The 72,089-nt window shown below is 42.8% G+C and overlaps 1 protein-coding gene and 1 long non-coding RNA gene across 2 annotated transcripts; both read left to right on the top strand.

Annotated features, from left to right (window-relative positions):
• The first annotated feature begins 19,042 nt into the window (after positions 1-19,042).
• LOC125312884 lies at positions 19,043-39,755 on the top strand. Its single transcript, XR_007196953.1, has 4 exons — positions 19,043-19,056; positions 22,277-22,280; positions 22,992-23,533; positions 39,746-39,755. It is a non-coding gene; the product is annotated as an uncharacterized LOC125312884 (long non-coding RNA).
• A 19,475-nt stretch (positions 39,756-59,230) lies between these two features.
• LOC125312929 lies at positions 59,231-60,438 on the top strand. The gene is made up of 3 exons (XM_048273015.1): positions 59,231-59,267; positions 59,528-59,837; positions 60,075-60,438. Exons 1-3 carry the CDS (start codon positions 59,231-59,233, stop codon positions 60,436-60,438), a joined length of 711 nt encoding a protein of 236 aa, XP_048128972.1.
• The last annotated feature ends 11,651 nt before the right edge of the window (positions 60,439-72,089 follow it).

Here is a 72,089-nt window from a genome sequence, read left to right as displayed (position 1 = left end):
TGGCTTTGGGAGGTCAATGGAGCAAGTTGGGTTTTTCTTGATCCATTTTTGGATGGGTTTATAGAATAGGCTGGTAATGGGTTTTTGAGGCGGTGTTGGTGGAGGATTTGGTGGATCTGGTTTACAAAAGGATGGAGAGGGAATTTGGAGTACTGGAGGAGTACCATACTGAACAAGGTATTGCCGGTTTCCGCCGTCTTCGCCAAGAGGTCCTACGGTGGGATCACCGTCAAGGTATCGCTGATACAAGGGATCTTTTTTCTTGTTCTTTTTCTTTGAAGAGGGCCTGTCCTCTTCTTCGACAGGTGAGATACAAGAAGGACAGGAACATTCTAGATCCCAAAAACAATGACCTGAAGAGTCTTTGAAAGCATGGATCGGTTGTCCATCTGCACCAAAAGATCGGATAAATTTCTTTGAGTCCGGGTCTTCCATGCCGACTGTCTCTGATGGACATGGGGTGAAGCAGAGAACAAGATGGAAAGAAGGAAAAAGGGATGAGGAATCCTCTTTTTCTTTTGCAAACTTGATGGTTACAGTACCATCTTTCTTTTTGGTATAAGAGCCATTCCATTACAGATAGATTAGTATTGATATTTTAGTATTTGAAGGTCCGTGATGAAGAGAAACTTTCACACACTATGGAAACTTCTGAAGAAAACACACTCACTCCAGTGCAACACCAATCTCCACTCTCTCTTGCATCACCTCCCGAGTTACGAAAATCAACTGCTTCCAAAATCGACTATCTCTATGAGGTAGCCTTTTCCGAAGATAGCAAAATTTCTGAAACCTACCTTCCTCTCATCAATCCATATTCGGCTTTTGCCAAACCCACTTCCTTTTCTCCAATCCGCTCCATCAAGCATCTCATTCGACATACCCCTCGCTCCGTTAAGGAGTATGTTCGGTCTTCTAAATTTGACCAACATCATATTCTAGCTACACAACAAGAACAGTTTGTCACGCTCCAAATTCCTCCCGAATTCCCACTCCAGTGGATCCAGCAAGGATTCACCCATCTTCATTTCGGAGCCATCGGACTTGCTCTCTCTTTTCATGGCCGTAAAGCTCCTCCCAGCTCGAGACCCAGTCCAAATCTATTGATTGGAACCACACCAATGTGGGGCCCGTCAAACTATATCCGAAATTCCGGATCGGTGTTTCATCATTCTCATGATGGCCAACCATTTGGCGAAGATAATACGAGATATGCGCCGGAGGACACCCGGCGCCATTATATTTTGTGCGGAAGATCACTCTCGAGTTCACGCCTTGGGGCGGAACATTTCTTGCTTGAGTGAATGGAGTAATCAGCTCTTTCAATTCATCCATCTTTCTTGACATGTCATCACCTTGCTCTTGCAGTAGAGCGATCTTTCGATTTTGCGTCTCCATGGTCCGCCGTATCTCCGTAACCCGCATGTTTTCTTCTGCTGCCGTGGCGTTATTCTTAGCCACCAACCGAGATAACTCGGCTACCATAGTCGTCAAATGACGTATGTGCGTTTCCAGATTAGAAAGTCGCACGTTGCACTCCCGATTCACCTGTTCATTCCGAGGAGCCTCTTGATTCTTAGCTTCGTCAATCGTTCCCACAAATTCTTCATTTTCGGGATCATCCATGCCACCCCAACCATCGGGGACTATATCTCCAGAATCAACGAAGAAGCTTGGGGGCGCCGAATACAAAACTTTAAAATTATAACCGCAACTATCTTCTCCGAGATTATCCACTATCTCGCCTCTCTCTAGGGCCCTTTGCAAAAATCTTCTATCGCCTCTGCGTGCTTTATCAAGGCGCAATTCATATTCGTCTATCTCTTCAATTTCCTGGCCATCTTTGATGTTCATCAAGTATCCCGAGGGTATTTTCCAAACAGCTCCCCTCGTAGGTTTCATCGCAAATTCCTCGGATAGCATGTCCACAGCCACGTAGGTCCCCTTAAAAGTGACGTCTTCCATTCTTCCTATAACGCCCAAGTTAATCAGCTTTTCCAAGCAAGCTTCCTTTTGCTCCCGGGAAATATTCTCTCCCTCCGGGTATTGTGAGGCCAATGTCGGGATATCCCGCATTTTGCTTGTATCGACTATAAATTCCAGAACTTCTTCCTCTTCGCCTCCAAAAATTGCGTTCACCTTGTGATGCTCGGGTAGAGGGTTCATTTGCACATTCGGTTCAGCCTTATCAAACTCCGGGACTTTTCCATCGATCAATGCTTGCACCTTAAAATTGAGAGCGAGACAGTTGTCCACATTATGCCCCCTTTCTCCCATATGGTATATGCACGTCCGGGCCGCATCAAACCCGGGAAATCTTGGAGGATGAGCTCTAGGTGGCTCTTTTGCAACTAGGCGGTTCTCCGGCAGCATGGGTAATAATTTGGATAAGGGTCGGGGTAGTGGGGTGAAAACAGTTTGGTTCTTTCTTCTAAATTCTGGTGGTTTTGAAGCGATCCAAGAGGACGTTCCTTGGGTAGGGGTAGAAGGTGAGAAATTTTTGGGTTTAGGCGGGTTTGGGACAAAGGCTACTTCCCCAGCTTTCTCCTTATTGTCCCTTCTCAAAGGGTATTGACGTCCGAAAAGCGCTTCAGGTATCTTCTTTTCTCTCGGTGCCCATTCGTGGCGTTACGCTACCTTGATTAGGTGCGCAAACGTCCGACACCCAGAGGTGTTCAGCTTGTCGAAATATTCAAAAAGAAGTGCCTTGAGGAAAAGGTCTATCGGTTCTTCTTCGGGGACGGGCGATTTTACCTGCACAGCTAATGCTCTCCATCTTTGGGCGTGGGCGCGAACGGCCTCATTTTTTCCCTTTACGGTTCTCAGAAGGTCCTCTTTAGTGAGGGCGGTCAAAGTGTTAAACTTGTATTGCCGAAGAAACTCGTCTGCGAGCTTATCCCAATCAGCGAGCCTCTCTAGCTCCAATTTAATTAACCAAGCCAGGGCTGCCCCGAATAGGCTTTCCTAGAAAGTGTTGACCGGTAGTGGAATGTTATCCGAGAATTGCGACATTCTGCGCAAATAATATTTCAGGTGCGCCTTGGGACACCCGGTCCCATTATATTTCCTCACAAAATCCGGTTCCTTGTAATCGCGAGGAACTTCTATCTTCTCAAATGGGGATACTTTATCGAACCTTGAGAGTTCATTTCCCTGGCTTGCCAGACATTCCTCGATCTTAGCGAGCCTTTTGATCTCCTCTTCCATTTTGAGGATTTGCTTCTCTTTCTTTTCCAAATCAATCACAATGGGAGGATCCCTAGGCGGTCGCTCCGGATTCGGAGTGGGATTAGCGGCAGGTGCCGGATTAGCATTTGCTCCATTAGATGAGCCCGCGGGGGCTTGAGAATTAGGATCAATAGGGTATCTCCCTTGGCTTGCAATCATCATCGCCTTCATCTCTGCCACCATCGTGGCTATCACATTCATTTGGTTCTCCGGATTGCCTACGCGAGGTGCGAGTTCTTCCTGTTCCATTCTTAATTTGCGCGTCTTGCTACGAGTCCTCGTGTTTATCACTCACCTGTTTTTCGGAGTATCAAATCGGTATGGAAAATATTAAAGGATTTAGAGACATTGATCCGTGGTAATTGAACTTTCTACATGTATGCATGAAATGCTCATAAAAGGAATAATATGTATATAGTACGGACCAAATTGTTCAAAAGTGTCCAAAAGATAACAAATATGCGAAATCTAAATGGGGGAATGAATTTATCCAAGTCGGGGAAGTTTCCACTATTCTTGCTCTTCTGACCCATCGGAATCCCACGGGTATGGGTCTTCTCCTTCTTCTGACATCCACTGCTCCGGATCTTCAGGAATGTACGACTCTACTCCCGGTACGTACGGTACTATGTACTGCGGCTCGTAGGACTCCACCTCTTCAATGCGAGGAGATACGCATTCAAGTACATATGGCTCAACCATTGATTGGCGATACTCCTTAAACTTCTGGATATACTCCTTGGAGGCTCTATGAATGTTCATCTCGTAATCCAAATAATCCGGTCATTCAACTTGTTGTAACGAGGAGTTCTTCAAAGCGTTAAGTATAAGTTTGATTCGGGCCCGATACAACTTCTTTGCTTCTCTTGTAAGCTTTCCTCGTGTCATGTCAAACGAGAAGATCCCGGGACAAACATCCGGTAGTATTTCTTGTAGAACTCCAAATTGCCTCACCACTCGGATGGGATAATAAGTCACGGTGCCGGTACATCCCAATAACGGAATATGGCTATCTTCAACACCAATGATGCGAGCCTCCACGATCTTAGGCCAAGTCAAACGCCATCGGATGTGTTCGGGCTTCAAATTTTCCAATAGCTCAACCCACTTTTTGAAAGAGTATTTGGGTACAAGGGATTGATATTTAAAAAAGGATTTAAGAGGGTGAACGTGCTCATTGATCTCGTAACACCCTATTCGGAGTCGGAAGGTTTTTATATGAGAAGTGAACCACATGTGGAGTAGTCCATTAAATGCTTGGAAAACGGCCTTTTTGGAAGTTTTGGAACGGTTTAGGGAAAGAAAGGTCTCAGCTAAAATCATGTACGAATAATCCCAGCGACAACATGCTTGTCCGGCTATATGGACAATAGAAGGATCAAAAGTGGTTCTAGAAGTTGGGAATAGGATGAATGCAAAGAAGGCCAAAATGAACACCTTTCCCGATTTATGACCGGTTTCGGTGGGTAGAGAGGAATAATTGTCAAAAAGGAATGAGAATGTAAATTTGCCAAAATTGGACTTATAAACTTTTTCTATTTCAGAAGTTTTAAGACGAAGAAAACTCGATAGAGAATGAGTGGAGTCCATGTCTAAAGGGGGTTGAGCTATATGGTCGTCAAACTTGGCCCCGATAATAGCGATGTATTCCTCAAGCGTAGGGGTCAATTTTAAACCTTGAAAGTTAAATGTCATCGTGCGCGTGTCCCATGCCTTGGCTAGCGCTTGAATGAGGGCCGGTTGATATTCCACTTTGATTAGGTCCACTAATCGTCCCAAACGTCCTTCGACGTAGGCCTTGTTGATGATGTCGAGGCGATCCCACCATATAGAAAGCTCCTTGCGCGGTACCGGGATGACTTTGATGTCTCCATTCCCCATGATCTAAAAATGCAAAATGATGATCCTAAAGTCAATTACCACGGATTTAATATGAATATGCATGAAATGTGATGCAAATGTGCTAACCAATTCCATGTCATCTTTTGGTAACATGAGGGTCAACTACTCCTACTTGACCCAAATAAGCCAAATAGGGTAGTTATGGACTAATCTCACCCAAAGATGGCATGTAATTGATTAGGATCGTTTAAGTGTAATCGGGGTAGAAAGTCGCTTTTATAACTCCAAATTTGTCCACTCGCAAAATTCACAAATCTAGTACAATAAAATCGAAAGAGATAGGACATGATAGTACCTAAAGATATTTGGACAACAAATGTAAATGAAAGTACATAATCGACTCAAAATGTATTGAACCCTAGAAAATGCCCCAAAGTCGTACTAAACTAGATAGTCGAAGTAGTGTCTTCATCGGACGAGATCTCCACTATCTCGGGAAGTTTGACATCTTCTTCATCATCAGAGGATATGGTGATGACCTCCTTCTTCTTAATCGGGGAGTACTTTGGGATCTTGATTGCACGAGGTTTCTTCATCAATTTCATGTACAACTCCCAAATTCTCTCTTTTTCGCGCTTGATTTCCAAATGGCGTCCACAACGAGTATAATCGCAAACCTCGTTACGAGTGCGGTTCCGTCCGTTGAGCTCCCGTCCATGGACAAATCCAAAGACTTGAAAAGTAGCGGGTACTCGGTCCTTGCGTCGAATGGTCCTCCGCTCCCATGCGAATGTATCGGAGACATCAATATGACTTCGGGGCGCCATCTATCCTAAAAAGGAAAATTTGACCTTTAACCCCGGTCACTTAAACGATCTTACAAATTGTGATGATATGTAGTGAAAATGCATGGTATGCAAAATTTAAATTTACAAGTTCAAAATAAAGAGGGTAAAAAGCCTTACCAACCGGTGTTACTTTTTTTTTGGGTTTTTGGTTTTAGGTATACCAACCGTCCATTTCACATGCGCATGAGACAAGTGAGGTTCAACTCTAAAGAAATTAAAAAGGCTCGGGTATGGACCTAACAAGTGGGTAGAACCATCAATTTTGCATAGCGAGCGGGATCAAATATGGTCAACCCAAGTGCAATCAAACACAAGAGCTTCGCATACCGATCCCTATCTATGGCGACCTAAAAGGTGATTTCGCGGCTCGGGTTTAGGCGCTTGTGTGTGCAGTGTCATGATCCTCAAAATATGCAAAACATGCATAGCAATTCATATTCAAAATACTGCTTCAATATTTGCATAAATAAACACACAACCCAAAACTCCACATCTGCATCAAAAAAGGTTAGCACAGACGCCACCCCTTATAACTCCCATCTGCATCAACATTTAACACTTTTTGTTAGTGGACGTACTTCATCTTCAAGAGCATCTGCGAAAAACGGGGTTAGAAAACACTCAATATTTTTATCGGCTTAAGTCCTCTTATCGGTTTAGCAACCATTTCCATCCCCAATGGAGTCGCCAGTCTATCGCGACCCTCCCGGAAATTTTCGTTCCTTAAATAGTTTCGGTGGTGAGAGGGTTAACGAGCCGATCCGTTTTTATAAGTAAGACCCGGGTTGTCCGTGGGATCTTTCGAGATCGCGGGTCTCTCCCAAGACCCATTACTCGAATCACGATGTCGGAGAAAATTTTATATCGAATATCGACCTTAGTGTGGTCGGGTGGCATGTGCAATGTGTACATACAATTGGGAGTCGCCACCGATCAATTTATTGGAGGGTATGATCGGAAAACTCTACCGAGCGGTTGGGAGAAACCGATCGGTTCCGCGAAAACCAGAGATTTTTGGGTCCGGGGACTTGGTTACGCCAAGATTTTCATTGACGCCCTTTCGGTTACCGATGTTGAGTGATTTTCTAACCTACGAATTCATGCAAATGTGATATCGGTAAGGTAGGCCCTAACGATCTAAGGTATTCATGCAGATGTGAATTTTCTATCTTATTAATCATAGTCATGAAGATCAAATGCGCAATCAATATAATGACAAGCAATCAAATCAATCAATCAAGGCTCGATATATCTAAAAATGGCTCTATCGGCCCACGTAAATGTCAAATTTAGGTTTTGGGGTGGTTCGGGAAAATTTGGGGCGGAAGGCCCGGAAGGGTAGAATGGTCATTTTTGGGGTTCGGGACCCGAAAATCACAAAATCGTGGTCGGGCCAGTTGAATGTGGCCATTTCCCATTTTTTGTGATTTTCCAGAATTTTTCTAATTTTTCTAATTTTTTTGAATTTTTTTATTTATTTTCTAAAAAAAATGGGAATTTTCCGGATCGACACGGATCGACCCTCGAAGTTTCAAAATTTTCGATCCAGACTTTATGAGTCCCGAATTGATCTAGAAATTTTTTAAAAAATTTTTGGGAAAATCCGGGTATTTTTATGAATTTTCTAAGTATTTTTGCAATTTTTTTGGATTTTTGGAAATTTCTTTTTATTTTTTATTATTTTTTTATTAATATTTTTGGACCGGGTCAACCCGGTCAACGATCGGTCAACCCGGTCCGACCGCTCGCAGATCCGCTCAAACCCTATACGGTGCCGTATATGTATTTATTATATATTTTTTTGAATATTCTACACTATTTTCTAATATCCGAAATATAAGAAAATGGGTGGACGGCCGAGATCAACCTTGGAATCGATCTCGGCCGTCGAACCTCGCTTGAATGAAACGGCGACGCTTCTGAAGCCTTGGACAAAACGACGCTGCATTACCCATTGGACGAACGGCCACGATCAAGCACAAGGGTCGATCCGAGCCGTTCACTCATTCCTTAACGAAACGACATCGCACCACTTATCTAAACGGACGGTCAAGATCTAACCTAGATCTAATCTAAGCCGTTCGTTCTATATATGCCAAAACGATACCGTATCAAATATGTATATGGACGGCTACGATCTAACCTGGATTGAATCCGAGCCGTTCGTTCCCTACATGCTCTAAACGACGCCGCACCACCTATTTAAAACGGCATCGTTTTTATTATTCATATTTTCTAACTAATAAACTAATTATCCAAAAATACAAAAAGAGGATCCAACGGCCGAGAATCAAACCCCTCGATTTATCTCGGCCGTTGGATCGATCTCAGTCGGCTCGCTTGCGCGAACGGCCGAGCCGACTCGCATCCGAGCCGGACCTATCGGCTCGCGTCACCTCAGCCTTTTGACCGCTTGACCATGCCACGCCGGCCGTCTTCAACCTCTCGACGACACCTAAATGAACGGCCAGAAAGTTCTGGCGAGATCTAACGGTGACATCTCGCCGGAATTGCACAAAACCACCACGAACCGACTCGCCTATTCCACTAGATCAATATATCTCAGAATCAGACATTTCTATCGGCTAAAACGCGAGTAATGAACTTCGCACAAAACGATATCGTGAAACTTAATCAAGCAATGCAGAGCAATATAGACGAATTAAATCATAGGAAACACTCAAATAGAGTTCGGAAGCCTTACCCGCAGGTCGGATTGACCTGGTTTGGTCTAGGTTTACCTAGACAAGCTTCGACAGGAAATGGCAATGGAGGTTGGATTTCGTGAACTCGATTGGAAGTATTTATACAAAATCGAAACAAAATGGACATGGAGAAGTGGTCGGCGACATTCAGAGATCAAAACGCACACCAATTGCATTAATCATGTTCGTGAACTCGCGATGCCATGGATGCATAGAACGAAGCTTAGGAGATCGACTCACCGATTTTGAGGGTCTTGAGCCGATCCGGTCGGTGCGATCGCTTCCTGATGGCTCCGGCGAACTTCCTGTGGTGGTCCGGCGTTCCGATTTGGCCTGGATTCGCCGGAATGAAGTTGCGGAACCTTCGTCTGTAACTCGAGCTCGAGCTTCGCGCGGGAGCTCCCCTCTCTCGCTTTCTCTCTCTATTCGGTTCTTGAGTGAGCCAAATGAACCCCCCGATCGAGAATGTTCCTCGGCTATTTATACTCGTTTTTTTTTAAAATTTGGCACGTCGGGTGTGAGTTGGCCGAGCTACCTCCACGTACGCCCAAGTGATTTCTGGCTCGCCGGGCGGTGACGGAATCACTAGGATTCCGTCCAAGTCCGTCGAGCCTCCGTTAATCACTAAACGAGTGCCAATTGCTCATATTCTAGAATTTGTTGACTTTCGGACGCCGGCGACTTTGACCGTCGATTCCGCCGCACTCCGGCGGCCATTGGTCGTGCTGGTGATGGCAATTGACGCGTCTTCACCTGCGAAACAAAAGCCCCATGTTAATTTGCTCAATTAGGTTCGAATTGGCCGTTAATTTGATCGCCAAAGTCCATTGTTGAATCTGCAAATGGCGCAGGTTTGAGGAAGAAGACGACATTGTTTGAGCCGGTTCGACCTATTCGACCGGCGGTCAAACCGGTCTGAACCGGTTCAGCAAGTGAATCTCGTGGAATTTTCAAAATTAATTGAAATTGAGTGGGAATTTTTGCAATTAAACCTCAAAATTGGACTTAGGGGCCTGGATATTATTTGGAAATGCAATTTTGCCCAAAATTTTCTATCAATTTGCACAAAAACCCCAAATTTTTCAAAATTCCCAAATTGGGGAAATGTTCAATTGAGTGCCCTAATGATCAAATTGGACCAAATCAACCCTGCCAATCAATTCAGAATGAGTAAAAATCCCAAGGGTAGTCCAATTTTGCGGAGAAAGTCCCTAGATTAAAAGTAATTTCAGAAATTAAAAATTCTAGGGACTAAATTGCAAAACTTTTGGGGATTTTTGTCTAATTCACGCAATTCGTGCAATTGAGGGTGCAATTAATCAAATTGAAGTTGAAAGAGACTGCAATTGAATGTCTAGACAACAAATGTGCAAAAATTGCAAATAAAAAGACTCAATTGGTATTTTTTATGCAAATTCAACTCTAGGCATTATAAAGAAACACCTAAAATTGGATTCAAGTTTCAACTTTTTATGAGGTCAATATGAAAAGGGAATTAAATGAAAAATATTGGACATTTTTTTTGTATTTTTGTGACCTCGAAAAGTATTTTTTATGAATTTTCTAATATTTTCCTTTTTTTGAAAATATTAAAAAAATGTGAAAAATATGAAAAATTATTTTTGGTTCCAAATTAGTTCCTTAGGCTTGGCCAAGGCTTTCAATGTTTATTTTTTTAATTTTTTTTAATTTTTTTGTGAATTTTTAGTGAATTTTGGAAAATAAAACTATAGAAAAATTGATTAAAAATCAGGTGTCAACAATGCGGAAGCGATGCAACACCCAAATGATAAAATGGATTAGAATGACTTTAGAAGACAAGGAGACTTTCATAACATAAAGGGAGGATCATTCTTACAACGCATAGAAGTGAAATACATCGGGATACGAGGGAGACGGTCGACTTTGGGTAAAAAGCTCCCACAAAATATAAGACAACTAAGGGTATACGTTCTACGAGACTACATCCCTCCATCGGGATATACCAAAAAGTAAGGGGACCCTACTCTGGTCTTCAGTCCGCGGCATCTGCTAGTGGTGGCACATCTTCCAGGTTAGACTCCATTGGCTCTTCAACGTCCTCCTCCCCCATCGACTCGGTGTCCGGGTCCATGACTTCTCCATTCCAAGGCAAGCACTCGACAAGGTCCAACTTCATGGGGTCTCCTTGCTCGTCCTCGTCGTAGGGCACGCCATAGATTTGGAGAGGTCCGCCCCTTTGTTCTTTAGCTTCCTTAGTCCAGGCTAAAAAGGTAAGCTCCTCCCAAGCTCCACCTCCTACTTCTATCCACACGGTGCTAAGGTTCCTATAGTACAACCTATCATCGCCTATCACATATTTCGTCACTATGCGATCGATCTGTCTCGATATCCCAAAAAGCGGCGGCGGCATTTTCAGGGTTAGTGGTTTGAAAAGTGGGCCCCACGAAGGGGTGAGATAAAATCCCGATAAGGTGAATCTAAGCCGACCCTAGGATATGGTACCTCCGAGCTAATTAAACTACGACGGATAACAAGGGACTCTTAGACGGATCAAATCATGCATGAAATTAATTCCAATTGACACCACAGGTTCTCAATTCAATAGTCAAATTTTCTATACTATGGAGCTTTAAACTTAGGCACCGTCACTCATCGATCATGCATGACATCAATTTCAGACAGTTAATTCTTTGGCCCGCGTTTCCACGCCTCAAGCTTATAACACATACTCTCGGTCATCTAGCCCGCGCAACTACGCATCAGGCTTAAAATACCCACTTTCATAATCTAGCCCGTGTAATAACGCATCAGGCTTAATAATATATTCTCGGTACTCAGGCTCGTATAATAACGCATCGAGCTACCATATCCATATTAATGAGCTCAATTCATAGACCCGCGTACTAACGCATCGGGTCGGTCTCGCGTTTAACGCATCAAGACGGGCACAAACCCCGCGTTTAACGCATCGGGGTATGATAGCATACAGATATGTCATAGTAATATACGATCGGCTATAATCCCCACGTTTAACCGTTGACACACGATTTTTAATCATTTTTTCCTTAGTTTTATTTTCCAAAATTCACCAAAAATTCACAAAAAATCAAAAAATTAAAAAATCAAGTTTGGTAACCTTGGCCAAGCATAAGGAACCAATTTGAACAAAAAATTATTTTTCGTATTTTTCACATTTTTTTATTATTTTCAGAAAATAGAAAAATACAAGAAAATTCATAAAAAATACTTCCCGAGGTCACCAAAATATAGAAAAATTTCCAATATTTTTATTTTAGTTCCCTCTTTTTATTGGCCTCAAGAAAAATAAAAAATTGAATTCGATTTTAGGTGTTTCTTCATAACACTAAGGATTGAATTCGCATAAAAAATACAAAGTGAGTCTTTTAATTTGTAATTTTTGCACATTTAGTGTCTAGATATTCAATTGCAGTCCCTTCAAGCTTTAATTTGATCGATTGCACCCCCAATTACACGGATTGTACGAATTGGGCAAGAATTCCCAAAATCTTTGCAATTTAGTCCCTCAACTTTCTAATTTTTGAAATTACTTTTAATTGAGGGACTATCATGGAGAAATTGGATTGCCCCCTAAGGTTTTCACATATTCTGAATTGATTGGCATGGGTGGTTTGATCCAATTTGGTCAATTTGGCACTCAATTGAAGTTTTCCCCAATTTGGGAATTTAGAAAAATTTGGGGCTTTTGTAGAAATTGATGAAAACTTTTGGGCAAAACCACATTTTAAGATAATATTTAGGCTCCTAAGTTCAATTTTGAGGTTTAATTGTGAAAATTTCCCATGTATTTTGATTAATTTTGAAAATTCAATGTCTGAACCGGTTTAGACCGGTTGGACCGGTTGAACGGGTCCGAACAAGTGTCATCTTCCTCGGGCGACTTGTGCCATTTTGCAGATTTGAAGGCAAACTTTGATCGTCAAATTGAAGACCAATTCGAGCTTAATCAAACCAATTGCCGTGGGCATTTTATTCCTTGGATCAATATGCGTCGATCGCCACCATCATCACGGGCAACGGTCGCCGGAGACGGGCGGAATTGGCAGTCAAAGTCACGGCGGCATAAAAAGTCAACATTTTGCAAACCGTGTGAATTCATGCTCGTTTTAGCTCGACGGTGGGCCAAACGGTCTTGGACGGAATCCTAATCGATTCCGTCACCGTTCGGCGACCATTTGGCACGTGAGTACACGTGTGAGAGGCTTGGCGAGCTCTCACCCGTACACGCCAAATTTCAAAACCAAGTATAAATAGCCCAAGGAAGATTCAAGAGAGAAGGTGGTTCATTCCGTTCGCGAGACACATAGAAAGCTAGAGAGAGAGAGAGAAAGCGAGAGAGAGCTCGTCTTCTCGCCCGTGCGATTGAGGATTTGAGCTCAAACTATGAGTTCTTCGCCCGGCTGATCCGGACCAAATCGAGCCCGAGGATTGTCACCGGAAGCTTGCTCGAGCCAAGGAGAAGCGATTGGCATAGCTCAATCGACCCGCAACGTCCAAAATTGGTGAGTCAAGCTTTCAATCTCCCTATTGTGCGACCAAGGCATATCACTTCCTCGCGCGTGATTTCTTAAATTGATGTGTGCCTTTTGATCCCGGAACACCTCTGACCACAATCGCATCTCCGTTTTGCATTGATTTCGCTCGAACATCTCGAGTCGAGCCTCTAACCCGCACCCGGCCGGTTGAACATCGGTCAGGCCATTCTAGCCATTGCGAGCTCGATCGGAGCTCGAGGTAAGTGCTACGAACTCCTGATTATGCTCGTTTGCGAATGAATCGATCTATTATGTTCTGGATTGCGTGATTGAATTCTACGACTATAGGTCCGCACGAGCTCGATTAGTGATGATTTCGTGGATGAAATCGTGTGATATTTGAATATGTTGATCTAGAAGTCCGTGCGAGTCGATCAGCATTGGTTTGAGGTCATTCCGGCGAGATCTCACCGTTAGATCTCGCCGGAGGAGTCTCAGCCGTTCATCCCGTGTCGTCGAGAGGTAGACGACGAAGTCTACGTAGCGCGGTCAACGAGTCGGCGCCCGATGTATCGCGTCTTGGTTGGTCCAGCTAGAGTCCGATCAACTCAGCCGTTGGCGCGAGCGAGCTGACTAGGCTCAGATCCAACGGCCGAGATAATTAGGTGGATTTGATTCTCGATCGTTGAATCTGTTTTTTGTATTTTCGATAATTCAATATATTAGATAGATAATAATAATAATGGAAACGGCGCCGTTTTTTCTTAGGTGAAGCGTCGTCGTTTAGGCGTTAATGAGGACGAGCGGCTCAGATCAAGTTTGAGATCAATCGTAGCTGTCCAGAGTCTTAGTCGAAGTGTCGTCGTTTTAGTTAAGAGAGGACGGACGGCCTAGATTAGATCTTCGATCTAATTTTGGCCGTCCATACAACGTAGCGATGCGGCGTCGTTTTAAAAGGGTGCCAAAGCGTCGTCGTTTCGTTAGGCCGAGCAAATGAACGGCCTAGATCTAATCTGGGATCAAATCGTGGCCGTTCATTCATTAATTAGTGCGACGTCGTTTAGATTAGAGGGTTAGAAGTGATGTCGTTTTGGCTTGAACGTGAGTCGATCAGAATATTAGGAAATGGTTTTAGAAAATCAAATAAAAATTAGGAATAAATAGAATACGTCGTCGTCTTAGTGTCGAGCAGCTTGTGAGCGGTCCGGACCGGGTTGACTAGTCGTTGGCCGGTTTGACCCGGTTCGGATTATTAATAAAAAATTAATAAAAATTTCCAGAAATCCAAAAAAAAATTGCAAAATTCATAGAAAATTCATAAAAATTCCCAGATTTTCCCAAAATTTTTTAAAAAATGTTTAGGTCGATTCGGGACTCTTATAGTCCGGATCGAGAATTTTTAAGACTTCGAGGGTCGATTCACATCGATCCGGAAAATTTCCCGACTTTTAGAAAATAAATAAAAAATCCAAAAAAATTTAAAAAAATTAAAAAAATTCTAAAAAATCACAAAAATGGGAAATGGCCACATTCAATTGCCCCGACCTCAATTTTGTGATTTTTGGGTCCCGACCCCCAAAAATGACCATTATACCCTTTTGGGCCATTCGTCCCAAAATTTTCCCGAGCCACCCCGGAACTCAAATTGGTATTTTTATAGGTCGATATGGCCATATTAGATGTATAGTGTTTCGATTGATTGACTGATATGATTTGGATTATCTTGATTGTACATTTTAATTTTCCCGATTGGGACCGTTAGGGTAGAAATTCCCAACCGCATGTTAACCTTAGATCGTTAGAGCCTACCTCATCCGAAATCGCATCTGCATGAATTCTTAGGTTAGAAGATCACTCAACTGCGATAACCGAAAGGGCGTCAATGTAAATCTTGGTGTAACCAAGTCCCCGGACCCAAATCTCTGGTTTTCGTAGAATCGAACGGTTTCTCCCGACCACTCGATAGGATTCCCGATCATACCCTCCAATAATTGATCGGTGGCGACTCCATATGCATGTACACTATGCATATGTCATCCGACTACACTAAGGTCGACCCCGATATTTGATAAAAAAATTTTCTCCCATTGCGATTCGAGTAATGGGTCTTGGGAGGGACCCGCGATCCTAAAGATCCGCCGTCAACCGGTCCGAAGGATCGGTACGTTAACTCTCTAACTCTTCTCACACATAGAAGTCCGAAATCGGGAGGGTCGCGACATTAACACATCGGGGTATCGGTACTCATAATTTCACTTCCAGAGATTTCCATTACTAAACTTCATGATCGAGTATAACGGATAAAGCTCAATTTCACAACAATTTGATCGCTCTACCTAACACAAAGTCCGCGCATCACAATCTTAGCCGATTCCAACATTGACATTTCCAAAGTTCGCATATCGATTTAAAACACTATGACACACCCACAATGCACCAATTTCCCTTTGGCTCCAACTAAGCCACATAAAGCCTCATTTTATTCCAACCAAATTCACAACCGGTCCGGCACGCACTCCAACATGTAACATCACATTTCACTCACATAGCCGAACATATCATGGTCCCAACTCAGAAATTTTCCATAATTTTCACAACAATTCCGGTAATAACAAACAATATCATAACGTGCAACAACTCACATCCAATTCACACCTAAGGCCGAATCTAGCATCCTCAGCCCATAACCCTCACCTTAGGCCATCATTTAACACCCAAATCAACCAAGAACATGTTCATTCATCATCCAAAAATTCAAATCCACAATAGGTCAGAATTTCCAGAACCGGTCTCCCTTTTTCACGCCCAAACAGCCCGTATAATGCCCCTCATCCACAACCTATCAAGCCCCTTAGTATCCCATAAGCCTAAGGAAGGATTAGAGCCACTTACCAGTCCTTTTTGGAGAAGAAAACCCGGCGGATGGGCGGCGACCTCACGCGACCAGATTTGAACTCAAACGGCCTCCTTTGGTTCAAACAAGAAAACACCAACTTTAGCTCAAGAAATCCTCCCAAAATCCACCCATAAACCTTACTCGAACTACCTTAGAAGCCTACGGTCAAGACTCTAGCTCTTACCTTCAATGGTGAGCAAAAACCAGCGAACGGCCTCCCTCCCTAATTTGCTGCACCGGTGTCCAAAGAGGGAGAGTGAGGCGGTTCGGTGGCGGCGGCGGTGGCTCACGGTCACGAGGGGAAGAAGAGGTAATGGTGGTGGCGGCTGCAGCTCCTCGGGGTCGTCGGAGATGGGGCGTTCCGAGAGGGAGCGGGCTAGGGAGAGAGAGATGAGAGATGAGAGTGAGTTTGGGGTGAGAGTGAAAATGAAAGTGAGGGAGTGAGAGGGGGGCTTCGGCTGGTCACATTAGAGGGAGAGAGAGTGATGGAGTTGACTCAACTTCAATCAAGAGTGACTAGAGTGAGTGGGGTGGTTATATGACATGAATAGTAGAAGTTGGTATGGGGTTTTTGGGGTTTTTGAGGTTTTAATGAGTCTTGGGACTTGGGCATTTCAAGAGCACTTTTCTTCTTCATTTCTTTGATGATTTCGGCCGATGTGATGGGATGGTGAAGTGGCCAAATTTTCCTTCGCGGTCTCTTAAGGTGCTGAACGAAATTCGGGACCGGCGTGCACTTCTCGCTTTGCGGTTTGATTTACACTTTTTCCGATTCATATTGGGGATATAAAATCCTTATTGATTCCGGCAAGGCAACGTCCAATTTATTTGCATTGGAATTCTCAAATACCCGGCCGCCGATTTCGAAGTTTACTTTGCGCTAAAAATTAGCCGATCGCGGTTTCAGTGCATCTTAGGCCGACGGGCGGCTCTCGGGAGCTACGTGTATTGACCCGTGATTTTTATCACATTTAAGAATTATTCGGACCACGGCGATCCTGGTTGTCATGTAATAGGGAGGGAAATTATTAGTCCTGGCGGGACGCAATCGTCGAGAATCGGTTCAGAGTCATCCGCAAATCATGCTATGGTCTAGCGGAATCACCTGCAGTCCAATTGCACGACGCTAGCAGATTGTTCTTACACTAATCTTAGATCGACCCGCATGGCCTAGAGTGTACCCTTGGCGATCCTTATGGTCGGGATACTAGTCCACGGCCGAGTTCTTTAGTCCGCGTACTATCCTATTTAGCCATTCCCCTTGAGTCGGTTGTCTCTAAAGTGATCAATTCCGAGTGAGATTACCGAAATACATCGATGCTCATTTTATTCATAAACTTCGAAATGGGGTCGGAATTTAGAATATCACAACTCAGCTCCAGGTTATTCGCGCTCTCCTCCCGTCCGAGCCTACAATGAATCGGCTTTGCGACAATTCACCCACCAATCGACTTCCCATCACGTCCGCCGAAGCACCCTAAAATCACCAGAAAATTCGCAACCTCGAAACCCAACTATCCGAAACTAAAAACTGCTACTCGGTTCACCATTGTCCCCCTCTCACATTGCACAAACTAGTAGGTCATTTAGAGATGTACTTGCCTTCTTTAGAGCTAAGTGAAGATGGAATCAAGACTGTTGATGAAGTGAGCCCGAGCCGCCTTCCGTCACTCTTCGCACTGCGGCCACCAAGAGGACGAGAGGACGAGTCGATATCGAAGGAGCGAGGAGCCACCGTCAAGCGTGGGCCTTGCAAATTCATCGTCATCATACGGTGGTGTCGTCGATTCAAGAACGAGGGAAGGGACTTCTTATTCTATGGGGTATTGTAAAGGAGAAAAGAAAAAGGGAGGTAAGTGGCGGGGGCATGGGGGAAAATGACAACACGTGGAGGACATGTATAGGGAAAATAAAGTGACGTGGGGGCTTAATATAAAATGCCTTCGCAGTTCAACCGCGAGCCGAATTCACACAGGGATCAATTTAATAACTAGGTTCATAAAACAAACGAACACCACCGATCTCGGATATCGTGTCCACTATTCTCATAGTCTCAAGCTAATCCATCGCGCTAAACATATAACAATTTTTCCAAAACTCATTCACCTAATAATAACTCGAATCCAATAAATATTAATCCACTTGATAAAAATTCGGCAGGAAATCCAGGTTGTCACATCGCCGCCTTGCTGCCCGCCCTACGCTGCGACACCATCGCTTGCCCGTTGTTCGGCGAGCTTGACGAGGACTCCGACACTTGTTGCCCTATTTTGCATCACTTGGATTTTTGCTTCTGCTCAAGCCGCCACATGACCACTGTTGCTTCTAGCCACCTTCGCCCTCCTTTGGCCACTATCCCACCTTCGTCCAACTACCGCGAACAGCTCCGGAGCAGTCCCAACGCCCTCCCGCCCTATTTTGGGGTCTTCGACCTTCGCAGTTACTACAGCCGTTTTAGTTCGGTGCCGCCGCACGCCGACCGCCCACAACAACTACCCTCGACCCGTCATCATCCCCCAAGGCTACCGGAAGCCGATCGCCGCCAATAGAGCCCCGTGCTGCCCCGAAATCCCCTCGCCTTGTTTTCGCGCCCTGTTCTAGCCAAACCGCTATTTCGTCGCCCTTGACCACCCTCCGCCATGGTTGCTGGCCACCCACCAGCCCCGTGAACCTTCAAGACCCTATGGTGCCTTTGCCTTGCCTCGTTAACCCAAGACTCCAGCTGAACCGCCACCAACACAACCCGTTTTCCCCGTTCCAACCCTTGCCTTGTTCCGAGCGTCACTGTTCACCGCCGGCCGCCGTTGTTTCGGCGGTGTTGCCATTGTTCCCGCCAACTTCGGCTACCAGTCACCACCCTTGAACCTTATGCGGTTGTCCCGGAATGTCGCCGCCCTTTAAGGACCCTTTAGCCTAGTGTTAAAGTTCGAGGAACTCGAGAGCTTAAGTTGGGTTGCGAGTCGCCAATCGTTGTCACCACTCGAGTTGAGACCGCCCGAACTAGTTTGAAAGTAAGTTAGCTCCTAACTCTTGGTTAGGACGTTAATTACATTCGGAATTAGATTAATTAGCTAATTAAGGTGTTTAGGTAGATTAATTACGGTCGGGCTAGATAGAAATATGGTTTAGGCTAAATGACCATAATTATTTAAGCTTAGTCAATTAGCTAGGTTGTTTGTGGCTAATTGGTGAATAGAATTGATTAATTGTGTTGATTGATATCGAGCAAGTGATAGGTAAGAGATGAGCGCGTGATTGATTGTCAATTGTGATTAAAAATCGAGTAGTTGCAATTGATAAATTGATTCTTGAATTATTGAGTGTGAATGCTAAAGTGAACTGTTGTTTGCCGTGGGGGTCCGATTAGAGGTTAATCTCCCCAAATTGCTTGATTTGGCGGTCGATATAATTGTGCATTCATGTGACCACGTATGAGATCAAATTGCATGATTTTGCACGAAAATGGCCTTGGGCCAAGTATTTGAACATGCGAGTATGAGCATTCAACCAAATTCAAAGAAATGAACTAGCTGGTTGTCGAAGTGCTTGAGTGGTCACATAATTGGATAATTCCGACAATCATTATTTTCTGGTTGGTGGGTCCCGCCAATCATTGTCTTCTAGTTGTTGGATGCACGTCGGCCATTGTCTTCGGGCTGTTCATTTGCTGGTTGCGGCTTGTGAAGGGCGGAAGCCTTTTAAGGATTCCCGTTAGCTCCGTCTTGTATCGATAATCATTGTTTTCTAGTTGGTTGAGGGGAGTCGCATGGATTATCGAAGCCGTTGTTGCCAAGTAAGAGAGAATGGCTGATCATATTAGGAGAGCACCAATTGACTAGTGTCTTTGGACCTATGGGTTGGTTCGATAATAAATGGATTACGTGTTGTGTCCTAGGCATGCAAGTGCTGTGATGCTTTGCCAATGGATTGATTGGTGTGGTTGATTTGATTGTTGAGTCGAGTCCGCATCGCATTACGTGTGGCTTGGGGGGTAAGCTTGCATGTAGTTGAATATTTGCTTTGTGATGATGTGACTGGTTATTAGGATATCCGAGCGAATCAACACCTTAGCGAGGGTTAGGCATTGGCTCACCGAGATTTATTTCTCACCCCGTGGTTTAACCATTTCAGGTCCCAAGTGATGGAGCCCGTGATGTTAGGGCATGGTGATTAAAGTAGTTTTTGGGAGTAGATGATGGTTTAACCTTACCAGATTATGTTTCTTTTTGAGGTATTGGCGAGCCACCCTAAAGATTGAGGTTATTTATATCTTCCGTAACTCGGTAGGGTTAAGAGTTATCTGCTTTGGCTTTATGAATAAAATTATCTTTTGTGAAATGGCTGTGGTGATTTTCCTACTACACTATCCATGTTGATCTAATTGTTTGGGCGTGTTGCACGTTCTGCATTGTTGACACCTAAATTTTGGTCATCCTTTTTAGTCATTAACCTTTGCATAAAAATTAGGGATTAACTTTAGCCCTTACAAAAAAAAAATAATTAAATCATCTTGCATATAGTTTGCACTTAGTTCATTTTATTTTATTCTTATAGCATGCATGTAGTTGCATTCGATCGACGATGAGCGAGATAAAACATATTGGACTAAGTGGGCGTGAATCAAGAGGGAAGTGGGCAGAGGCGGTTAGAAAAAGAAAATATAAAGGGATGTGATCAGATTTGTTGAAACAGAATTGATCTTCAAAAGATCTTAAACAGAAAAGTTTTTTTAAAACATCCAAAAGAAAGAGAAACCTGCTAGTCTTGGCTTATAAAAGGCTCTTTGGTTCACGCTCGGGGGGGCTTCGTTCAGGAAAGGTAGAAGAGGAGGAGAGGGCAGAAAAATCGAGGGGAGAAAAGGTTAAAAAAAGGGGTCCACGATCAGAGAGTGAGAGAAGGAGTCGTCCAGGGAGGTCCACCATTTGAGAGCATTCGTGAGGAAAATTGGCTCTAAAAGGTGAGAAAAACACGTGAGTTCCACTCTTGATGACGGCCGAACCAGGTCTGAAGCGAGTTCCACTCTTGACAACGGAGCTGCTATCCGGACGTGCACGAGTGAGTCTCCTTACGTTGGTGTCCTTGCCTACGGTTCTGCTGTTATTGTTTCACTAAAGCCCTTCCGATGTGGTATCCAATTTGAGAAAAAAGCGATACTACCATCATCGAAAAAAGTGAAATCCTTCGGTGGTTTCTTTTTGTCGTCTTTTTGCTTGGTCAATAGAGTCTAAAATTTATATTCTTTGGTTAATTAACTACAAAGTCTACCATGTTGACTAATTGAATCTTGAGATGGGATTCGGAGAAGCCTTGGAGGGGGGTGCGGTTGTAGTGCATGCGGTGAAACACCCTCACCGGTTGACCACCATGAGCGTGATCGTAGACGTTTGAGCCTTCGGTCTCCCGCACGTGTCAACTCTCACCATCGCCACACGTGAGCCCCCATATATCACGTCCAAAGGGTCCTAGGTCGAGCTGCAATTTTTATGCAAGTCAAAACAAAAGAAAAGCAATCTTTGAAAGGCAAGGTACATCCTCCATCTCGAAATTTGATTAATTTGAGGATGTTTTTGCATATTCCGAATATTGCATATCTTGGAGCATAAGTTGCAAATGTCAACGCATTTATTGTGTTAGTGTGTTATCTTGCATAAACACAGGTCGATTAGGAAAATCTCCTAATCCGCAACTTGCCACACAAGCAAGGATTTGAATTCAACCGTTAACCGTAAGATTACGGATTAAAGATTGGATTCAGATATTTGCGAAATAAATCGGTTGAGATATCCACTTTCTTGATTGATTTGATTGGCATAATATCTTTAGAATGAATATTCTCTTGCATGATATTTAAAATTCTAAAAGATATTGCATTGCATTTTAGACAAATTTGCATCCTTAAATTAAAATCATGTAGATATTCGCACGTTTATTAATTTTAGAATGAGTTAATTTAGATTTGCATTTTAGGATAGAATATGCATATTTGAGTAGATTTTCATGTCTAAAATAATTTATCTTTAATATGTTAGGGATTAGGCAAACCTGAACCTTAAAATATGAAAGATAATTATCTTTAAGCATATTTTTATTTAGGGTCATTCATTAATCCGAAAATACAGAAAAATAAAACAAGCTTGCCATGTCATTTGCATGCTAGGTTTAGATCATATAGAATTTGCATGTTTCGATCTTTACGTCATGTAGTAGACCGTAACATCATTTGTGCATTAGTTTCATTTAATTGCATGTCATCCAGGTTAGTCATGTAGTTAGATTAATTTCATATGCATGCTTAGGATTTCCATGCATTTAATTTAATTCATTTGCATCTTAGATTAAATTCATGCATTGCATATAAGTTAGTCTTTATCCCTTTAAAAAGAGAAAACTCAAAAGCGAGAACAATTTGTCTTGGCGTATGCTTTCTGCAATTACCTCGACTTTTGGATGTTCAATTAATTGATTGTGCAATTGCATGATAACCTTTGTTAGTGACTTAGGTTAAAATCAATTAATGTTGCCTGACAAAAATTTTTCATGAAATAAAATGGTATCGAAAGGGCGTTAGAGTAATCTAGCGTAATCAAGTCCCCGGACTTAGGATCTCCGGTTCGTAGAAGTAATTTAGTTCTCTCGCTAATTTACTTAGGTTTCTAATCGACCTACCAAAAACGATTAGTGGCGACTCCAATTCAAATATCTTTGCATGTTAAGTTGCGATTTGGTATGGACTTGGGAGAGTCCGAATTAGGTTAGTTAAATAATTAACCTAATAATCCATTAGCCTAGAAACCCGATTTTTAGGTTGCGACAGCTTGGCGACTCCACTGGGGAATGATTTCTTAATTCTTTCAAAATAAGATTGATTGATTAATCACTTTAGTTTTCGGAAGAATTAAAAGGAACCTTAGTGGACTTAGGCCGACAATTTTATGAAAAAACTGCATTTTTGTTTGGCAATTGGACTCCAGGTAAGTTCTTAACCTTGTGTTAGATGGTCTTGCAGATGGGAGATATAAGGGGTGGAGTGTGTGGCTAACCCCTTTGTTTTGCAGGATTGGAGTTTGGAATTTTTGTGATTATTTCCTGTAATTTTGAAGCGGTGTTTGCATATTATTTGTTGTGCATGATTAATTGCTTTAGCACTACACCACACAATAACCCGTGGCTGGACCCGGGCCACTAGTTTTAGGATGGTATTGAGATTGGTTCTAGCGTTCACCGTGGGATCATGGTCGAAAGTTAGTCCAAATTCAATCCCGAATCTTTTTCCAAAAATGAGTTTCAAAAATTAGAACTCATGCCCGGTAGGATTACCGAAGCAAGAGTTATGATTTTTAACTCGAGAAGCCGAAGTGAAATGACCCGGCTAATCCCGGTTATATCGTAGGATTACGATTAATCTTGATTATGTGCGCGAGATTGTCGCCTTGCCGCAAGTCTTTCGCTTCAATTTGTCAGCCTCTAGGATAGATAGAATAAGGTTAACTCACGAATCATGTGCATGTCCATGTGATTGTTTATCTTCCTATCCTACGGTAATGTATGCTCCTGAACTTTATCTTGTCTTATGTTATTTTTTTTTGGGTCGGTCCATGATACTTAGGTTTGTGGCACGTGATCTATAGACAATGGGGCATTCGGATCTCCGTTTCGTGTACGTTCCGAAGGCCGAGTTGAAGCAGATGTGGGGTCATTTGAACGCCGATGCACGGAATTACGTCCTTAGCCGTATGGGTAATATGTTGCCACTTTTGGACATCGGATTACAGACTGGAGTCATGCAAGCACTTGCATATTTTTGGTGCCCGACTATCGCTACCTTTATTTTAGGTGTGACGAGATATCATCCTCTTCGCATGGTACGACAATATGGGGTTTTGCGGGACATTCCACCACCACCGGGGCCTGATGCTTTTCAAGTCCAATTCGTTGCAGCCGAAGAATATGCAACCGAGCTCAGACATATCGATCAAGTTTGGCTCAAGTCCGAAACTCGCCAACTATTGCTACCCGAAGCGGAGCCCGAGAGAAAGGAAAGGCTTTATCATGCTAAAGCCCAATATATCCAGCGTCATTTCATACCAGCCCATATGCTCCCGAAGTTCCCATTCATGCCCGTGAAGCCCACTCGTGAAGCCGAGATCGAGGCCTATGAGAAGAACGCGCAAAAGGCTAAGAAGCAAATGGAGACCTTGGCTAAGGAAAATGCACGACTTCGGAAGGAATTGGAGGCCCGTTCATCTATAGATCGAGTCCTCACAAAGAAGAGAAAAGCGACTTGATTGCCATGTTTAGGAGTCATTGTTTTGTTCTTAGTTAGTTTCTTAGTCGTAATTATGTTTCATGATTTTATGGGCTTTTCTTGTAATAAAGGTTACTGTTCAGATCGACATTCCGGTCTTCTGTAAATGTTATTTATTTATCATCAATTCGACTTTAAGTTCGTAAATGTGATCTTTTTTAATCATTTTTCGAATTGACATGAATTTTCTCGTGAGGATTGACGAAATTGGAAATTTCCTGATTTAGTCCTTTATTTTGTTTTGGGGTCTAGAGGATGTCATGGACCGACTCGCTATTTTTACTTGTTATATTCATTTCGATCAATTTTTTTTCAGGTAATTTACTACGGATCCTCCACATTCTTATAACACTCGGTCGGTGACAAAAAGAAGAATGGCCAATCAGCCTGAGATTGTGGCTATGATCGATGAAAAGCTGAAAGAACACATGAATGCAATGAATGAGCATGTTGCAGCTACCATGTCCAAGATGATGAATGATTTTATGGCCAAGCAGCAGCAAGTCAATGTTGGCTCTCGGTCCGAGATTCCACCTCCAGCACACCAAGGTCGTCGCGGCGACAAGGCTCATGCAGTGGATACCGACCCAACTTTTCACTCGGATGATGTCATTTTGACCGATACTAGTATGTCTCCGGCAGCCCATGTTCATCATCCACACTTAAATGATGAGAATGTCAAGTTGCTAGCAAAGCTCGACCAGAGGTTGCGAGAAGTAGAGGGAACTCAAAGTGTTCCGCCTGTCGATCTGTCCATTTTTGCCCGGGTTCAAGTGCTCGAAAAATTTAAGATGCCGACCTTTGATAAGTATGATGGCATCTCAAACCCAATTCAACACATCGAGATGTACCAGGGGCACATGAGCAGATATATGTCTAATGAACCTCTAATGATCCAAACTTTCCAAGCAAGCTTGAAGGATGCCGCGATGAGGTGGTACACTAACCACCAAATTAACCGAAAGGACTCGTGGGAAGAGATGGCGAACCTTTTTGTCAAGCATTTTAAGTTCAATCTCGATGTCACCATTACACGGGAAGATCCGGAGAGAGCTGAGCAAAAGAAAGGCAAAACTCTAAAGGAGTATGCTACTCGTTGAAGGAATATGGCGGGGCAGATTATGCCCGAGCCATTAGAGCGAGATTTGATGAAGATATTCGTATCAACTCTCCCGCATGCAATCCGTTCACGTATGCTGATTACAGTGGTCCGGACGTTTAGTGAGCTCATTTGCATGGGAGAGGAAATTGAGTCCGGGCTTAAGAAGGGGTGGTACGGTAAGTCAGGTGCATCTAGCAAGAGATTTTTCGGTAAGAAGGAGAAGGAGTCCATCCCCGAAGTCAACATGACTTATGCACAGAAGGCACCAGCTCGAGCCTCGAAGTTGCAATTCACCACCTAGCAGCCGACCTCTTATGGGCAGCAAAGCCGGCAGAACCCACGCCGGCAGCGCAAACCGCGCCGCTTTACTCCACTCCCCGGGTCACTTTCCCAAGTCCCGGCTGTTTTACAAAAGAAGGATCTGTTGTCCTCTGAGCCGCAGCGTCCCAATCCCCCGAAGTATCCTAGGTATAATCCCACGAAAAAGTGTGATTATCATTCCGGCGAAATGGGTCATTCGGTCGATGATTGTCTTGTACTCAAGCATCGTATCCGGGATCTACTTGAAACCGGCGCATTTGCATTTCAATCGGCTGGTAAACCCAATGTGCAGAGCAACCCACTACCGGATCATTCGATCAATATTTGAAGAGTCATCGATGGAGACGGCGCTGGCCCTCGATAGCAATCATTTTTTTTAGTCTTTTCATTTCCCCTACGTGGAAACCTTTACTGCTTTCTAGGATTTCCCTTTTTCATGTTGCACTTTAGGATTTGCATTTCAATAAGATGTAATTCATTGATTTGATGTCAATAGAATTACAGAACTTTTTCATTAAATTTTGAAATCTTGGTAAAGTATCCCAAACCAACTTGATGACAATAACCAACGATTGAAAAATTTTGTCATCTATGGTAAGTACTGAGAGTTGGGCTTCTCAAGAATTTTCGTCCCAAGGTATTCGAAAAAAAAAATGTTTTTTGAGAAAAATTTTGGTCGGCATGCCGTCTAACCTTGTTTGTTTTACTAATCCATCTACTATATGTTCGGGGGCAAAAGGGGATATTTTTAACTCTAACTATGCACCAGCCTGATCATTCCAGGACATCCCCGCACATGAATGTTGAGCATTAAAGCAAGCTAGAAATCCCGGGCTAGTCCCAGTCCATTGGCCGCTTGTGGCAATCCATGCTTTGTCCTTAACCGATCTTTTGATCGTGCTGTATTAGCCGACGGAAGGCGGGGCAAAACCAAGGCCACCCGATCTAAAAGGGAGTATCTCTACAGAGTTTGACAAATTCCGAAGAAGACATTTTGTTTTCTTCCTTCTCACAGGATCGGGAATAGAAGTGAAGCCTCCGTTAAAGGCCAGAAGTTAAACTTTCAATGTGGGCATAACTAGGGGGCAATTCCATATTATGTGTACCTGACAGAGCCTGTCCCAACGAAAATGGGGCAAATTGACAAGTGAACCCGGTCTTAAAAAGGGAGTATATTTCTCCTCTACCTACTTGGCTCCGAAAGTGACACTTTACTTTTTTTCTTTCAGGAGCATATGACTAACCATGATGGTCGTTGCTGTTAAACAAGCCAGGGCATCTCAAAGTCTTCACTTGACTTGTTTCGTGCATGTTTCTCTTTATATTGGGGCAGATTCGGGAACAAGCCACTTCTTGACTCAAGGAACAGACTCACCGACTTGTTTGATTCTTTTAGAAGTTCGGGGGCAATCCATGATCACCCAATCCAAGAAGATTTTCTTACAAATTTGAATATGTTTGCATAATTTGTTCAAATTAAGAAAATGCACAAGTTTTTCATGAAACATGACAAGTTGATTCAAATTGCTACATTTTGCATACTTAAAAGATGCTCATATTCCATGCATGGTTTATTGAGGAAGGATTTTGATCGGACAATCTGTTTCGTTCTAATGAAACAATCATATTATATGAGAGACATCAGAATGATGAAAGGCACGCCATTTCCATACACGTCCGTAATGTTAATCCCAGTGCGAGTTGAGTGAAAATTTCCGTGCCGACAAGGTAAAGGGTTATCTCGAGAAAAGTATGACGACCAAAGTGATGGGAGGCATTCATTTCTGCTATCCAAACACTACAAGTTATCCTTTGCTTAACCCATTTGAGCGGAGATTCATTTCTTATCCCTGTCAAGAACAACCCCACATTGGGGTAATATCTCATAAATTCAAAAATAGTTAGAATTTTTCTTGCTTTCACTTGTATCAATCTTCAAGCGTATTTACTGCATGCAAATTCCGTGTTAGCTTGAGTGCCTTAGATATGACGAAGAGCATTTCTTTCTATCTCCCTACACACTATATCCTTTGCATACCCAATTCGAGCGGTGGATTCATTTCAACCCAATTGGTGATCATTCCCATGGTGAACAAATGAAATTAGCTCGAAGCAAGTTCGAAATGATTTGGGGCAAGTGGAATCTCAGAAGAAGTCAAAAGGCGCAAGGGGACTCCATCAAGCAAAGTTCTCTCTCAAAGAAGATCTCTCTCTCTAAAAAAAAAAAAAAAAGAGAAACCGAATTCTCTTGAAAAAAAGAAAAGAGAGAAAGAACTCCTCAAAGATTAAATTCTCTCTCTCAAAAAAAGAAAAAAAAAAAAGGAAGGAAGAGAGAGAAAATCTCTCTCGAAAAAAAAAATCAAGGAGAGAGACCTCGAAAAATTTTGATATACAAAATTGCTTCTTGAAAGGAAGTCATTTGAAAGGATCCCAAAAGGAGTTCGCAAATTGCCAGAGCAAAAGTCCGTGATGGAGGTGTGATAAATGATCACCAATCCCAGTTTCTTCCAATAATAACCTCTTGATGAAAATAGGCCATTCATTTTAAGCCTACCCGAACCTACGTTACAACCCTTACCGAAGTCTCTTCAGATTAGGGCACTTATGTTAACGTAGAGTTTTAAATGCTTATAAATGTTGCTCGAAGAAGTGCGAGCAAGATTTTTCTATCTCATTTTGCGGGGTTCCCGACTTGTAAACCCGAAGCAATGTGTGATATCAATTCTTTCAAAGCCGTGACTCCCATGAGTCCCCATTGTTAAAACTTTGACCAAACCTGCATTTCAGTCCTTCAAAAGACCTCTCGGATTGGTCAGGTCATACTGATTTCGAGAATATCCCGACCCTCGTCAAGCGCGATGAAGAGAGTCCGAGTGATTTTTATACCAGCATCAAGGGTCAGGTCAAAAGCTTTTCATTGAGAGCGAGTAGAAAGTCCTTTCTGATTGAAGGCCCTCATTTAATGTGATCAAATTATCAAAAGGACGAAATTGATTTTCCGATTGATAAATTCCCTAGTGAAACTTGGTAGTGCAGGCAGATTCATGAATTCTGTTTCCTTTGCCCATGCGCACGTGTTATTTTAACCCTATCTCAAGTAAAATACAGGTGCAATGCAATTAACTCTATCATTTTTTATGGCGTAAGAAGAATTCAGGTACGTCTCCTAAATTATTCTTCATTATTTCACTTTTTTGTGTCTACCCAAGAGAACAGGTAGCACAATCAATTTCGTGTTCGCCCAATGGAATATGCGACATGATCTCTCTCATATGTTCACCCAGTGGAATAGGTGACATACTTTTTTGTGTCTACCCAGTGGAACAGGTAGCACAATCCATCTCATGTTCGCCCAGTGGAATAGGCGACATGATCTCTCTTATATGTTCACCTAGTGGAATAGGTGACATATTTCTTTGTGTCCGCCCAGTGGAATAGGCAGCACAACCAACCTCATGTTCACCTAGTGGAATAGGTGGCATGGTCCCTTTCGTGATTGCCCAGTGGTATAGGCAACACGTTTCTCATTTCTTCAAATGGTTTTTTTTAAAATCACATCATGCGCTGTTTCGCATCCGTCGGAAATTACGGGTAACGGGCAGGCAACCATGTACCTTGAGAACCTTACTTCCAGTAGAATAGAAGTTCGAAGATCAAGGGAATTCAAGCATTATAAAGGTTCCCCTCACTTGGGCGCTTTTTGTATGCGATCCGTATGTAAGGCTCTTTTACCGCTCCGCATGAAGTAAGAAGCCTTAGCATACATTCCTTATTGCTTGCATTTTGCATATCATGCATCACCGCATTTGAAAATTGGGATAAAAATCTTGCAAAAAAAAAAAAAAAATCATTCATCATTTGCATTGTCAAAATTTAGGCTCAATTTTGTCTTTGAGCGAAACCTCTACGAGCTTCCAATCAAAGAGGGGCAGCTGTTGACACCTAAATTTTGGTCATCCTTTTTAGTCATTAACCTTTGCATAAAAATTAGGGATTAACTTTAGCCCTTACAAAAAAAAAAAAAATTAAATCATCTTGCATATAGTTTGCACTTAGTTCATTTTATTTTATTCTTATAGCATGCATGTAGTTGCATTCGATCGACGATGAGCGAGATAAAACATATTGGACTAAGTGGGCGTGAATCAAGAGGGAAGTGGGCGAGGCGAGTTAGAAAAAGAAAATATAAAGGGATGTGATCGATTTGTTGAAACAGAATTGATCTTCAAAAGATCTTAAACAGAAAAGTTTTTTTAAAACATCCAAAAGAAAGAGAAACCTGCTAGTCTTGGCTTATAAAAGGCTCTTTGGTTCACGCTCGGGGGGGGCTTCGTTCAGGAAAGGTAGAAGAGGAGGAGAGGGCAGAAAAATCGGAGGGGAGAAAAGGTTAAAAAAAGGGGTCCACGATCGTAGAGTGAGAGAAGGAGTCGTCCGGGGAGGTCCACCATTTGAGAGCATTCGTGAGGAAAATTGGCTCTAAAAGGTGAGAAAAACACGTGAGTTCCACTCTTGACGACGGCCGAACCAGGACTGAAGCGAGTTCCACTCTTGACAACGGAGCTGCTATCCGGACGTGCACGAGTGAGTCTCCTTACGTTGGTGTCCTTGCCTACAGCTCTGCTGTTATTGTTTCACTAAAGCCCTTCCGATGTGGTATCCAATTTGAGAAAAAAGCGATACTACCATCATCAGAAAAAGTGAAATCCTTCGGTGGTTTCTTTTTGTCGTCTTTTTGCTTGGTCAACGTAGTCTAAAATTTATATTCTTTGGTTAATTAACTACAAAGTCTACCATGTTGACTAATTGAATCTTGAGATGGGATTCGGAGAAGCCTTGGAGGGGGGTGCGGTTGTAGTGCATGCGGTGAAACACCCTCACCGGTTGACCACCATGAGCGTGATCGTAGACGTTTGAGCCTTCGGTCTCCCGCACGTGTCAACTCTCACCATCGCCACACGTGAGCCCCCATATATCACGTCCAAAGGGTCCTAGGTCGAGCTGCAATTTTTATGCAAGTCAAAACAAAAGAAAAGCAATCTTTGAAAGGCAAGGTACATCCTCCATCTCGAAATTTGATTAATTTGAGGACGTTTTTGCATATTCCGAATATTGCATATCTTGGAGCATAAGTTGCAAATGTCAACGCATTTATTGTGTTAGTGTGTTATCTTGCATAAACACAGGTCGATTAGGAAAATCTCCTAATCCGCAACTTGCCACACAAGCAAGGATTTGAATTCAACCGTTAACCGTAAGATTACGGATTAAAGATTGGATTCAGATATTTGCGAAATGTTTTCAAAAATCGGTTGAGATATCCACTTTCTTGATTGATTTGATTGGCATAATATCTTTAGAATGAATATTCTCTTGCATGATATTTAAAATTCTAAAAGATATTGCATTGCATTTTAGACAAATTTGCATCCTTAAATTAAAATCATGTAGATATTCGCACGTTTATTAATTTTAGAATGAGTTAATTTAGATTTGCATTTTAGGATAGAATATGCATATTTGAGTAGATTTTCATGTCTAAAATAATTTATCTTTAATATGTTAGGGATTAGGCAAACTGAACCTTAAAATATGAAAGATAATTATCTTTAAGCATATTTTTATTTAGGGTCATTCATTAATCCGAAAATACAGAAAAATAAAACAAGCTTGCCATGTCATTTGCATGCTAGGTTTAGATCATATAGAATTTGCATGTTTCGATCTTTACGTCATGTAGTGGACCGTAACATCATTTGTGCATTAGTTTCATTTAATTGCATGTCATCCAGGTTAGTCATGTAGTTAGATTAATTTCATATGCATGCTTAGGATTTCCATGCATTTAATTTAATTCATTTGCATCTTAGATTAAATTCATGCATTGCATATAAGTTAGTCTTTATCCCTTAAAAAAGAGAAAACTCAAAAGTGAGAACAATTTGTCTTGGCGTATGCTTTCTGCAATTACCTCGACTTTTGGATGTTCAATTAATTGATTGTGCAATTGCATGATAACCTTTGTTAGTGACTTAGGTTAAAATCAATTAATGTTGCCCGACAAAAATTTTTCATGAAATAAAATGGTATCGAAAGGGCGTTAGAGTAATCTAGCGTAATCAAGTCCCCGGACTTAGGATCTCCGGTTCGTAGAAGTAATTTAGTTCTCTCGCTAATTTACTTAGGTTTCTAATCGACCTACCAAAAACGATTAGTGGCGACTCTAATTCAAATATCTTTGCATGTTAAGTTGCGATTTGGTATGGACTTGGGAGAGTCCGAGTTAGGTTAGTTAAATAATTAACCTAATAATCCATTAGCCTAGAAACCCGATTTTTAGGTCGCGACATGCATGCGCTTTAATTTTGTGGGTCGATAGTGTACACGGGATGCATGCGCTCCGATACCACCTTAAAAGGGGACATCACGCCCCGATCCTCGGACCCACGACATCCCTACCAAATCCCCTCAGGTCACGAATGATAGCGTCCCAAGTACACTATCGACCCACAAAATTAAAGCGCATGCGGAGGGGATTTGGTAGGGATGTCGCGGGTTCGAGGATCGGGGCGTGATGTCCCCATTTAAGGTAGTATCAGAGCAAGGTCGCCTTGATCCATCCGATCATTGGCTTGGAGCAATAAGGAGCGATGGGAATTCGGATAGTTAATAGATTCTTGAGTGTTATGTATGTGTTTGATATCTGCGCTTTGAATTGTAGGGTCACCTTTTGACTGCACTTGCTATGGGATATGCGGGACTCCATAATTTACCCGCGAAATGAGCGAACGCGGTAGAAGAGCACCCCGAGGACCCCGAGTTAAGCTTGCAAGGCCGATTGGGGAAATCTTAGAAGAAGAAGCCAAAGCACCGCGTGCCGTTGGGCCGCTTGGATAAGGTTGACTATGGCTGGGATCCTCCAAGCACCGGGAGCTATTAGAGACCTTACGGGCCAGCGAGTGAGGAATTAGAACGCCGCTGCCATAGCCGCTGCTTCTGTCCTACCCGTGAATAAGCCAGCTGGAGCTGCAAATGATGGGCGCCCGGCTCAAAGACCGGTAGAGCAATTCTTTAAGCTGAAGCCACCTAAATTTGTTGGGAGTGGAGATCCTCAAGTCGCCACTTCGTGGATCGAGGAGCCGGATAAAGCATTTAACCTGTTGAGGTGTACCAATAAAGACAAGGTCATCTTGGCTGTGTACCGATTACTAGGGAATGCAAGTACATGATGGAGAGCTTCCAAGGTCAGAGTCTTTCCCGAGGGTATAGTCCCGACGTGGGATGCTTTCGTAGAAGTATTTAATGGGAAGTACTTCTCGGACACCGTGAGAGAGCAAAAGATGGCAGAGTTCTTTCGCCTGCGCTAGAACCAGTTGACATTAGATCGGTATGAGGCCAAATTTGCTGAACTATCTAAGCATTCCTCGAGATTGATTGAAGACCCCGTGGATAAGGCCAGGAGATTCAGAGATGGGTGTTGACACTTGATTTTTAATCAATTTTTCTTTTCTAAAATTCACTAAAAATTCACAAAAAATCAAAAAATTAAAAAATCAACATTGGAAGCCTTGGCCAAGCATAAGGAACCAATTTGGAACAAAAAATAATTTTTCATATTTTTCACATTTTTTAATATTTTCGGAAAATAGGAAAATACTTGAAAATTCATAAAAAAATACCTCACGAGGTCACAAAAATACACAAAAATGTTCAATATTTTTCTTTTAATTCCCTTTTAATATTGACCTCAAGAAAAATCAAAAATTGAGTTCAATTTTAGGTGTTCCTTCATAACGCCTAAGGTTGAATTTTCATAAAAAATACCAATTGAGTCTTTTTATTTGTAATTCTTGCACATTTTAGGTCTAGACATTCAATTGCAGTCCATTTGAACTTCAATTTGATCAATTACACCCTCAATTGCATGAATTGCAAGAATTAGGCAAAATCCCCAAAATGTTTGCAATTTAGTCCCTAGGATTGGCAATTTTTGAAATTATTCATAGCCTAGGGACTATCATGGTAAAATCGGACTGTCTCCCTAGGTTTTCATATGCTCTGAATCAATTGGCATAGGTCTCATGATCCAATTTGATCAAATTGACACTCAATTGAACTTTTTCCCAATTTGCCAACTTAGAAAAAATTGGGGTTTTTGTGCAAATTGATAGAAAATTTTGGGCAAAAACACTTTTTTAGATAATACCCAGGCCCCTAAGTGCAATTTTGGGGTTTAATTGTAAAAATTCGCAGTCAATTTTGATTAATTTTGAAAATTCAATGAAATTCATTGTTTGAACCAGGTTCAAACCGGTCGACCACCGGTCGGACCGGTCGAACCGGTCCAAATAGTGTCGTCTTCCCCAATTCATGCGTGCATTTTGCAGGTTCCAGAGCTGGGATTCAACAATCAAATTGAAGCTCGATTCGAACCTAATCCGACTAATCACATTAGGGCTTTTGTGGCTCAACTCAAGAGGAATCGATTGCCACCAACACCGGGACCAATCGTCACCGGAGAAGCACCGGCGACCGAGTCAAAGGTTCAGCGCACACAAAAGTCAACATTTCGTAAAAACGCACAAATTCAAGCATAATTCGTGACTAACGGAGAACCAAATGGAGTGTGTCTTCATGCCCGTCGCCGTCCAACCTCCGGTGACCAAAAATCACGTGATGGCGCACGTGAAGACAGCTCGGCAGAGCTCGCCCGTGCGCGCGCGAATTCGAAAATACGAGTATGAAAGGAGAAGAAGATTCCGGATCAAAGGGAGGCTCATTCCGCTCGCTTTGGCATTAGAATAGAGAGAGAGAGAGGTTCGGCGAGGCCATAACCGAGAGTTGCGAATCGAGGCTTCCAAACTTCGTCCCGGCCAATCCAGGCCAAATCGGAGCATCGCACCGCCGCAGAAGTTCGCTTGTATCTCTAGGAGTCGATCGAGCCAGCTCATTCAATTTAGGATCTCCGAAAACGGTGAGTCGACTCTCCGAGCTTCATACTGTTCGATCATGGCATCTCGTGCTCCCGTGTTCGATTATTGAAATTTTTGTGTGCCTTTTGCTTCTCATCACTCTCTAACCACGATCGCATCTTGTTTGTGCATCAATTTTGCGTGAAAATCCTTAGTCGAGCCTCCAACACTTCGAGGTCCGGTTGGTCTTCGGCCGGACAAATCCGGCGACTCCGGGCTCGATTGGAGCTCGAGGTAAGAATCCCGAACCTGATTTGAGTGTTTATGTAGCTTCGATTGAATAGTTATGCTCTGGTTTGTGTATTTCATTTTTCATGGCCGAGGTCTGTGTAAGTTAGATTCATAATGATTCCGTGGATGAAATCGTGTAATTCTCGAATATGTTGATCTAGATGTTGATACGAGTCGATCGGTCCTGGTTTGGGGTCATTCCGGCGAGATCTCGCCGGAGAGTTTCTGACCGTCCGTCGCGTTGTCGCGAGGTTGAAGACGACGAGCCGACGTGGCGAGTCAACGGGTCAACAGGCTTAGGTGTCTTCATGTGATAGGGCCGGCTCGGATCCGAGTCGGCTCGGCCGTTGGCGCAAGCGGGCTGACTCAGATCCGATCCAACGGCTGAGATTAATCCGTGAATTTAATTCTCAGCCGTTGGATTGTTGTCATATATTCAATATATAGGTTAGAAAATAAAAAAAATCAAAACGGTAGCGTTTTATATAAGTAGTCCGATGTCGTTTAGGGCATAGAAGGAATGGACGACCCAGATTAGCTCTAGGATCAATCGTGACCATCCAATGTTTTAACCTACACGGCGTCGTTTTGTAGTTTAAGGATTCAACTGCCCAGATTAGATTTTATTTTGAATCACAGCCGTTCGTTGATTTAAGTTAGGCGACGTCGTTTAGTTCATAGGTCCGAAGCGTCGCCGTTTTGTGTACGAGAGGAATGAACGGCTTAGATTGAGCCCCGTAATTCAATCGTGGCCGTCCGTGTTTTAGATCGATGCGACGCCGTTTTGTTTAGCAGATGATCGACGGCTGAGATCAATTCCAAGATTGATCTCGGCCGTCCATTTATTTTCTTTTATATTTGAATATTCAGAAATTAGGTTTAGAAAATTCAAAAAATTAGAATAAATACATATACGGTACCATATGAGTGTTGAGCGAGATCTACGGGCGGTTCGACCTGGTTGACCGGTCGTTGACCGGTTTGACCCGGTCCAAAATATAAAAAAGTAATAATAAAAAAATAGATAAAAATTTCCAAAAAATCCAAAAAATTGCAAAAATACTTAGAAAATTCATAAAAATTACCAAATTTTCACAAAAAAATTTCTAAAAATTCCTAGATCGATTCGGGACTCATAAAGTCTGGATCGAAAATTTTGAGACTTCGAGGGTCGATCTATGTCAATCCGAAAAATTCCCAACATTTTTAGAAAATAAATAAAAAATTCAAAAAATTAGAAAAATTAGAAAAATTTCATAAAATCACAAAAAAATGGGAAATGGCCACATTCAATTGGCCCGACCCCAATTTTGTGATTTTCGGGTCCCGAACCCTAAAAAATGACCATTCTACCCTTACGGGCCTTTCGCCCCAAATTTTCCCGAACCATCCCCGGAACCCGAACTCGTTGTTTACGTGGGTCGATAGGACCATTTTAGATATGCCTATATGATTGATTGATTTGATTGACTTTGATTGTCTTGATTGCGCTTTTAATTTTTCCGATTGTGACTTTTAGAATAGTAAAATTCCCATCCGTGTGGACACTTAGAACAGTTAGGGCCTACCTCACCCGAAATTTCATTTGCATGAATTCATAGGTTAGAAAATCACTCGACATCGGTAACCGAAAGGGCGTCGATGAAAATCTCGGCGTAACCAAGTCCCCGGACCCAAAAATCTCTGGTTTTCGCGGAACCGAACGGTTTCTCCCGACCGCTCGGTAGGGTTTTCCGATCATACCCTCCAATAAATTGATCGGTGGCGACTCCAAATTGCATGTACACATTGCACATGCCACCCGACCACACTAAGGTCGATATTGGATAAATTTTCTCTGACATCGCGATTCGAGTAATGGGTCTTGGGAGAGACTCGCGATCCCGAAAGATCCCGCCGACAACCGGGGTCATACATAAAAAAAAAAGGGGGATCGGCTCATTAACCCTCACACCACCGGAACCTTATGGAAAATTTTCCGGAGGGTCGCGACAGACCGGCGACTCCGTTGGGGAAGAATGGTTGCTAAATCATTAAGAGGACTTAAGCCGATAAAAATGTTGAGTGCTTCTAACCCCGTTTTATGCAGATGCTCTTGAAGATGAGGTACGTCCATTAACAAAAAGTGTTAAATGTTGATGCAGATGGGAGTTATAAGGGGTGGCGTCCGTGCTAACCTTTTTTGATGCAGATATGGAGTTTCGGGTTGTGTTTATTTATGCACATATTGAAGCGGTGTTTTGAAATATAAACCGCCGTGCATGTCTTGCATATTCCGAGGATCACGACACTGCACACACAAGCGCCTAAACCCGAGCCGCGAAATCACCATTTAGGTCGCCATAGATAGGGATCGGTATGCAAAGCTCTTGTGTTTAATGGCACTTGGGTTGACCATATTTGATCCCGCTCGCTATGCGAGATTGATGATCCTACCCACTTGTTGTTTGATTGCGCTTGTGGGCGGCTCATCGGTTCGTATAGCGGGAGCCTTTTTAGGTTCATACCCGAGCCTTTTTGATTTATTTAGAGTTGAACCTCACTTGTCTCATGTGCATGTGAAATGGACGGTTGGTATACCTAAAACCAAAACCCCAAAAAAAGAGTAACACCGGTTGGTAAGGCTTTTTACCCTCTTTAGTTTGAACTTGTAAATTTAAATTTTGCATACCATGCATTTCCACGACATATCTTCACCATTTGTAAGATCGTTTAAGTGATCGGGGTTGAAGGTCAAATTTTCCTTTTTTAGGATAGATGGCGCCCCGAGGTCATATTGATGTACCCGACGTATTCACATGGGAGCGGAGAACCGTCCGACGCAAGGACCGAGTACCCGTTACTTTTCAAGTCTTTGGATTTGTTCATGGACGGGAGCTTAACGGACGGAACCGTATTCGTAGCGAGAGTTGCAATTATGCTCGTTGTGGACGCCATTTGGAAATCAAGCGCGAAAAGGAGAGAATTTGGGATTTGTACATGAAATTGGCAAAGAGGCCTCGTGCAACCAAGACGGCCCCAAAGCACTCTCCAATTAAGAAGAATGAAGTCATCACCGTATCCTCCAATGATGAAGAAGATGTCAAGCTTCTCGAGATAGTAGAGATCTCATCGGATGAGGACACCATTCCGATTGCCTAGTTTAGTGCGACTTTGGGGCATTTCTAGGATTCATTACATGTTGAGTCAATTATGTACTTTCATTGACATCTGTTGTCCGAACATCTTTAGATACTATCATGTTCTATCTCTTTCGATTTTATTGTACTAGACTTGTGAATTTTATGAGTGGACAAATTTGGAGTTGTAAAAGCGACTTTTTACCTCGATTACACTTAAACGATCCTAATCAAATTACATGCCATCTTTTGGGTGAGATTAGGTCCATAACTACCCTATTTGGCTTATTTGGGTCAAATGGGAGTAGTTGACCCTCATGTTACCAAAAGATGACATGGAATTTGGTTAGCACATTTGCATCACATTTCATGCATATGCATATTAAACCCGTGGTAATTGACTTTAGGATCATCATCTTTGCATTGTTTTAGATCATGGGGAATGGAGACATCAAGATCATTCCGGTACCACGCAAAGAACTCTCTATATAGTGGGATCGCCTCGACATCGTCAACAAGGCATACGTCAAAGGACATTTAGGACGATTAGTGGATCTAATCAAAGTGGAGTATCAACCGGCCCTCATTCAAGCGCTAGCCAAAGCATGGGATGCACGCACAATGACCTTTAACTTCCAAGGCTTGGAATTGACCCCTACGCTCGAAGAGTATACCGCTATCATTGGGGCTAAATTTGATGACCATGTAGCTCAACCCCCTTTGGATATGGACTCCACTCGTTCTCTATCGAGTTTTCTCCGTCTTAAAACTTCCGAGATAGAAAAAGTTTATAAATCCAATTCTAACAAGTTCACCTTCTCATTCCTTTTTGACAATTATTCCTCTCTACCCACCGAAACCGGTCATAAATCGGGAAAGGTGTTCATTTTGGCCTTCTTTGCATTCGTTCTATTCCCAACCTCTAGAACCACTTTTGATCCTTCTATTGTCCATATAGCCAGACAAGCATGTTGTCGCTGGGATTATTCGTACATGATTCTAGCTGAGACCTTTCTTTCCCTAAATCGTTCCAAAACTTCAAAAAAGGCCGTTTTCCAAGCATCTAATGGACTACTCCATATGTGGTTCACTTCTCATATAAAGACCTTCCAACTCCGAGTAGGGTGTTATGAGATCAACGAGCACGTTCACCCTCTTAGATCTTTCCTCAAGTGTCAATCCCTTGTACCCAAATACTCATTCAAAAAGTGGGTTGAGCTATTAGACAATTTGAAGCCCGAGCACATTAGATGGCGTTTGACTTGGCCCAAGATTGTGGAGGCTCGCATTATTGGTGTTGAAGATAGCCCTATCCCTTTATTGGGATGTACTTGCACCGTAGCGTATTGCCCTATCCGAGTGGTGAGGCAATTTGGAGTTCTACAAGAGGTGCCGCCGGATGTTTGTCCCGGGATTTTCTCATTCGACATGACACGAGGAAAGCTCACCAAGGAAGCAAAGAAGTTGTATCGGGCCCGAATCAAACTTATACTTCACGCTTTGAAGAACTCCCCGTTATAACAAGTAGAGTGGCCCGATTATTTGGATGACGAGATGAATATTCATAGAGCCTCCAAGGAGTATATCCAGAAGTTCAAGGAGTATCGCCAATCAATGGTTGAGCCATATGTACCTGAGTGCGTATCTCCTCGCATTGAAGAGGTGGAGTCCTACGATCCAGAGTACATAGTACCGTACGTACCGGGCGTAGAGCCGTACATTCCCGAGGATCCAGAGCGGTGGATGTCGGAAGAAGGAGAAGACCCATACCCGTGGGATTCCGACGGATCAGAAGAGCAAGAAGAGTGGAAGCGTCCTCGACTTGGATAGATTCATTCCCCCATTTGGATTTTCGCATATTTGTTATCTTTTAGATATTTTTGATCAATTTGGTTTGTAATAAATACGTATTATTCCTTTTATGAGCATTTCATGCATATATATAGAAAAGTCAGTTAGAACGGATCAATGTCTCTAAATCCTTTAATATTTTCCATACCGATTTGATACTCTGAAAATAAGTGAGTGATAAACACAAGGACTCGTAGTAAGACGCGCAAATTAAGAATGGAACAGGAAGAACTCGCACCTCGCGTAGGCAATCCGGAGAACCAAATGAATGTGATAGCCACGATGGTGGCAGAGATGAAGGTGATGATGATTGCAAGCCGGGGTAGATACCCCGTTGATCCTAATTCCCAAGCCCCTGCGGGCTCCTACGATGGAACAAACGCTAATCCGGCACCCGCCGCTAATCCCACTACGAATCCGGAGCGACCGCCTAAGGATCCTCCTATTGTGATAGATCCGGAAAAGAAGGAAAAGCAAGTCCTCAAAATGGAAGAAAAGATCAAAAGGCTTGCTAAGATCGAAGAATGTTTGGTGAGTCGGGGTTATGAACTCTCGAGATTTGATAAGGTTGCGCCGTTTGAAAAGATTGAGGTTCTCGCCGATTACAAGGAACCGGACTTTGTGAGGAAGTATAATGGGGCCGGGTGTCCCAAGGCGCACCTAAAGTATTATTTGCGCCGAATGTCGCAATTCTCGGACAACATTCCGCTATTGATCAACACCTTCCAGGAAAGCCTATCTGGGCGAGGCCCTGGCGTGGTTTATTGAATTGGTGCCAGAGAGGCTCGCCGATTGGGACAAACTAGCAGACGAGTTCCTTCGGCAATACAAGTTTAACACTTTGACCGCCCTCTCTAGAGAGGATCTTCCGAGAACCGTAAAGGGAAAGAATGAGGCCGTTCGCGCCTACGCTCGTAGATGGAGAGCATTGGTCGTGCAGGTAAAACCGCCCGTCCCGGAAGAAGAACTAATAGATCTTTTCCTCGGGGCACTTCCCTTCGAGTATTTCGATAAGTTAAACACCTCCGGGTGTCGGACGTTTGCGCACCTAATCAAGGTAGCAGAACGCCATGAATGGGCACTAAAGGAGAAGAAGATACCCGAAGCGCCTTTCGGATGTCAATACCCTTTGAGAAGGGATAATAGGGAGCAAATCGGAGAAGTAGCCTTTGTCCCTAACCCGCCAAAGCCTAGAAATTTCTCACTTTCTACCCCTACCCAAGGAACGTCCTTCCGGACTGCTTCCAAACCATCAGAATTTAGAAGAAAGAACCAACCTGTTTTCACCCCACTACCCCGACCCTTATCCAAATTATTACCCATGCTGCTGGAGAACCGCCGAGTTGCAAAAGAGCTACCTAAAGCTCACCCGCCAAGATTTCCTGGGTTTGATGAGACCCAGACGTGCATATACCATATGGGAGAAAGGGGACATAACGTGGACAATTGTCTCGCTCTCAAGTTCAAAGTACAAGCGTTGATCGACGGTAAGGTTTTGGAGTTTGATAAAACCGAACCGAATGTGCAACGTAACCCGTTACCCGAGCATCGCGAGGTGAACGCGATTTTCGGCGGCGAAGAGGAAGAGGTTCCGGAGTTCATAGTGGATATGAGTAAAATGCGGGATATCTTGACATTGGCCTCACAATACCCGGAAGGAGAGAGTATTTCCTGGGAGCAAAAGGAGGCTTGCTTGGAAAAGTTGATCAACTTGGGCGTTATAGGGAGAATGGAAGATCCTACTTTTAAGGGTACCTATGTGGCTGTGGACATGTTGTCCGAGGAATTCGCGATGAAGCCTACAAGGGAAGCTGTTTTGAAAATACCCTCGGGATATTTGATGAGCATCAAAGATGGCCAAGAAATTGAAGAGATAGACGAATATGAAGTCCGTCTGGATAAAGCACGAAGAGGCGATAGAATATTTTTGCAAAAGGCCTTAGAGAGAGGCGAGATAGTGGATAACCCGGGAGAAGATAGTGGTGGTTACAACTTTAAAGTGTGGTATTCGGCGCCCCCAAGCTTTTTCGTTGACTCTGGAGAAATTGTTCTCGACGGGTGGGGCGGCATGGATGACCCCGAAAGTGAAGAATTTGTGGGAACGGTTGATGAAGCTAAGAATCAAGAGGCCCCTCGGAATGAACAGGAGAATCGGGAGATAGACATGCGGGTTTCTAATCTAGAAACTCACATACGTCATTTGACAAACATGGTGGCGGATTTGTCACAATTGATGACCAAAAGGAATACCATGGCGGTAGAAGAGAACATGCAGATTCTGGAAATACAGCGGGCTATAGAGACGCAAAATCGAAAGATCGCTTTACTGCAAGAGCAAGGTGATGACGTGTTGAGAAAGATGGATGAGTTGAAAGAGATGATTATGCCACTCACTCAAGCTAGAAATGTTCCGCCCCAAGGCGTGAACCCGAGAGTAACCTTCCGCATGAAGTATAATGGCGCTGGGTGTCTTCCCGCGCATATGTCATATTACCTTCGCCAAATGGTTGGCCATCATGAGGATGATGAAACGCTGATCCGGAATTTCGGACGTAGTCCGGCGGGCCCCGCACCGGTGTAGTTCCAATCAATCGATCGGGACTGGGTCCCGAGCTGGGAAGATCTATCAGAGCATTTTATACGACATTTTGAAGCTGGAATCAGAGGTTATTTCACTAAGGCTAATTTGTTGAACATCGGGAAAGGGGAAGATGAGAGTTTTGAACTATTCGCTAGAAGATGGAAGAAGCATGCGGCAATGGTGCAACCACCACTATCGAGAGGGGAGATGCTGGAGTTCGTGTTGAAGTCATTTCCGGCTGAATATTTTGACCGCATGTATGCATACACGTATTCTTCATTCCAACATCCGGTGGAAATCGGCATGAGGATTGAGGGAATTATCCCGAGAATTAGAAGAAAAAGGCAAAAGGATCCGGATGAAGAAAATGCCACGCCTGTAAGGCCAGGTCCGTAACATAACCCCGATGATGTCCATGAAGATGAGATGAACGGAATGGTAGATACTCCGATTCGCTTTGTTATTGATCCGAATAAGGTGGACAATTGGGAAGCATTCGCCTCAGAAAAACCGTCAACGTCCGAACCACCGGAGGAAGTCGGACCAAGAAAGATTAAGTTGCCGCCCGTGGAAGAGTATAACTCAAGGGCGGTTCACTGGGATTATGGAACGGGCGAGATTGACGCCATAATGAGATCGGGAAGATGTTATCCACCAAGAGAGGCGGATTCTGAAAAGAAAGCCCCGACTGCAGAAGAAGTTGAGAAGTTGCAATCGGTTGTGAGGACCGGTGAATATGAGGTCGTTGACCAACTGCGGAAAATGCCGGCACGGATTTCCTTACTAGATCTCTTTAAAAATTCTGAAAAGCACAAGAATGCCCTCTTGAAAGTGCTGGATGAGGTCCATGTCCCGGAGACCATCAATGAGGTTCAACCGGGGGACTTCGTAGGTGCTATCCTCTTGAAAGACCAGATATCCTTCTCGGATGAAGATTTCCCAAGGGAAGGACGTGTCCACAACAAAGCTCTTTATGTCGCTATGAGGTGCCATGGAAAGGAGGTTCCTCACGTTCTGATCGACAATGGTTCGGCCTTTAATCTCTGTCCCTTGAGCACTTTGAGAAGCTTGGGGATAAATGAGGATTTTGTGAAGACATCCAAGGCCACTATTCGGTCATTTGACGGAGTCTCCAAGAATGTCGTGGGAGAGATTGAGTTGGACATCTCTATTGGACCGGTAACTTTCTCCATACCATTTCAAGTGCTGGACATCCCTAGCGCCTTCACCTTGCTTTTGGGAAGACCATGGATTCATGTGTCCGGAGCGGTTCCTTCCTCTTTGCATCAAAAAGTGAAATTCGTGGTCAAGGGTCACCTGATCACCGTCCATGGCGAAACGGGACATCGGGTTTCTTTAAAAGGGATGGTCTCGTACATCGAACCCTCACGGGAGGAAGAGCTGAGTTATCATACTTTTGACATCGTATCTGACATGCATGTATCGCCAGATACAAAGATAGCCACACCGGAGCTTTCAAGACCTACGACTATGGCGGGAAGAGTGCTACTCTCAAACGGTTTTATACCGGGTGCCGGATTAGGGAAATACGGTCGGGGAATCCTTAACCCTTTGAATTTGAGCTCGAATGACCACAAGGTTGGTCCGGGTTATAAGGGAGTGATAAAGAATGATACGGGTCGAGGCCGAGGTCGAAACAAGTGTTATGGAGACCAAGGAGGCCGTGGATGCCAAGGCGGCCGTTTTATAGGCACCGACGCATGGAAAGCTAGAGGAAAGATGTTTGAGAACCCCTTATTTGAGGTGTTTTCCAAAGGGGGCAAATGGCTGGAAGATGAAGACATCTCTAAAGATGCAGAGCTTGATTTGTTCAACCCGTTCCTGGATAATCGGGTGCACGTGATCATTGAGTGGCTGGAGGATGATTTCCCCACCCTTGAGTAAAAGGCTCTTTCCGAACTTTATCTTTTAATGCATTTTGATTACTGCATTTAATTTCAAAAATTTTTGTTGTTTCAACACCCTTTGAGTCGCATGCTGCGATCCAAGAAGTGCAGATCTGTATTGCTCTTAGTTGCATCTATTAATGAAAATCATTTCAAGTTTTATTATAGACATGTGGAACAACGGATTGGTCCGATGATGACAATTACTTATACTATGGGACTTGAGGCCCGATCCGCCACGTGATCTTGAATTTTAAATAGCTTTCTGAGAACAAGGATGTCCGAAAAGTTATGGACTAGTTCTCTTTCCTTTTTCTTCAAAATTGAATTCGAAAAATGTTTTCATGGTAAAAAAGTCATCATACATTCTTTAATTTTGTCATCTTTGAATACTAACCTTTCATGATGCATTTCGGGCATGTCATCCCACCCATGCATAACTGGTTAATATGTGACTCGGATCAGCTCGATGATTATGCATATGAAATTGATATAGAAGAAGGCGATGTGAGCAATATCAAGAGGGAATGGGATTGTTTTGAAGAGTCCAAGTCTCCTATCTCCGAAGAACCCATCACTATTAATCAGGGAGATTCTACTTGCGTCAAAGAAGTGAAAGTGGGAGGAAACCTGTCTACGGTAGATGTCTTAAGAATGACGACATTACTCAAGGAATATCAAGATATTTTCGCCTGGTCATACGCCGACATGCCAGGTTTAGATCGTGAAATAGTGGAGCATGCTTTGCCCACAGATCCTACTTGCACACCCGTTAACCAACCATCTAGAATGATGAATCCCGAATTGGCGGATAAGATCAAGGAAGAGGTGATGAAACTCCTCAAAGTTGGATTTATCGAGGCTATCCCATATGCTGATTGGGTCGCCAACATCGTGCCGATTAAGAAGAAAGACGGAAGAATTAGAATATGTGTGGATTATCGGGACTTGAACAAAGCCGGTCCGAAAGACGATTTTCCCCTACCGCACATTGATGTGCTTGTCGATAGCATTACGGGCTTTGAATTATTCTCCTTCATGGATGGATTCTTAGAATACAACCAGATCATGTTGAAAGAAGAAGATAAGATCAAGACCTCATTCACTACACAATGGGGGATCTTCTGTTATAAGGTTATGCCCTTCGGATCGAAAAACGCAGGGGCAACTTATCGAGGGGCTATAGTGACCCTTTTTCATGACATGATACATAAGGAGATGGAGGTTTACGTGGATGATATGATCGCCAAGTCCAGACCTGGAGAGAACCATATTCAAGTGCTGAGGAAATTATTTGATCGATTGAGAAAGTACAAGCTCAAGCTGAATCCCGCAAAATGCGTATTTGGCGCAAGATCTGGAAAACTGCTTGGATTTGTCGTAAGCGATCGTGGAATCAAAATCGACCCCTACAAGATCAAAGCCATATGGGAAATAGGGACTCCTTCCACTGTCAAAGAAGTGAGGGGTCTACTTGGAAGACCGAATTATATATCCAGATTCATATCACAACCGTCAGAAACGGCAAAACCCTTTTTCAAGCTCCCGAAGAAAGGCGCAAAAGTAAAATGGGATGCAGAATGTCAACAGGCATTTGAGAAGATCAAGGAATATTTGGTACAACCCCAGATCTTGGTACCTCCTATCCCTAACGTTCCTTTAACTCTATATTTGACGGTTCATGATGAATCTTTTGGAGCTTTATTAGCTCAGACCAACCCCAAAGATCGAAAGGAACGGGCTATCTATTATCCGAGCAAAAAGTTCACAACATCAGAAGCTAAATATTCCTCGGTGGAAAGGACTTGCGTAGCACTGGTTTGGGTCCTCCATAGGTTGAGGCAGTATACTCTGCACTATCATATCCAACTGGTCACTAAGAATGACCCTATCAAATATCTTCTGGAAAAACCAGCATTATTGGGAAAGATGGCCAAATGGCAAATACTTCTTTCGGAATTTGACATTAAAACCTCTCCCCAAAAATCTGTCAAGGGAAGAGCAATTGCTGATATGCTAGCTGAAAATCCTCCTAAAGATGTTTCAGAGCAAAACAAAGGAGGTAAATCTTGAACATATCCCAAGACAAGTGGACGATGTATTTTGACGGCGTAGTGAATCTCACTGGATCAGGTGCTCAGGCGATCTTAATATCCCCCGAAGATCAACATTATCCAGTCTCAGCCAAGTTGGTATTCCCATGCACCAACAACATTTCCGAATATGAGGCCTGCATACTAGGACTACAATTGGCCATATCATTAAAGGTGAAGAAGCTACTGGTATATGGAGATTCCATGCTAATCATTTTGCAAACTCAAGGAGAGTGGAAGACAAAGGAACCCAAGCTTATCCCTTATCATAAATTCCTCGAAGAGTTGATCCAAGACTTTGAAGAGATTACTTTTGAGTATCTACCAAGAACTCAGAATCACTTTGCGGATGCTCTGGCCACATTATCGGCCATGTTACAAGTACAAGATGGCCTCGAAATAGAGCCGTTAAGAATTGATATCCTTGAGCTACCCGCATACCGCATGGTCATTGAAGAAGAGCTCGATGAAGAATCGTGGTATCATGACATCAAGAATTATCTGCTGAAGGGCGAATTCCCACAAGCCGATCAACCAGAAGATAAAAAGTATATCGGTAAGATGGCATCTAAATTTTTCCTCGGCGGACGGATCCTATACAAGATTTTTTTTGACTCGGTCCTATTGAGGTACGTAAACGCCGAAGAAGCAAATCTCATTATGAAAGAGATCCATGAAGGAAAATGCGGACCGCATATGAATGGTCACCTCCTCGCTAAGAAAATCATGAGACTCGGGTATTATTGGATGACTATCGAGTCAGATTGCAACCAATATGTGAGATCCCGTCATCAATGCCAAGTGTACGGAGACAAGATAAATGCGCCGCCAACCGAGCTACATCAAATGTCAAAACCTTGGCCATTCTCTATGTGGGGAATTGATATGATTGGCCCTATCAATCCAAAGGCCTCCAACGGACATCGTTTTATTTTGGTGGCGATTGATTACTTCACCAAATGGATTGAAGCTAGCTCATATGCCAATGTCACTGCGAACAACGTGGCTAAATTCATCAAGAGGGATATCATCTCAAGATACGGAGTGCTAAGGGCCATAATTACAGACAATGGCTCCAATTTGAACAACACGGTAGTCGATCACCTATTGGAACGATTTAAGGTACGACACCTTAATTCTTCACCTTACCGCCCACAAATGAATGGAGCCGTGGAAGCGGCAAACAAGAACATCAAGAAGATATTGGCCAAAACTGCTGAGAAATATCGAGATTGGCATGAGAGATTGCCATATGCTCTCATGGCTTACCGAACATCGATTCGTACTTCAACCGGGGCAACTCCCTACTCTTTGGTATACGGTATGGAAGCGGTCCTACCGGTAGAGGTAGAAATCCCCTCTTTAAGGATCCTGTCTCAAGTAGAACTCACGGAGGATGAGTGGAACCGGCAGAGACACGAACAGTTGAATTTGATCGATGAAAAACAATTAAAGGCTATCTGTCATGGTCAAAGCTACCGGAAGAAAGTAGCCAGAGCCTTTAACAAGAAGGTCAAGCATAGAAATTTTGAAGCGGGGATGCTGATTGTGAAGAAAATGCTCCCAAATGCCCAACACCCGGGAGGCAAATTTATGCCAAACTATGAAGGCCCCTACGTGATTCAGAAGGTCTTATCCGGGGGAGCTCTTATACTTGTAAACATGGATGGAGAAGAATTGGCGAGTCCAAGAAATGCAGACGCCGTGAAGAGATATTACCCTTGAAATAAAATTGAGCTTCGGAGCGATTGATGAGCAGATCTGAGTCACATAAAGTTTTGCATTCGCATGACACTTGCATACATGCATTTGCATACGTTTGTATTTTGCGGGTAAGCTGGGAATCATGAAGAACCTTGCAGAGCAATTGATCAAAACAGGAAACAAGAATTGATATCCAAAGAAGACAGGAGGAAGTCGCTTCGGGATTTGAAATTTTGAACATTTTAACTGATTGATTCCTTTTGTTTTTTACAGGAAACGGGAGTCAACATCCGAAGAAGACAGGAGGAAGTCGCTTCGGGATTTGAAATTTTGAATATTTTAACCGATTGATTCCTTTTGTTTTTACGGGAAACGGGAGTCAACATCCGAAGAAGACAGGAGGAAGTTGCTTCGGGATTTCAAATTTTGAACATTTTAACTGATTGATTCCTTTTGTTTTTACAGGAAACGTGAGTCAACATCCGAAGGAAATAGGAGAAAGTCGCCTCGGGATTTGAAATTTTGAATGTCTTTGAACCGATTGCTTCCTTTTATTTTTACGGGAGGCAGAAGCCAGCATTTGAAGAGGACAGAGGACGGGTTTGAGGTCCTCCTCTTTTATGAAATATCTTCATACACCGTCGTACTTGAAATTGAAAAACTTGGATTTATAAAGCCATAAGGCCCTTTCAAAGAAACATTCCTTTTAAATTACAAAACATCTTTTGAATACGTCTTTTGATGAGAACTTTTTGCAAACGATGAATTATGATGAAATGCCCCGAGTTTCTATAAAAGGGCATGTTTTGAAAGCTTTTCAAGAGAATGATCCTTCAGGTGAAAAGAGGCAAGCATTGTCCTTAAACACGTCCCCGATACACCCGAATGATGAGTGAGAGTGATAGAGCGAAAAAGCTTAATTTTGGGACGTAGGGATCATTCGCGGTGATTACATGGATTGAAATGATGAAAGGCATTTCCATTTCAAAATTATCCATACACATCTATATCCTTTGATAACCACTCCGAGCCAAAAGGGGAGAATTTTATATATATAACCCTGGCAAGAACCACCCCACACTGGGGCATATTTGGAGGTTCATTAGATGATTCCTTGGAGAAAAGATCGGGTAAGACTTTATTGTACTAACCCGTATCGATCTTTTTGTGATAGCTTCAGGTGATTTCCGCCAGAAACTTGGAACACCTCAAAGTGAAGAAAAGCACTTCATTTCTATATCCCCAAATACTTACCCTTTGAAAAGCCAATTTGAGCCTTTGAATATTCATTTCTAAACCCTTGTTGGTGATCACCTCCTCACACTGGGGCAAAACAAAGGAATAACCAGCAATGAGTCAAAAAGCATAATTGGGAGAATTTTTGATACTGGTCTCAAAAGAGCCGACCAATGCAAAAAATGATAAGAAACGAAAGGGCTAGAAAAAGCAAAGTGCCTGGTAAAAGCAAGGCCAAAGCCCATGAAAAGAGCATCCCGAAAAGGGGGAAATCCTGAAGAAAAATCATTAAGATGAAAAGAGGAAAATCCTCAAAGTCGATTGAAGAAAGAATGATCATGAATCTGCTGCAAAAGCAATGAATGCTGGTAAAAATGTCAAGGTGATCACAAAAGTTCACCCCTCTTTTGAAAATATGGCCTTTCTTAAAGAGCCCACCTTAAGCCAAGATACAACTCGTCACCAAAACTTTTTTGATCTAAGAGATGTTTCAGGTTGATGCAAGAAATCATACAGGAAGCTACCGCTAAAAGAGGTAAGTACAATCCTGTCTTATCATGTCTTCAGGATTCTTGACTTGTAAACCCGAAGAAGCTATTTCTGATCAAAATTCATTTCTGGACCTTAAAATGAATATCCTTTGATAAGCCTTTGACTGGGCCCGAATTACGGTCCCTTTTAAAATGCCTTCTCTGATTAGTCGGATTGTATGCATCTCGAATGATCCCGAAACCTCAAGGTTAGGTTTTTTGTGAGTGGATTTGAATTTCAAGAAAAGCCTTCCCAAAATGGTGAGAAGCCCTCTTGCATGAAGGAAAACCCTTTTGAAAAACTTTTAAAAAAACAACCTTTTTGTAGAATACTCGGGATGTGTCATTCAAAATCCATCCTCGGTGGAAATTTGAACTTGTGATTGGACACATTTCCTTCACAAATACACTTTGAAAATTTGTCTCAAGTTCTTAAGTTTCTCCCCAGAACTTAAAATTGTCATTCTAATGATGTTTGATTGAACTTTCCGCAGGTTCCCTAGTGATCCCAAATCCTCGGAAAAGTTACATTTTAAAGATTTGATTAACTTGGATTTTCTGCGGGTCTTTTGGCATCCCCGTGTCCTCAGATCTCCTCTTTTGAAGATTTGAAAATAGGGTTTGAGCTTCCGTAGGTTCTCTAGTAAACCTAGGTCCTCAGATGGCACCCTCTCCTTTGAGAATTTGAAAATAGGGTTTTAGCTTCAGTAGGTACACTAGTAAACCTAGGTCTTCAGATGGCACCCTCTCCTTTGAAAATTTGAAATAGGGTTTGAGCTTCTTTAGGTTCTCTAGTAAACCTAGGTCCTCGAATGGCACCCTCTCCTTTGAAAATTTGAAATAGGGTTTGAGCTTCTGTAGGTTCTCTAGTAAACCTAGGTCCTCGGATGGTATCCTCTCCTTTGAGAATTTGAAAATAGGGTTTGAGCTTACGTAGGTACACTAGTAAACCTAGGTCCTCAGATGGCACCCTCTCCTTTGAAAATTTGAAATAGGGTTTGAGCTTCTGTAGGTTCTCTAGTAAACCTAGGTCCTCAGATGGCACCCTCTCCTTTGAAAATTTGAAATAGGGTTTGAGCTTCTGTAGGTTCTCTAGTAAACCTAGGTCCTCAGATGGCACCCTCTCCTTTGAAAATTTGAAAATAGGGTTTGAGCTTCTATAGGTACACTAGTAAACCTAGGTCCTCGGATGGCACCCTCTCCTTTGAAAATTTGAAAATAGGGTTTGAGCTTACGTAGGTACACTAGTAAACCTAGGTCCTCAGATGGCACCCTCTCCTTTGAAAATTTGAAATCGGGTTTGAGCTTCTGTAGGTACACTAGTAAACCTAGGTCCTCAGATGGCACCCTCTCATAGGTGAAACCCCTTTGTTACAAGAGTGAACCTCCCTTTCGGACGGTGAGTAGCTTCCTAGATGAAAGCCGATCTGCGTTTTAGATGATGAGTCCCTTCATAGAGGATAGCCAATCTCTTTTAAATAGGTGAAACCCCTTTGTTACAAGGGTGAACCTCCCTTTCAGACGGTGAGTAGCTTCCTAGATGAAAACCGATCTGCATTTTAGATGGTGAGTCCCTTCATAAAGGATAGCCAATCTCATTTTTAATAGGTGAAACCCCTTTGTTACAAGGGTGAACCTCTCTTCCGGAACGGTGAGTACTGCATAGAGGAAAACCAATCTGCTTTTTAAACGGTGAGTCCTTTCATAGAGGATAGCCAATCTCATTTTTAATAGGTGAAACCCCTTTGTTACAAGGGTGAACCTCTCTTCCAGACGGTGAGTACCCGCATAGAGGAAAACCGATCCGCTTTTTAAATGGTGAGTCCCCGCATAGAGGACAGCCAATCCCCTCTCATAGGTGAAACCCCTTTGTTACAAGGGTGAACCTCTCTTCCAGACGGTGAGTACCTGCATAAAGGAAAACCGATCCGCTTTTTAAACGGTGAGTCGCTTCATAGAGGATAGCCAATCTCTTTTAAATAGGTGAAACCCCTTTGTTACAAGGGTGAACCTCCCTTCCGAACGGTGAGTAGCTTCATAGATGAAAACCGATCTGCGTTTTAGATGGTGAGTCCCTTCATAGAGGATAGCCAATCTCTTTTAAATAGGTGAAACCCCTTTGTTACAAGGGTAAACCTCCCTTCCAGACGGTGAGTAGCTTCCTAGATGAAAATCGATCTGCGTTTTAGATGGTGAGTCCCTTCATAGAGGATAGCCAATCTCTTTTAAATAGGTGGAACCCTTTTGTTACAAGGGTGAACCTCCCTTTCGAGCAGTGAGTAGCTTCCTAGATGAAAACCGATCTGTGTTTTAGATGGTGAGTCCCTTCATAGAGGATAGCCAATCTCTTTTGAATAGGTGAAACCCCTTTGTTACAAGGGTGAACCTCCCTTTCGAACGGTGAGTAGCTTCCTAGATGAAAACCGATCTGCCCTTTTAAATGGTGAATCCCCAAAGGATAGCCAATTTCATTACGAACAGGTAAAACCCCTTTGTTACAATGGTGAGCCTTCCTCTCAAACCTTCAAACCACCGCTCGACACCAAATGGACGCCGATCATAATAAAATTGCGCCAAACATTTAGAGGTAATTCCATGCATTCATTCTCTCCACCTCGGATCAACAAATCTTAGACTACGGATAAGTGAGCTACGGGTAAGTCTCTCCCTCTCCTCATTTCTCTTTCACATAAGATGAGCATGAACTGAAATAATTCCCCATGGAGTCAGAGTTTTGAGCGGCGAATGTAAGGCAATTGGATGTCAAGACTAGTTTTTTAAATTTCTCCCCAGCAGAGTCGATTAAGGATTCAGGTGTCACCTTGTCTTTGAAAGCAACCTCTAACCGAGATTACTTTCAAAGAGGGGCGAATGTTGACACACGATTTTTAATCAATTTTTCTTTTCTAAAATTCATTAAAAATTCATAAAAAATCAAAAAATTAAAAAATCAACATTGGAAGTCTTGGCCAAGCATAAGGAACCAATTTGGAACAAAAAATAATTTTTCATATTTTTCACATTTTTTAATATTTTCGGAAAATAGGAAAATACTTGAAAATTCATAAAAAATACATCACGAGGTCACAAAAATACACAAAAATGTTCAATATTTTTATTTTAATTCCCTTTTAATATTGACCTCAAGAAAAATCAAAAATTGAGTTCAATTTTAGGTGTTCCTTCATAACGCCTAAGGTTGAATTTTCATAAAAAATACCAATTGAGTCTTTTTATTTGTAATTCTTGCACATTTTAGGTCTAGACATTCAATTGCAGTCCCTTTGAACTTCAATTTGATCAATTACACCCTCAATTGCACGAATTGCACGAATTAGGCAAAATCCCCAAAATGTTTGCAATTTAGTCCCTAGGATTGGCAATTTTTGAAATTATTCATAGCCTAGGAGCTATCATGGTAAAATTGGACTGTCCCCCTAGGTTTTCATATGCTCTGAATCAATTGGCATAGGTCTCATAATCCAATTTGATCAAATTGACACTCAATTGAACTTTTCCCCAATTTGCCAACTTAGAAAAATTTGGGGTTTTTGTGCAAATTGATAGAAAATTTTGGGCAAAAACACTTTTTTAGATGATATCCAGGCCCCTAAGTGCAATTTTGGGGTTTAATTGCAAAAATTCGCAGTTAATTTTGATTAATTTTGAAAATTCAATGAAATTCACCATGCGAGCCGGTTCAAACCGGTCTGACCACCGGTCGGACCGGTCGAACCGGTCCAAACGATGTCGTCTTCCCCAATTCATGCGTGCATTTTGCAGGTTCCGGAGCTGGGATTCAGCAATCAATTTGAAGCTCGATTCGAACCTAATCCGACTAATCACATTAGGGCTTTTGTGGCTCAACTCAAGAGGAATCGATTGCCACCAACATCGGGACCAATCGTCACCGGAGAAGCGCCGACGACCGAGTCAAAGGTTCAGCGCACACAAAAGTCAACATTTCGCAAAAACGCACAAATTCAAGCATAATTCGTGACTAACGGAGAACCAAACGGAGTGTGTCTTCATGCCCGTCGCCGTCCGACCTCCGGTGACCAAAAATCACGTGATGGCGCACGTGAGGACAGCTCGCGCAGCTCTCGCCGTGCGCACGCGAATTCGAAAGTACGAGTATAAAAGGAGAAGAAGATTCTGGATCAAAGGGAGGCTCATTCTGCTTGCTTTGGCATTAGAATAGAGAGAGAAAGAGAGAGAAAACAAGAGAGAGAGGTTCTAGCGAGGCCACAACCAGAGTTGCGGGCCGAGGCTTCCAAACTTCGTCCCGGCCAATCCAGGCCAAATCGGAGCATCACACCGCCGCAGGAAGTTCGCCCGCATCTCTAGGAGTCGATCGAGCCAGCTCATTCAGCCTAGGATCTCCGAAAACGGTGAGTCGACTCTCCGAGCTTCATACTGTTCGATCATGGCATCTCGTGCTCCCGTGTTTGATTATTGAAATTTTTGTGTGCCTTTTGCTTCTCATCACTCTCTGACCACGATCGCATCTTGTTTGTGCATCAATTTTGCGTGAAAATCCTTAGTCGAGCCTCCAACACTTCGAGGTCCGGTCGGTCTTCGGCCGGACAAATCCGGCGACTCCGGGCTCGATCGGAGCTCGAGGTAAGAATCCCGAACCTGATTTGAGTGTTTATGTAGCTTCGATTGAATAGTTATGCTCTGGTTTGTGTATTTCATTTTTCATGGCCGAGGTCCGTGTAAGTTAGATTCATAATGATTTCGTGGATGAAATCGTGTAATTCTCGAATATGTTGATCTGGATGTTGATACGAGTCGATCGGTCCCGGTTTGGGGTCATTCCGGCGAGATCTCGCCGTTGGATCTCGCCGGAGAGTTTCTGACCGTCCGTCGCGTTGTCGCGAGGTTGAAGACAACGAGCTGACGTGGCGAGTCAACAGGTCAATAGGCTTAGGTGTCTTCATGTGATAGGGCCGGCTCGGATTTGAGTCGGCTCGGCCGTTGGCGCGAGCGGGCTGACTCAGATCCGATCCAACGACCGAGATTAATCCGTGAATTTAATTCTCAGCCGTTGGATTGTTGTCATATATTCAATATATAGGTTAGAAAATAAAAAAAAAAAAAATCAAAACGGCAGCGTTTTTTATATAAGTAGTCCGACGTCGTTTAGGGCATAGAAGGAATGGACGACCCAGATTAGCTCTAGGATCAATCGTGACCGTCCAATGTTTTAACCTACACGGTGTCGTTTTGTAGTTTAAGGATTCAACGGCCCATATTAGATTTTATTTTGAATCACGGCCGTTCGTTGATTTAAGTTAGGCGATGTCGTTTAGTTCATAGGTCCGAAGCGTCGCCGTTTTGTGTACAGAGGGAATGAACGGCTTAGATTGAGCCCAGTAATTCAATCGTGGCCGTCCGTGTTTTAGATCGATGCGACGCCATTTTGTTTAGCAGATGATCGACGGGCGAGATCAATTCCAAGATTGATCTCAGCAGTCCATTTATTTTCTTTTATATTTGAATATTCAGAAATTAGGTTTAGAAAATTCAAAAAAATTAGAATAAATACATATACGGTACCGTATGAGTGCTGAGCGAGATCTACGGGCAGTTCGACCGGGTTGACCGGTTTGACTCGGTCCAAAATATAAAAAAAAATAATAAAAAAAATAGATAAAAATTTCCAAAAAATCCAAAAAAATTGCAAAAATACTTAGAAAATTCATAAAAATTACTAGATTTTCACAAAAAAATTTATAAAAATTCCTAGATCAATTCGGGACTCATAAAGTCTGGATCAAAAATTTTGAGACTTCGAGGGTCGATCTATGTCGATCCGAAAAATTCCCAACATTTTTAGAAAATAAATAAAAAATTCAAAAAATTAGAAAAATTTCATAAAATCAGAAAAAAAAAAGGGAAATGGCCACATTCAATTGGCCCGACCCCAATTTTGTGATTTTCGGGTCCCGAACCCTAAAAAATGACCATTCTACCCTTTTGGGCCTTTCGTCCCAAATTTTCCCGAACCATCCCCGGAACCCGAACTCGTTGTTTACGTGGGTCGATAGGACCATGTTAGATATGCCTATATGATTGATTCATTTGATTGACTTTGATTGTCTTGATTGCGCTTTTAATTTTTCTAATTGTGACTTTTAGAATAGTAAAATTCCCATCCGTGTGGACACTTAGAACAGTTAGGGCCTACCTCACCCGAAATTTCAATTGCATGAATTCATAGGTTAGAAAATCACTCGACATCGGTAACCGAAAGGGCGTCGATGAAAATCTCGGCGTAATCAAGTGCCCGGACCCAAAAATCTCCGGTTTTCGCGGAACCGAACGGTTTCTCCCGACCGCTTGGTAGGGTTTTCCGATCATATCCTTCACTAAATTGATCGGTGGCGACTCCAAATTGCATGTACACATTGCACATGCCACCCGACCACACTAAGGTCGATATTGGATAAATTTTCTCCGATATCGCGATTCGAGTAATGGGTCTTGGGAGAGACCCGCGATCCCGAAAGATCCCGCCGACAACCGGGGTCATACATAAAAAAAAAGGGGGATCGGCTCGTTAACCCTCACACCACCGGAACCTTATGGAAAATTTTCCGGAGGGTCGCGACAATGGGCTGAAGCCCGAGATCATGAGTGTACTTGTGCCATTCAACTTGAAGGATTATAATGATCTCTTTGAGAGAGCTCGGATGGTAGAGCATGATCTATTTGAAAGGACTACGCCTTCTGGATCGCTGTTTGCACCCTCGAGTAGGTTTGATAAGAGGCACGTAAAGAGGTTGATGCAAGGAAATAGATACAATATCCCGCCTAATCGCCGAGGAGCGATCGGTCGGCCAATGCCTTGCTGAGATGATATCCGCCGCCTATGTAATCAAAGGCATGAGTGCGCTCCGTGTAGGATACGGGGAGCCTGCTTTGGATATGGCCAACGGGGCTATCTCATGAGGGACTGCCCGTAGAGGCTACGAGTAAGGCTACTGGGAGGCTAAGCTGGAAGGATCGCGCTACCAAATTACCAGAATAGACCCCGGGCGCAAGGACGAGTGTTTGCGGTCACCCAAGAAGAGGCGAAGGACTTACCGACCATCATATGTACGATATTTCTGCAGAATAGCATAGCTTATGCTTTGTTTGATCCTGGTGCTACGCATTCTTTCATTGCCGATCAATTTGTTAGGCTGCCTGGATAAATGTGGTACCATTAGATGTGGTTGTCAAGGTATCTACACCTTTAAAGGATAGTGTGGTAGCTGCCGTAGGCTGTCCTAATTGTAGACTAGTTGTGGATGGTCATGAGAGTAAGATAGATCCGGTGGTACTAGAGATGTACGATTTTGATCTAATTGTGGGAATGGACTAGTTAACAAAGCGAAGAGCCACGATGAATTGCTATCATAAGGCTATTCAATTTAGATCGTTGGATGGGGCCAATTTTCAATTTGTGGGGAATCGAGGAGGAATCTCGATTGTAGTAATCTCGTCGTTGGAGGTGACACTTTTGTTGGAGAGTGATTGCCAAGGTTATTTGGCTGCGGTAGTGGATACGTGCATTGGGGAAACTAAGTCGGAGGATATTGCTATAGTATGTGAGTTTCCAAACGTTTTTCCTGAAGAACTACCTGGATTGCCGCCGGATAGAGAAATAGAATTCGTGATAGAGTTAGCTCTTGGGACGGAGTAGATCTCTAAAGCGCCGTATAGGATGGCGTTGTCGGAATTGAGGGAACTCAAGGTTTAGATGCGGGAATTATTGGATAAATGGTTCATTCGCCCTAATGCATCACCTTGGGGAGCTCCCATGTTATTTGTTAAGAAGAAGGATGGGTTTATGAGGTTGTGTATAGACTACATGCAGCTGAACTAAGTGACGATCAAGAACAAGTACCCACCGTCGAGGATTGACGATATGTTCGATCGGCGACGAGGAGCATCCGTATTTTCTAAGATTGATCTACGGATAGGTTATCATCGGTTGAGGATTAGGAAAGAGGATATACCGAAGACAACATTTAGGATGCGTTATAGACACTATGAGTTCATTGTGATGCCATTTGGTCCGACGAATGCTCCTGCTGCTTTTATGGATTTGCTTAACAGAGTGTTCAAGAAGTACTTGGATAAATTCGTTATAGTGTTCATAGACGATATCTTAATATACTCGAAGAGTTCTGAGGACCATGTACAACACTTGAGGATAGTGTTGGAGACTACGATAATGCATTAACTTTTTGCCAAGCTCGGTAAATGTGAGTTTTGGTTGGTTCGTGTGGAGATTTTAGGCCACGTGGTTTTACGCGAAGGAATTGCAATGGATCCATCTAAGATTGAGGCGATCATGGACCGGCCAAGACCAACAACGGTGATTAAGATTAGAAGCTTTTTGGGTTTAACAGGCTATTATAGGTGATTCATGGAGAAGTTCTCGGCTATAGCCTCGCCTATGACTAAGCTGCTGAAAAAGGATGTGAAGTATGAATGGACAGACAAGTGCAAGCGTAGTTTTCAAGAGTTTAAGCATAAGGCGACTATGGCTCCTGTGTTGACGATCCCGTCTGGTCCTAGAGGATTCGAGATCTATAGTGACACATCTCTCATAGGTCCAGGTTGTGTTACGATGCAACACGGAAGGGTGGTAGCATATGCATCTTGCCAGTTGAGACCCCACAAGTTGAACTATTCGACGCACAACCTAGAGTTGGCTACGGTTGTGTTCGCCTTGAAGATTTGGAGGCATTATCTGATCGGGGAATGTTTTCGGGTGTATACCGATCATCAAAGTCCGAAATATCTGTTCTCTCAAATTGAGTTAAACATGAGGCAACATTGATGGATCAAGTTGCTTAATGATTATGATTATGAGATCCTATATCATCCGGGTAAGGCAAATAAGGTTGCAGATGCCCCGAGTAGAAAATTAGCGATTGCTCAATTACGTGTGAATGAATGACGTTTGTTGAGCAAGTAATAGACTCAGACTTTAAGTTGGAGATAAGTCGTCAGTCAAGTCTTGTGGCTACGTTGAGAATTGAACCGCAGGTGCGGACGAGAATAAAGATCCCGCAATTAATAAACCCCACCATTCAGAAGATTCTTCAAGAGGGCTTAGCTAAGCGAATGGTCGACTTTCAAGTGGGCGAGGATAGGATACTGAAGTTTAGAGGAGTCTAGTTGTGCTAGTCGATGAAAGTCTAAGGGAGCATATCTTGTTGGAGGCACATCGTAGCGCTTATAGCATTCACCCTACGGATACGAAGATGTATCAGAATCTGATGCAACACTACTGGTGGAAAGGTATGAAGGAAGATTAGCCAAGCAGGTGGCTAAGTATTTGACCTATTAGCGGGTCAAGGTATAGCACTGTAAGCATGGAGGAGTGCTGCAACCTTTGGAGATCCCGAATGGAAATGGGAACATATCACGATGGACTTCATGATGAGATTGCCAAGGAGTCAAAGCGGACATGATTCAATCAGGGTTATAGTCGACAAATTGACGAAGTCGGGCACACTTCATTCTAGTAAGAAAAGACTTCGCCTTGGACGGATATGCAGATTTGTATATGAAGCACATTGTGAGATTGGATGGAGTGCCGGTGATGATCAACTCAACTTGTGATCCCAAGTTCACTGTCACATTTTGGAAAAGTCTACTGGCTGCTTTAGGAACGAAGCTGCGATTCGGTATGGCTCGTCACTCGCAAACAGATAGCCGATCTAAAAGGACGATTCAGACATTAGAGGATATGTTGAGAGCATGTGTCTTGGATTTTAAGGGTAGTTGGAAAGAACAGTTGCGTTTGGTTGAGTTCGCCTACAACAACGGTTTTCAGCAAAGTATCAAGATGACACCATTTGAAGCATTGTATAGTAGAACGTGCCGAATGCCGATCTGTTAGGATGAAGTGGGTGAAAGGAAAATCACCGGTCCCGAATTAGTAGAGCGATCTATGGAAGCCATTAAGGTGATCAGAGATAGGGCGAGGACCGCTTAGAGTCATCAGAAGAGCTACGCAAATATGAAGCGTAGACCTCTATAATTCCAAGTGGGCGATCATGTTTTTCCGAAGGTGTTGCCTATAAGAGGGACATCTCATTTTAGGGAGAAAGGAAAGTTGAGCCCAATGTATGTTGGGCCTTTCGAAATTTTGGAGCTGATTAGAAATTTGGCTTATCCCCTAGCGTTGCCGCTAAGATCGGCCCCAGTGCATAATGTGTTTTATGTGTCAATGCTAAGAAAGTACGAGCCAGACTCCGCTCATGTGTTGAGTTATGAAGAAATTGAGCTAGATGAACGAGCTGCATATGTGGAACGGCCAATTAAGATCGTGGATAGGAAAGAGCAAGTGCTCCGGAGCAAGACGATTCAGTTGGTTAAGGTGGTTTTGCAACACCATGAGGCCGAAGGAGCTACTTGGGAGAACGAGAAAGTTATAAAGAGTAGCTATCCTTATCTTTTTGAATAGTCGTGGCTGTAATGTAATTTTGGGGACGAAATTTCCTAAGCTGGAGAGAGTTGTGATGCCCTAGAAATTCGGAATCAGTAATCTACCTAAATTCAATTAAAGGAAGAAAAATTGAATTTTAGTCGGTGCAAAATTTTGGATCGTAAGGGTGTAAATGACGATATTTTTGAACGTTTCTCGATTTGCTGTTCGATTTAGACTAGGTTTCGAATTTCTTAGTCGCCTTGTTTAGAATTTAATTTCCTCACTCCCGAGCCTAATCGTGATCGAGCTTATCCTATGAAAAGACTAAAAATACCCTTCGTCACTCGAACTAAAAATTCATTAGCCCCGATTTATTGAAAGACCATTTTGCCCCTCTTTCATACACTAGAGATAAAAATATTCAAACCTCCCATGGTGGGCCCCACTTGCCATAAATTCCCCCACCAACCAATCACCCTCAAGTCTAGTCAACTCACCTCTCTCTCTCTCTCTCTCTCTCGGCTGTACCCCCTCCCCCTCGGTGTTCTTCACACGACACCACCATCGAGTACGCCTTCACCTTTATCCGGCCATCTTACGCAACACCAGCCTCGAGTGACGACTACCACCACCTCACCGCCTTGCAGCTAGCCCCATGCCGTGACACCGCACCCCGCCCATCGTCCGACGAGCTTGACGAAGACTTCGACACCTAGTGCCCTATTTTTCATCGCCTGGGTTTTTGCTTTTGCTCAAGCTACCGTACGACCACTACCGCCTCTATCCACATCCGCCTTCCTCTGGCTGCCATCCCACCTCCGTTTGACGGCCGCGTGGTACCTCAAGTCGCCATGAACAGCCTCGAAGTAGCCCTAATGCCCGCTTGCCCTGTTTTGGCGTCTTCGACCTCTATAGTTGCTGTAGCCATTTTAGTTCAGCCCCACCGCACGCCGACTACCCACAACAATCACTCTTGACCCCTCACCGTCCCCTAAGGCGACCGGAAGCCGATCGCCGCTAATAGAGCCCCGAGCAGCCTCAAGAACCCCCTCCCCTATTTTCGCGCCCTGTTCTAGTCGAACTGCTATTTCGTTACCTCTGACCGCCCTTTTCGGTGGTCGCTAGCCACCCACCAATCCCGTGAACCCCTAAGACCCTGTGGTGCCTTTGCCTTGCCTCGTTGACCCAAGAATCCAGCTGAACCGCCCTCGACACAGCTCGTTTTCCCTGTTCCAACCGCTGGCTTGTTCTAAGCATCCCTGTTCACCATCGGCCGCTCATGTTCCGGTGGTGTCGCCACTGTTCCGGCCAACTCCAGCCACCACCCGCCACCCTTGAGCCTTGTACCATTGTCCCGGAGTGTCGTCGCCTTTTGAGGACCTTTTAGGCGAGGGTTGAAGTTCGAGGAACCCGAGAGCTCAAGTTGGGTTGCGAGTCGCCGATCGTTGTCGCCACCTGAGTTGAGACCGCCCGAGCTAGTTTGAAAGTGAGTTAGCCCCTAACTCTTGGTTAGGATGCTAATTACGTTCGGAATTAGATTAATTAGCTAATTAGGTTGTTTAGGTAGATTAATTATGATCGGGCTAGATAGAAACATGGTTTAGGCTAAATGACTATAATTATTTACGCTTAATCGATTAGCTAGGTTGTCCGTGACTAATTAGTGATTAGAATTGATTGATTGTGTTGATTGATCGCGAGTAAGTGATAGGTCAGAAATGAGCGCGCGATTGACTATCAATTAAAATCGACCATGCGCAATTGATGAATTGATTCTTGAATTGTTGAGTGTGAATGCCAAAGTGGATTGTTGCTTTGCTGTGGGGGTCCGATTAGAGGTTAATCGGCCCAAATTGCTTGATTTATCAGTTGATATAATTGTGCATTCATGTGACCACGTATGAGATCAAATTGTATGATTTTACACGAAAACGGCCTTGGGCCAAGTATTTGAATACGCGAGTATGAGCATTCGACCTAATTTAAAGAAATGAATTGGCTGGTTGTCGAAGTACTTGAGTGGTTACATAATTGGATAATTTCGACAATCATTATCTTACGGTTGGTCGGTTACGGCAATCATTATCTTACGGTATTTGGATGCGCATCAATCATTATCTTCTGTTTGTTCGTTTGCCGGTCGCGACTTGTGAAAGTTTGAAGCCTTTTAAGGATTCCTGTTAGCTCCATGCCGTGTCGACAATCATTGTCTTACGGTTAGTCGAGCGGAGTCACATGGACTATCGGAAGCTGTCGCCGGAAGTAAGGGACGATGCTTGGTCCTACTAGGAGAGCACCAACCGACTAGTGTGTTGGACCTACGGGTCGATTTTGATAATAAATGGACTATGTGTGGTGTCTTGTGCATGCAAGTGCTATGATGCATTGCCAATGGATTGATTGGTGTGGTTGGTTTGACTGTTGAGTCAAGTCTGCATCACATTATGTGTGGCCTGGAGGGTAAGCTTGTATGTGGTTGAATATCTGCTCTGTGATGATGTGACTGATTGTTAGGATGTACGAACGAATCAACACCCTAGCCGAGCTTAGGCGTTGACTCATCGAGATTTATTTCTCACCCTGTCGTTTAACCATTTCGGGTCCCAAGTGATGGAGCCCATGATGTTAAGGCATGGTGATCAAAGTAGTTTTTGGGAGTAGATGATGGTTTTGCCTCACCCGACCATGTTTCTTTTTGAGGTCTTAGCGAGCTGCCTCGAAGAATGGGGTTGTCTATATCTTCTATAACTCAGTAGGGTTAAGACTCATCTGCTTTGGCTTTATGAATAAAATTATCTTTTGTGAAATGATTGTAGTGATTTTCCTACTATACTATCCCTGCTGATCTTGTTGTTTGGAAGTGTTGCACATTCCACATGCGCCTTAATTTTGTGAGTCGATAGTATATCCGAATGCTATCATTCGTGACTTGAGACGATTTAGTAGGGATGTCGCAGAATCGGGGGATCGGGCGTGACAATGATGTTTCCTTCAACTCATCTTTGCCACCAAATGCTGTCGGGACCAGCGATGCAGATTTTTAGGAACCAAAGGAAAATGACGAACTCTTTTGGAGAGCTTTTAAAAAGCAAAAGGACGGATGAGACAGCTGAGACAACTCAAAAGATAACACTAAAGAAGGGGTTTCGGTAAAAATTATGAGGCCTCTTGTAGGTCAATGTTGACACCTAAATTTTGGCTAATTCATTTTGGAATATTTGCACAAAAATTAGAGGCTAACTTTAGCCTATAACCAAAAAATATTCAAATGAATTACATATAGTTTTTATTTAGTTAATTCAAATTTTCACATTCATACATTTACATTTAATTGGACCGGCGGCGAATGAGCTTGGATGAACAGCCTTGAACAAGTTGGATTAAGCCTGCCTTGTAAACTTCAAATCGCTGAATTTGGACGAACGAGGAAACGTCATTGATGAACAATTATAACACTAGAATTGTTCTGGCTACTTCTTCTGATGATAGCAGTTTGGTTTCTCCTCGGCTAACCATCGATTTTTATCCCAACTTACCTCGGGAAGGCGAGCGAATGAAGCCGTCAAAAGGAAGGATATTTTGTTTACATCATAAACCAGGGTTGTATAGGGTCCGGACGCCAAATGATGGGATACCAGGATTAGCATTTTCAAGAGCCTTTGGTGACTATTGCTTGACGGACTTTGGACTTATCTCGGTGCCGTACGTGACACAACAATAGATAACCAGCTGCAACCAAATTGTCATGGAGTCCTATATTTATTGGTTTTGACCCAAGTTACTCTTACCCCCTGATAAGATTGCTATGTGGTCAAAAATGGAGTGATGGAGAAGCGCCATCAGGCCTTTGCTACTACCGCATCTACATCTTTTCCTTGGCTATGAATGGAACTTCGAAGGCATTTTCTTTTTGCATGCGATTACGGATAAAAAAAAAACCAACTCAAACGCTCAAATGATATGTTGCCTGTGTTGTAGTCCATAAGGAAAAGTACACTAGAAGTGCCATAACTTTTGTACGGCGTTCATTTGAGTGCCATAACTTTCAAAACGTTCACTTAAGTGCCATTACTTTTAAAAATCGCTCACTTGAGTGTCATGTTGACGTGGCGGCCGGAAAAGTTACTGTAGATGCCGGAAAAGTTACTGTAGCTGCCGGGAAAAGTTACTGTGGACGCCGGAAAGATGACGTGGCACGTCGGAAAGCTGATGTGGCACGCCGGAAAAGTTCTTGTAGCACTCAAGTGAACAATTTTGCTCTGACGTAGCACTCAAGTAAACGATTTTTTAAAGTTATGGCACTTAAGTGAACGTTTTGAAAGTTATGACACTCAAGTGAACGCCGTACACAAGTTATGGCACTTCTAGTGTATTTTTCCCGTAGTCCATATATGTGGTGCTAGATACCATGTTAATAAAATCAACGAGCGCAGTTGGCTTAAAATGAAAAGGATTGAGGGACATTTTTGGCTGTTCTTATTGCCCCAATCGCGTGAAAAGGGAAAGGAGATTTTGTCCTTTCGGGGACCGTCGTCTTTCACACCTTAAGGAGGGGCATTGGCAATGAAAAAAGAAACATACAAAGGGGAAAGAAAACAGAATGGAAAGATTGTTGACTATTCTCTCTGTATATTCCACTTTGGCATTCAAAGAGGATAATAAACGATTCAGCAGAAGAGAAGCGAGTCACTCAATGGAGTTCCAAAAATCAAGAGATATTTTCTTTTACTTTGGGAATTCTTTTTCAAGAAAAATCAAGAGCATCAGAAACGAAGCGCCCAAAAAAATGGACAGGTTGTCAACATGAAAATAAAAGAGATTTGATCGAATCCGGAGATCGTCTATTATCTGTTAGTGCAAGGCAAAGAAGGAAGGATTAAAATAGACGCGCCCATGGTGGGAATGAATCTGGTCGTAGAAGAAAGGGATATTCATGGAGACTGGTACAAAAGAAATCTTTCATGCACCCATTCACGGCCAATTCTCACCGGCAATTCTGACCCAAAATTCCATAATTGACTCCGCGGATTCGGATTGTCCAAAGAAAGCACGAGTGATTGTTGCTATAAAAAAGTGGACATTTTTTGCTCGGAAGGGAGGGAGGAGAATTCTCACCGAGGCAAATACGTGAGAAGTTGAGGAAAAAGCTACACAAACGTAGAGAGAGAAAAAAAAAGCGTAGAGAGAGAGAGAGGGGGGGATTGAAAAGGAGGAGGAAAAGTAGTCGTTTCTTCATCTCCTTCTGTCAGATTTCTCCGGGGGAAACGTTTACACGATTGCAAGTTTTTCTCATGTTCTAGTATCCCGCCTGCACCATCGAGTCTCCAAGCTAGCATCGCGTGTTGCTGTTTTTTCTTTTACTACGAGTTTTTGCGACTCGTGTTAGCATCGCTGAGCCCTTCACTAACAGCCAGCGAAGCTCCCAGTTTGTGATGTCCGCTCCCGCACAACCGTGATCTTTTACAGCGACCGACCTAGCGACGAAACCGCTTAACCTCCCTGTTTAGCAATGATACCTCTAGTTGTGCTCTAATTTCCCTGCATTGTGAGGCTTGTTGCTAACTTGTGTTGGAAATTAAACTTGATTCATGAATCTAGGTGCATTAAAATAGTTCATGTATGTATCATGCATTTAATTAGTCCATTGGATTTGTAAGATTCATGTACTTCAAAGTTCTAGGAGTTTTATGAGGTCTTCATAATTGCATACAATGTACTAAGGGTCTCCGTATGTATCCATATAAGGGCTTGTGACGGAATCATATAGCTAAGCCGGAAAATATCAAAGAGTATTCTAAGTAATCTCTTGTGTTCCTTTTTTCTCAACTTCCCATTTTCCAACAAAGTGGTATCAGAGCCATACGATTGAAGATGAATAGCTCCTTTCCTTGTGCCATTCCCAAGCTTAGAAGCAAAATTATGGGCAATGGTGCATTCGCATGAAGGCGTTGCTTGGCTCACAAGATGTGTGGGAAGTAGTTCAAAAAGGCTATGACGAACCGGAGGATGAAGCAGCCATGAACCAAAATCAAAGGAACGCTTTGAGCAAGCTTTGTAAAGGTGATCAACTTGCCCTCTCTATTATTCACATGGGCTTGGATGAAGCCATGTTTGAGAAAGTTGCTTCCGCATCAAAGGCCAAAGAAGCTTGGGATATTCTAGAAAATAATTTCAAAGGAGTGGAAAAGGTGAAGAAGGTACATCTTCAAACTCTTTGTGGGGAGTTCGAATCTCTACATATGACGGAATCCGAATCCGTTCTCGATTACTTCACTAGAGTATCCTCCATAACCAATCAAATGAAGCAATATGGCGAGGATATTGAAGATGTTTGTGTTATTGAAAAGATCCTTAGATCGCTTGACTCAAAGCTTGATCTTGTTGGTGTTGCCATTAAGGAATCCAACGACTTGGAGACTATGACCCTTGATCAACTCATGGGGTCATTGCAAGCATATGAAGAAAGATTGAAGATGAAGGGAGAGTCGGTGGCGCAAGTACTCCAAACAAAGGTCTCTTTGGGAGATCAAGTGAAAAAGCAAGAATGGTCCCATGGGAGAGGTCAAAATACTAGCCATGGTCGTGGTCATGGTCGTGGGCGTGGCCGTGGTCGTGGCCATGGCCGTGGTCGTGGCCGTGGAAGGAGCGGAGACCAATATTCCAACAATGAAAGGTCAAGCTTTCAATCAAGAGGACGTGGAAATTATGGCTACAATAGAGGTGAAAGGAGAAGGTATGATAAATCTAATATTCAATGTTATTCTTGTCACAAATTTGGCCACTATGCCGGTGAGTTGTGTTGAAGATACTTCTTGGCTTTGGCACTTGAGATTTGGCCATTTGAATTTTGGTGGCTTGAAGACTTTGGCAAATGAAGATATGGTGTACGGGTTACCCAACATCAATCATCCCAACCAACTTTGTGAAGGATGTCTTTTTGGCAAACAAGCTAGAAAAAGCTTTCCAAGGGAGGCGACTTCAAGAGCATCGAAGCCACTCCAACTTGTTCATGCCGATGTATGCGAACCTATAAAACCATCCTCATATGGTAAAGCTAATTATTTCCTACTCTTTATTGATGATTATTCTCGCAAAACTTGGGTTTATTTTTTGAAGGCTAAAAATGAAGTTTTGGGAGCATTCCAAAAATTTAAGACCCTTGTTGAGAAAGAAAGTGGCTTTTATATTTAAAGCATTAAGGATCGATCGAGGTGGACAATTCACTTCCAAGGAATTTGAAACCTTTTGTGACACCAATGGGATTCGTCATTTCTTGACTATTCCAAGGTCTCCACAGCAAAATGGTATCGAAGAACGGAAGAATAGAACCATTCTCAACATGATTCGAAGCATGCTTAGAAGCAAAAGGATGCCAAAGGAATTTTGGGCTAAGGCCATTGCATGTGCGGTATATTTGTCCAACCTAACTTCTTCGAGAAGTGTTCGTGGCGTAACACCTCAAGAAGCATGTAGTGGTAAGAAACCTAGTGTTTCTCACTTACGTGTTTTTGGAAGTATTGCTTATATTCATGTTCCAGATGAGAAGAGATCCAAACTTGATGTAAAAAGTGAGAAGTTTGTCTTCATCAGCTATGATCCTAAATCTAAAGGGTACAAGTTCTGCAATCCTTCCAATAGGAAGAACGTGATTATTAGAGATGCAGAGTTTGATGAAAATGCCTCATGGGATTGGAATGTTGTCGAAATTAATGAATATGCCATTTGTCCTTTACAAGAGGGAGAATCAAGCCAAAGAACACACCGAGGTGATATTACTCCACCTCCATCTCCTACTCCTCAAGGTTCCCATGATAGCTCCTCCGAAGGGCCGATGCGCAAAAGGAATCTTGTGGAGATATATGACGAAAACGAAGTTGTTCATAATCCAAGTTTATTTTGTTTCTTTGCTGACATTGAACCATTAAACTTTGAAGAAGCGCTGCAGGATGAGAAATGGAGGCATGCAATGGAGCAGGAGATTCAAGCAATATAGAAGAATGGCACATGGGAATTAGCAGCCCTTCCTAAAGGACAAAAGGCAATTGGCATAAAATGGGTGTATAAAGTGAAGAAAAATGTCAAGGGAAAAGCGGAAAAATACAAAGCGAGACTCGTCGCAAAAGGCTATAGTCAGAAGCATGGCATTGACTATGATGAGGTATTTGCTCCCGTAGCTCGTTTGGAAACTATTCGTTTGATTATTTCCTTGGAAGCTCAAAATAAGTGGAAAATTTATCAAATGGACATTAAGTCCACTTTCTTGAATGGCTATCTTGAGGAAAAGTGTATATTCAGCAACCTTTGGGCTATGTTGTCAAAGGACATGAAGATAAGGTCTTGAAGTTGAAGAAGGCTTTGTATGGCTTGAAACAAGCACCAAGGGCTTGGTATAGTCGCATTGACAAATATTTTCAAGACCATGGATTCATCAAGTGTCCACATGAGTATGCTCTATATGTCAAAGAGGACAAAGCTGGAGGTGTTATGCTCGTATGTTTGTATGTCGACGATTTGATCTTCACCGGCAACAATGTAAAAATGTTTGAAGAATTTAAGAAGGTGATGGCTCAAGAGTTCGAGATGACCGACATTGGGCTTATGTCGTACTATCTTGGAATTGAAGTGAAGCAAGATGATGGTGGTATCTTCATTTCTCAAGAAGCTTATGCAAATAAAATTCTTGAGAAATTCAAAATGGAGAAATGTAAGCCGGTGAGCACTCCCATCGAATGTGGAGCAAAGATGTCAAGGTTTGATGAAAGTAAGAAGGTGGATCCGTCTCTTTATAGAAGCCTTGTTGGAAGTTTGAGGTATTTAACTTATACAAGACCCGATATTCTCTATAGTGTTGGTCTTGTTTGTCGATACATGGAAGCACCTACCGAGAATCACATGAAGAAGGCCAATAGGGTACTTCGATACATAAAAGGTACTCTTGATTATGGTTTAATTTATTCCCTTACTAGAGACTTCAAGCTTCATGGATATTGTGATAGTGATTGGGCTGGTGATGTTGATGATCGAAAGAGCACCACCAGTTTCTTATTTTTCTTGGGCGATACTGCGTTTACTTGGTGCTCAAAGAAGCGATCAATTGTGACTCTTTCAACTTGTGAAGCCGAGTATGTATCTGCTGCATCATGTGTATGTCATGCAATTTGGCTAAGGAAGTTGTTGATTATGCTTCGCATGCCGGAAGAAGATGCTACCACAATTTATGTTGATAACAAGCCTGCTATTGCTTTGGGAAAGAATCCCATTTTCCATGATCGAACTAAGCACATTGACACAAGATTTCACTTCATAAGAGAGTGCATTGAGAAGAAAGAAGTAAAGCTTGCTTATGTGAAGACTAATGATCAAGTTGCTGATATCTTCACTAAGGCATTGAAGTTTGAAGATTTTCCAAGATTGCGTGCTTCAATTGGAGTCACTAGATATGATCAAGTTTAAGGGGAAGTGTTGGAAATTAAACTTAATTCATGAATCTAGGTGCATTAAAATAGTTCATGTATGTATCATGCATTTAATTAGTCCATTGGATTTTCAAGATTCATGTACTTCAAAGTTCTAGGAGTTTTATGAGGTCTTCATATTTGCATACAATGTACTAGGGGTCTCCGTGTGTGTACATATAAGGGCTTGTGATTGAATCATATAGCTAAGCCAGAAAATATCAAAGAGTATTCTAAGTAATCTCTCGTGTTCCTTTTTTCTCAACAACAACTTGAACCGTTGTCATTGTCATTTATCCTTACTGCGAGATGATCCCCGCATGTAAGGATGAGTTTCTGGTTCCTGTCATGACGATGAAGGCGCCGTGCGACGACGACGTGCTGCGACCTCCTTTTGGCGAGCGACGACGACCTGTTGTGACCTCCTTTCAGCTGAATTCACGTTGCTGATTTCCTGTGGAATCTTTCGGTCTTTCCACAGCTTGGAGAATTCTTTATTTTGCAGGTTTTTCGGAATATCACACTTGAAAGAGATCTTGGGTATTTTCCCAATCGTCCACCACGGTGACTCACGAGCATCGTTGGTTGCGGTCCAAATCATCAGCGATTCGTTATCTCATTACGAATTGGAAATCAAATTGTTTGAAATTAGGTGATTATTTGATCAAATTTTAAATTTCATTTTTGTTTTCCTAATTTGGACTAATATGATGTTATGTGATTCTAAGCATCATCCGATTAGGGGTTACCGCATAAAAGTCAAATTTGATTATTAATTTGACCAGCGAGACGATGGGTCATTTTTCTAATCAAATTTGAATTTATGGCGATCAACATTTAGTCAAGATTATGATACCTGTTAATTTATGGCTGTTGACACCCGATTTTTAGTCAATTTTCCTTTAGTTTTATTTTTCATAATTCACTAAAAATTCACAAAAAATTAAAAAATTAAAAAATCAACATTGGAAGCCTTGGCCAAGCATAAGGAACCAATTTGGAACAAAAAAATAATTTTTCATATTTTTCACATTTTTTAATATTTTCGAAAAATAGGAAAATATTATAAAATTCATAAAAAATACTTTTCGAGGTCACAAAAATACACACAAATGCCCAATATTTTTCTTTTAATTCCCTTTTAATATTGACCTCAAGAAAAATCAAAAATTGAGTTCAATCTTAGGTGTTCCTTCACAATGCCTAAGGTTGAATTTTCATAAAAAATACCAATTGAGTCTTTTTATTTGCAATTGTTGCACATTTGTTGTCTAAACATTCAATTGCAGTCCCTTTGAACTTCAATTTGATCAATTGCATCCTCAATTACGCGAATTGAACGAATTGCACAAAAACCCCTAATTGTTTGCAATTTAGTCCCTCAACTTGCCAATTTTTTAAATTAATCTTAATTGAGGGACTTTCGTGGCAAAATTGGACTGGTCCCTTATGTTTTCACACATTCTGAATCAATTGGCATAAGTCTCATGGTCCAATTTAATCAAATTGACACCCAATTGAACTTTTCCCCAATTTGGGCAAATTGAAAAATTTAGGGCTTTTGTGTAAATTGATAAGAACTTTTGGGCAAAATTGCATTTCTAGATAATATCTAGGCCCCTAAGTGCAATTTTGAGGTTTAATTGCAAAAATTCCCAGGCAATTACGATTAATTTTGAAAATTATGGGAATTTCACTGCCTGAACCGGTTCGGACCGGTCTGACCGCCGGTCGGACCGGCCGAACTGGTCCCGAACGATACTTCATCTTCAACCTCTTACCTGCATGATTTGCCGTTTTGAACCATCAATTTCAATGATCAAATTGAGGACCAATTCGACCATAATCGATTCAATTGACATGGGGCTTTTGATCCTTAGGTTATGGCCCTTCGATCGGAACCGGTGGTACGGCCAATGGCCGCCAGAGCACGGCGGAATCACCGGTCAAAGCTCCGGCGAGGCCAAAAGTCAACATTTTCAATCCCGTGTCAAATTAGCGCGCATTTGGTGATCAATGGAGGCCTGACGGACGGAGACGGAATCCTAACCGATTCCGTCGCCGTCCGGCAGCCTATTGGCATGTGATTGGCACGTGAGAGAGCTCGGCATTAGCTCGCCCGTGCGCGCGCAATTTCAAAGATCGAATATAAAAGCCGAGAAGGTTCCAGACGAGGAGAGGCTCATTTGGTTCGCGAGAGTAAACAGAATAGAGAGAGAGAGAGTTAGAGAG

Source organism: Rhodamnia argentea, chromosome 11 (genome assembly GCF_020921035.1).
Source record: "Rhodamnia argentea isolate NSW1041297 chromosome 11, ASM2092103v1, whole genome shotgun sequence".
NCBI classification, from domain to species: Eukaryota; Viridiplantae; Streptophyta; class Magnoliopsida; order Myrtales; family Myrtaceae; genus Rhodamnia; species Rhodamnia argentea.
Note: the sequence above shows the minus strand (reverse complement) of the source record. Positions and strands in the feature narration are given on the sequence as shown.

Coding starts and splice junctions, on each gene's coding strand:
- LOC125312929 (XM_048273015.1), top strand. CDS start 59,231: ATGTATCAGAATCTGATGCAACACTACTGGTGGAAAG. Junction 59,268..59,527: donor GCAACACTACTGGTGGAAAG/GTATGAAGGAAG, acceptor ACGGATATGCAG/ATTTGTATATGAAGCACATT. Junction 59,838..60,074: donor ATGACACCATTTGAAGCATT/GTATAGTAGAAC, acceptor ATCTCATTTTAG/GGAGAAAGGAAAGTTGAGCC.